We start from the raw sequence: 67,438 nt of genomic DNA, 5'->3' as shown, positions 1-67,438 counted from the left end.
GCAGGTGAAAACTAGCAAGGCAGCTGGTGTTGACAGAGTCCCACCTGAAATATGGAAGCATGGAGGCCAAGCACTTCATGCTAAATTCCATGAGCTAGTTGTGTGCTGTTGGGAACAAGGCAAAATACCATCAGACTTTCGTGATGCAATCATCGTCATTCTGTATAAGAAAAAAGGTGTGAAGTCAGACTGCTCAAGCTACCGTGGTATAACTCTGCTCTCCATTGCTGGTAAAATTCTTGCAAGAATACTATTGAACAGACTAGTACCTGCTATCGCAGAAGAACTTCTACCTGAAAGTCAGTGTGGCTTCAGAGCTAATAGAAGTACCACAGACATGGTATTTGTTCTCAGACAACTGCAAGAAAAGTGTAGAGAACAGAATAAGGGGCTATATGTAACTTTCGTTGACCTCACCAAAGCTTTTGACACTGTGAGCAGAAAAGGCCTGTGGCTGATCTTGGAACGATTAGGTTGTCCCCCCAAGTTCCTCAAAATGATTATTCTGTTACATGAGGATCAGCAAGGCCAAGTCAGGTATGGTGATGCACTCTCTGAGCCTTTCCCAATAACCAATGGTGTGAAACAAGGTTGCGTTCTCGCACCGACTTTATTCACAATTTTCTTCAGCATGATGCTCCAAAGGGCTACAGCAGACCTCGATGAACAAAACGGCATTTATATTCGATATCGTACTGATGGTAGCCTATTCAATCTAAGGCAACTGAAGGCCCACACTAAGACCCTAAACCATCTTGTCCGTGAACTGCTCTTTGCTGATGATGCCGCCCTTGTTGCCCACACAGAAGCAGCTCTGCAGCGTTTAACATCTTGCTTTGCGGAGGCGGCTGAGGTTTTTGGGCTGGAAGTCAGCTTGAAGAAGACAGTAGTCCTCTACCACCGCAAGAAGATTATCGCCATCCCCATATTACCATCGGCGAGTCAGAGCTTAAGACAGTTCAGCAGTTCAGCTATCTGGGAAGCATCATTTCCTCGGATGCCACGATCGACAAAGAGATAGACAACAGAATAGCAAAGGCATATAGAGCCTTTGGAAAACTCCATAAAAGAGTCTGGTGTAATAAACACCTGAAGAAAAGTACAAAGATCAGTGTCTACAGAGCCATTGTATTGTCTACTCTTTTATATGGGTCTGAATCATGGGTCATCTACCGTCATCACCTGCGACTCCTCGAACGCTTTCATCAGCGCTGCCTCCATACAATTCTAAACATCCATTGGACTGACTATGTGTCTAATGTCACTGTCCTCGAACAGGCAGGGGTCACCAGCATCGAGGCCATATTGCTGAAATTGCAGCTGCGCTGGGCAGGGCACGTCTCTAGAATGAAGGATCACCGCCTCCCCAAGATCGTGTTTTATGGTGAACTTGCCACCGGTAGCCGCAAGAGAGGTGCCCCAAAGAAGAGATATAAGGACTCCCTGAAACAATACCTTAGCCTTGGCCATATTGACTACCATCAGTGGTCCACCTTGGCCTCCAATCGGGAGACTTGGAGGCACACCATACATAATGCCGTTGACTCCTTTGAGAGTTCACGAAGAACTAGTCTCGAGGAGAAAAGACAACGCAGAAAGAATTGCGCCCCACCTGTACCACCCAAGGAGACCTTCTGCTGTGCTTTTTGTAGCTGAATTTGCCTATCCTACATCAGCCTTCTTAGCCATCAGCGTGCCTGTAGTGTGGGCAAAGCCCTTCCTAAATCTTCATTTGCGAAGTCAAGCCATGATGATGATGGTGTTGCAAGAAGCTTCTCAATATAAAACCAAGCAAACAGGTCTTGTAAAAATGAACATAAAATTAAAAATGAAAAAAATCCACAAATGTTTCCAAGTTCTCAAAGACAAATAGAAGAGCTGGTTAACACAAGGGGAACTGTCTATTTCTTTTGATAATTTGAAGCCCTTAGATCCTCTTGTGCAGCCAGCCAGCATTTGTTCCTCTTCAACAAGGTCCTTGAACAGATTTCCATAAAACACTAATTCAGCTTCTGTAACTTTAGACAGATTATAAACATATAAAGCATCCTAAAGGGCAGTGAGAACCAATTAAACGTCTTCTTACCATCATAACTAAACATAAGAAGTTGGGGGGAAGTACAAACACTAGAGATAAACGACCAAAGGAAAAGCTTCATTGCAGCATTCATCAAAGACAGGCTAGAATGTCCAAAATTACATGAATCCTCATGGTAAAATCAGGCTGCTCTCACAAGAGATATCTTATATGAACTGATCCATTTTCACCTTTGCAAGATTAAAAAGACCTGTTCTATTCTTTCTAATGCAGGTTAGACTGCAATTTAATCTACCTGGAGACAAGTGTAACCACGACAAAGAAGCTGAAGCTGTGAGTAAATCTTCAACAAGGAAAGCTGACATGGTCAAAACATGAATGTGCTTTAACGAGCTCTGTTACTTTCTAAAATACATTCATATCAACTTATTAAGCCTAATAGCTGTTGATTTTTTACCTCTAAGAAAATCTCATACTTCATGACACTGCAGTACTGCAAAACGCCAAACAGATTAAAATATCAAACTACATTTGGCTTCTCTGACAGCATGCTCTGTCAAGACCCAAATCAATCTGCTTTGGCAAGGAACCGCCGAATCTATGGTCCTACCCCAGTCTATTCATACTCAGCTGAAAATATAATGCTCAAGGTTAGGGTCTTGCTTAAGTATGTCTTCAATAATCATTTCAGTATCTTCCCTCCTCTACAGACCTATAAGAAAAGAAAAAAGAAAAGCCTCCACAATTCCAGGATATAAAAATGATGCTGAGAATACTTGCAGAAAGTTTTTTCTCATGTTTAAGTTCTAAGACAACAAGGAACCCCAAAATGCAAAACTGATTCTTGGTTTTGGCAGCAATAAGATTCAGTAAAATTTATTACTACCTAGAAAATTATAAAAAGACAAACCTTCCACCTTCCTTGTAGAATGGTTTTCACATCTACTATCTGCCAGATTACAGAAGATTTTCAATGCTACTGTAGACCAATCTGTTTCAAGACATATCTGCTTAGAGACATGATCCAGCTTCACCTGACAGGAATGCATTCAGAGAATGTATATATTGTATATACTATATAGACATATTTGTAATAACCAAAACTAAGAGATTTGTTTTTTTCAGGTACCCCCTTAAATGGCTACAAAGGAATTTGAGATCCAGTCAAGAAATAACAGTTCTATCTACCTACATAATTTGAAAAAAAAAAAAAGAATTTCCTAAGACAAAATTTTAGAAGACATCCATCCCTTTTACCAGTTAGCCCCTCAAAAATAGTAATAAAAAGATTTAAACATGCCCAGAAATTGTCAACATTCAAGACACTCAAGTAAAACAGCTGCTAGAGGAATACCCCGGATTGTCTCACATGTCAAAGGTTTCCCTTTCTTCAAGTCATCTGCAATGAAAATAAACTGGATTCCTCTTCCTTCTCTTCACACGAGATTAAGGGTCCATGCCAACCTATAGCTAGGTAGCTCTTCAGTGCAAATCTCACCTTTCAAGTAAGCCATCACCTTCTCAACACAGAAGGTTGTAACATCTAATTGTAATCACTGTAACATCTAATGACACATACAGAATTTTTGAAAATTAGTATCTATTTAAGAAAGAAAAGAAAAGCAGAGTGCAGAAGTGTTTATTATTAGAATACTGTGAAGTGAGAACTTTGATGTCTGACTGCAGTCCCTCTTGATTTCCTCTTCTGATGCAACTGAAATCATTAACCATTTTGCTGGAACATAAGTTGCAGTCTAATTTTAAACACAAGGTAAGTTAGTGAGTAAAATCTCTGAAGTGTCTGACCACAAAACACTAGAAACACTTTAGGAAAGCAAGCATACATATTCTACAAAGTACAGTACTACTGATAAGAAACTTGTCTGGTATTTGATTAACCTGCCACTGCAATTAACAGCAATTGTTGACTACTGAAAACACTCAGGCCAAATCCTGTTACCCGCTTTTTAAGCATGTGCACAGGCACGTATCACATAGACACATCTCTTCACTAAAATGAAGATAATTATAAAACCTAACTTTGTTGAAGAGGAGGAATTAACACATGCATGCTGCTGAACCCTTGTAAGACCCCTGAACAAATCAACACTTGAGAGTCTGACTGTTCGTTTAGGAATGAAAAGACAAACTTCAGAGCTTAACTTTCAGCATGATTAACTGCATACACATGCAGATAATGACTTCAAATATTTGCATGGCTTTTGCAAAGCCAGCTTCCACCAGGGCCCATTCTCTATTCTCCATACTTGGTGCAAAATATTTTATTCCATAAACTGCAAATTGATTTACACACTACCAGCTACTGCCCCCAAGTACAAAATCTGACATTTATTTGAAAGTGTTTAATTAGAACCAGCACTTAAATCCTCCACACCAGATACTTCAGTTTAAAAACCCCCAAGTCTTCCCACAACAGCAAGCAAATATAGCTTGCATCCTGCCTAGATCTAACAACCAAAAGCTTACAACACAAACCATGCACATATTTAGCATCTCCTAATGGTGGGCTGACCCTGGCTGGCAGCTGAGTCCCACATAACCGCTCCTCCAATCTCCTCCCATCAGGATGGGAGGAGAAACTAGGAAAAGTGAAATAGCCAAAACAAAACTAAGTGATGCAAAATATTGACTCACTACCTTCCACAAGCAGACCAGCGCCCAGCCACTCCCCAAGCAATGACCAGCTACCCACCCGGGCCTTTCCCTCCCTTTTTACTCCTGACCATGATACTATACAGCATGGGATATCCCTCTGGCCAGTTGGGGTCAGCTGTCCTGGCTGTCCCCCTCCCATCCTCTTGCACACCCCAACCCACTCACAGGGTTAGAAACAGACACAGTCCCAACACTGCACAAACACTGTTCAGCAAGAGATAAAACAAGGGTGTGTTATCAACACTGTTCTGGTCAACAACTGAAGACATAGTACCATACTAGCTGCTATGAAGAAAACTTAATTATATTCCAGCCAGGTTCAGTATACTTCTCTTAAAAACACTGAGAAAAACCTAAATCTGGTATGCCCTTTTAATACAGACAAAGCAGATACAGTAACAGCTGACTAAGTCATAGGCGGAAGTTTAACTAGGCAACACTAGGACTACAATTCCCTCCTCTAGGCTTATAAAAACACTGTATCTGCCCCCAAACACAACAGCTATCCTTCTCTTCTACTTTTTCTTCTATTTCTTGACAATGCAAAACACTATGTAAAGCACTGTGTCACCTCAAATTAGGGAGCTGTATACTTTGAGGGATCTGCATCTGATCATTAATGTGGATGGATTACCAGAGTCATGTTTTGGGTGTTTAAACTTACCCTAGCTTTCTTTCAGATTGTTCTTTTCAGAACAGGCCTCTCACTTCTTTCACTTATCCAGGTGCAAACAATTTTCATGTAACAGACTATCTTGCAATAACGCCACATCAACATTTTCAGTGAGATAAAAGAAAAATTCACTCATTGCACTGTTCTCAGATTAAAAGGTACAAGTTCCTTTGTTTAGTCCTTAACATATAAACTGATGTCAGCCACAGGCTGCAGATGCTGCTAAAGCAGAAGTCCCATTCAAATATCCAGCACTGGCAAAGTAGATTAAGGCTTTCTAAGTCACAGAATCACAGAAGAGTTAGGGTTGGAAAGGATGTTAAGATCATCTAGTTCCAACCCCCCTGCCATGGGCAGGGACACCTCACACTAAACCATGTCACCCAAGGCTCTGTACAACTCAGCCTTGAACACTGTCACGAATGGACCATTCACAGCTTCCCTGGGCAACCCATTCCAGTGCCTCAGCACCCTCACAGTAAAGAACTTCCTCCTTATATCCAAGCTGTTCTTACAGCACTAATGAAGAGTCCCTCCCCAGCTTCAGATACTGGAAGGCTGCTATGAGGTCTCCACACAGCCTTCTCCAGGCTGAACAGCCCCAACTTTCTCAGCCTGTCTTCATAAAGGAGGTACTTCAGGCCGTGATCATTCTCATGGCCTCCTCTGCACTTGTTCCAACAGTTCTATGTCCTTTTTATGTTGAGGACACCAGAACTGCACACAATACTCCAAGTGAGGTCTCACGAGAGCAGAGCAGAGGGGCAGGATCACCTCCTTCAACCTGCTGCTGGTCACGCTCCTTTTGATGCAGTCCACGATACGGTTGGCTTTCTGGGCTGCGAGCACACACTGAAGCCAGCTCATGGTAAGTTTCTCACTGATCAACACCCTCAAGTCCTTCTCTGCAGGGCCACTCTGAATCTCTTCTTTGCCCAACCTGTAGCTGTGCCTGGGATTGCTCCGACCCAGGTGTAGGACCTTGCACTTGTCGTGGTTAAACTTCACAAGGTTGTCATCAGCCCACTTCACAAGCGTGTCAAGGTCCCTCTGGACAGCATCCCTTTCTCTCCAGCGTACCAACCGAACCACACAGCTTGCTGTCATCGGCAAACTTGCTGAGCGCGCACTCAATCCCACTGTCCATGTCACTGACAAAGATGTTAAACAAGACCAGTCGCAACACCGATCCCTGAGGGACACCAGTCGTTACTGGTCTCCAGCTGGACATTGAGCCATTGACCACAACTCTTTGCATGCGGCCATCCAGCCAGTTCTTTATCCACCGAGTGAAAGTGATAAGTGATTGATACTGATCAGGATTGAGTATCTACCTGGCATTTATAACCCAGCCTTCTCTACTGTTCAGCACAGACATACTGAAATGCCAACGCAATACCTGTGGCATGCTCCTTTTGAGGTAGAGACTCATTGTGTCTGAACGTGGAAGCGCTCACATGAAATCAAACATCTACTGAAGTAAAAAATGGAAATGTGATGTGTTGTGTTGCACAAGAATGACTGGCTAAACAGAAACCTTGTGGTACAGTCCATGTACAAAAGGCATCCAGCCTGGCAGTTAAGGGCTTTGTAAATAATAGAACATGATGCTATCTAGTAAGACCATAAGGGCAGATGACTAGGAAGAATATAGCAGTAAGCAGCTTACAAGTGGTTAGAAGAATATCAGCAACAGACTAATTTCCCAGTGGGATGAGCAAATCCTGTAACATCCACAAATAATAAAACGGCTATGAGTGTAACACGTCTCCAGTTACAGAGATCTTGCTTACAGGCCGTACAATGTTATCTTAACAGTCCATCACAAATAAGGGGGGTAGGAGTATAACAGAGAAAAAAAAAATAATAAAAAAAAAAGGTTGAAATTCAGTAGCTTAGTATAGCATATAGCGGGGAGGTGAGAAAGACTTGACATGCGTAATACTGGTTTGCACACAGACTTAACAGCTCAGTCACAGTACCACACACCTGTGTGTTCCCAGCCTTATATAGAGTGTATATAGAGGAAGAGAACAGTAGTACACCATTTTATGTGTAACCTTCAATTTTTATATCTGAAAAGCATATAGGAAATCATTCTGCTATAATGTGTTATGAATATTTCTGGAAGAAAATACATTACTGAAATTGATCTAAAACCTGTTTGCAAGCCAATAAAAATGCAGTTAAAAGTGACGCATAAGTTGACCATTATTTTTTTTCTTTCTTTACTCAGTTAAGAGACAACAAATTGAGAATGTTATCTGCGCAGAAGAAACAAAGCCACACATTTACCCCAGACTACCTTCCTTTTCCCCCAGTAACGCAACACAGGAGTGACTATGTGTTATAGTAACTATTTACTCTGTGAGTAACAGTCGTTCTTGAATATACTGACTGCAACATTCAGCCTGTTCAATTCAGCCTTGCAAAGAAGACCTGTTACATGTAGCTTAACTAACTGAGGTAAATGATGCAGTACCTGCACTAGTTGAGGATCAAACAACACTTGAAATAATACCAATTAGTCTTCAGTTCCATGATGATTTCCATTCCAGCAAGTAGCAGCAATACCTTCTTATATGTAATTTTTTAAATTTTATTTCTTTTAATAAAAGCAGCTTGGATAGGGCTATAGGGAGACGAAGGTGAGTCACAGCTTTGTTTAAGAGCACTTTGAAAAAACTTGAGATGCATCACTAGAAGGGCTCTGACGTTTGTCTTCACCTTACACTACACAGCTTGACATGAAAGAAGGGACTACACCACTCTGGAAGTTATCCATGAATAAATAATTTAAAATACAGATCAGCCATGCTATAAGAGTGGGGATAGCCACACTAGCCGCATGCAAAACTAGGAAATACAAACACCATTTATACACAAAGTCAACCTGTATCCAAAACGCTGCTTTCAAATGAGCATGTCCTCCAAAGAACACAAAAGCAAGATTTACTCAGCAGCAAAGAGGCACTTCACTGCATGGTGTAGCACGCAGAATTGGGTTGCTCCTTCTCCCACATCTCCCATCTTCTCTTACCCTGTAATGTATGTATGGACATGAAATTAAAAAAAGGACAGGAAAGGTAGAAAACTATGAAAGAAATAATTTTTCACCACAGACATTACACACTTTGTTGTTATTAGTCCCTGAACATTTGAGAAAAAGCATGTCTTTGTCAAGATTTCAACACATTCATGCATCATTCTTCCGACTGAAATGCAAATTCCCAGCAGATGCTTCTTCATGTTTCACTCATTTGTCTCTTTTTCCAGCAAAACTTGGGACCTTCTGAGTTGACATTAAGGCTGTTGCCAAAACTTTTTTTATTTAAAAAAAAGGGGGGGGGGGACACAAAACAAAATAATAATAATAAAACAAAAACCAAAAAGATATTTTGAAGACTTTTCAAAACCTGTTTGTTACACAGGCAAAAAAACCTTGACTACTTTATCATAATATCAATTTCCCTGATCTTTGTCTCAGGGAAAATGACACCCACACTGTGAATGTTTTCAAAATTCTTATTTCACCTTTCAGAAAAATCTCTTCAGGATTAAAATACAGGGTTCAGTAACAAATCCAGGCACCCTTATTTCTAATAAGAATAAAGAAACTACATTTCAGGACTAAACTGATCCACACAAAACAGCATATTTGAAGCAGGCAAACTAGCTCCCTAATAACTTACTTTAATATGACTAAAATTTAAACTGGAGTCCTTCACAGTACCTATTTGGACAAAAAAACTACACTGTAATACTACATCTTCAGCAATAAATGGAAATTTCTGAAGGCCAAAGATAAGGAGCAAAGATACAACATAATTCATGTACCCTAAAAGGTGATTTAACATTACTTCACTCTCACAAATGACATTTTAGTCTTCATCAAAGAAAGGGTAAATAAGCCCAGAAATATTTACTGCTGCAGTAGACCACAGTGCATGATGATTATTTCAGCACGCCATAAATAAGTTTTCTTTCAGCAAGTAAGGAATTAGTTACAGACAAAATAAATATTTTATCTTACTATGTACCAGGTCTCAATAGCTGCTTCAATTTGTTTTTTTGAGGCACATTGTATAGACTGTAGAAGAAGGTGTGCCCACTGCTGTATTCGACCAGATTCCTACCATGTATCAAGACAGAACTCCAAAAAGGAGTGAAAAAAACCCAAACCCCAAAGCGAAAAAAAAAAACAAAAAACCCACAAAACAGTTAAGAGAGCACAGCCACTTAGAAACCTCTCAGTTTACTACTGGACTGACTTATGAGATGTCTGGAAGAGCTTCAACGAACAAACTGGCTCGTACTCGTATCTCATTTGTCATTTTTAAATAAGCTAACTTTTAACATTTACTAATCCCTTCTTTTGGGAATGATGACCTCAGATGCTTCAGTATTTCTACAAAATAACCTCCTTTTTATTGTGGCTTTGACCTATCCTACCACAATACTATGTTTAACCTTATACAGCAAAGTATTTTATTTCAGCGAGTATTTTTTATTCCTATAGCAACACAGTATTACTCTACTCTGAATGGACAGAACACGACTCTCCTTCCCAGGCATGTTTCTGAAGGGTTTCCAAGTAAGTGTAGGTGTTCTTGTGATGCTCTCTGAAGAATTCTAGTAACATATTTTGTTCCAGTATATTACCTGCTTCCCCAGGGACACCGCATCTGTCATGTTACGCAAGCATGCGCGTATTTCAGCACATATCCCTTAAAACCTATCTTGACCTTGGAATACAGATGTAGTTATGTTTACACAGAATACACAAATGGAAGAGAAACCATTGGTGGAAAACAGAAGCCAGTACACATACATCAAGTACAATTTAATTAGGCCAAACAGGGAAAACGAAAAAAAAAAAAAGGGAAAGAAAACAACTACAATAAAAGGCCATGTTCAGAACCATGTGCAAATACAGTTGATTGTGTTCAAGCACTGAACGGAACGGAATTCAGGTGTGCTGTGTTCCAGGACAAACAAACATTTTCACCACCAACCCCACACTACAGCAACAATCAGGCAACAACTCGCAAGTTTTGCTGTGGTTGTCTACGATCCTGAAAGCAGGTTTCAGATACATATCTGACAATCTCCTAGAAAAACTGAACTCATCAATCCATCACTGCCTGAAACACTCTCTCCTAAGAGTAAAGACTGCCACCTACACTAATAAATTGTAAGCGGTCACTCCATACACGAGGCATTTTGTGTATATTTACATGATGTTATGCCATATTCACCACTGTTTAACTTTAGAAATACACCAAAATACACCAAACCCTGCACGCTAAATTCAATGCCTATATCAGTGACTTCTGAGAGAGAAGCTATTTTTAGGGAAATACATTCTTTGGCCAACTCTTTTTTTTTTTAATTATTATTTTGTATTTATTTAAAACTCAGCATTAAATTATTGTATCCTGGTGGAATGAACAGGAAGGATGTTATCAGCTTTAAATTTATTGGCCTTCAGTTGAGCTTATAGCTTACACACTTGACTTCGCCTTTCCCTTAGACTTTGTGTAGCTTTATAATTCTACTTTACAGACCCTATATGCTTTTCTCTGCTTGCTGTCATGAGAAAATCTCACACAGATGTCACAGAAAATCAATTCTACTGGAAGTAAAAATCTTGTAAAAAGCATTTCCAATGTGTAAAGTAAGTAAATTTTGCTTACTTATCATTAAAATAAAGAGTAATAAAAAAAAATTCACCTTTGCAAACGAGTCTATAATTTTATTTCCAGTTTTGAAAGGAAAAAACAGGAATAAAGTGTTTTACATAGTGCAGCTTGTACACAGTGGTACAAGCAGACCCAGAACCAAAAACACAAACCCTAATGATTAATTCATGATGCATTAAAAACCGGTGCATGCTACAGTTTCTGCATATAAGCCCCCTAACCTAGATGATATTATCGTTCTTTTTGTCTGTTGTCTCAACTGCAAAATCCCAAGGGATTTATAGGTGTATGTGCCACTGTAACCTTTCAGTTCCTTTTGCCACACAAAGGAGTATTCGGTCATTTGCAGTGTGCGCCACTTAGCAAAGTTAGATTATTTGCAATTTCAACGCACACCAGTGCAAATCTGCATTTTTAGGCCAAATATTAACTTTTGATTATATGATGAAGACTTGCACCATGTATTCTCTCTAGGCAGAAAGAACCTTCAGAGCCTAAGGCCCACAAATTCAGCAGATTTAGCACACAATCCACAGAAAAAAAAAAGCAGAAAGATCACCCAGTTTATCTTGCCTTCCTCAAGGCAAGACCACCTAGGCAATCTGCAAGTATCTGTCTTGTCATATCCGTCTTACTTTCCTGCAAATATTCAGGTGTGTAGAAAGAGAAGCATACATATACATAAGTCCTCAATTCAACTACTGAAAGTACACATCACTGAACATCTAGAAAGTTTATCAGGATGCCATGGCAAGGTCCATGTGAAAAAATGGAACGGCAAGAATACGACCTAAAATACACAATCAGTGAGAGAAATAATATATGCTACTGCAGCAGGTATGTATACAGATATGACCACATGCATTAAGGAAACCCAAATGTTAACCAGGACTACTCTTTAATCTATTCACTACCAAACCAGAAAACCTATTTTAGATGAAGCACACTTTCAAAGAACATATAACCTACCAGCTTCCCTCCTCCAGTATTCTGTCCTCATGAACATGAACAGTTTTAAGAGACTTCCAACCAAATCAGTGAACTGGGTTCATTAATGTACTTACCACACGCACACACAGAAAAAAAAAAAAAAAAAAAAAATATGTCAGGCAAATAGGTTCCTTATAACATTCATTGTAACTCATAACTAAGACATATTACGCTTCGCAATACACCAATTCAGATTAAACTGTTTCCCCAATAGGTCAGTGTGCACATTTTTTATATTGATTACCTCTTTCAAATGAAACAAAAATCCAACACACTGCCAGGAGTAAGCCTTCCTCCTGAATTACTGTTATTCACAGTATTATAACAACTAACTTATAAATTCGGTAAAACCACAGAATTATATAATAATGCCATTTCCCCATTTTGACACACTTCTCATTACTCAAGACCCGTTTTTGTCATATATCTCTCCCTCAATTTTAAGGCACTGTTCACATGCATTATCCTGGAAAGTCTTAGTAGAATGTAAGATTAGAGCCCTTAGCCTGGGAAGTCTTAGCAGAATGTAAGATTAGATCCTAAATCACCTGAGAACCCCATTAACTACCAGAAAGTTGTGTCTGACAGAAGAGGTAAGAGTTGACAAGACAGTAGAGCCATAGGTAAATTGTAGGAGGAGTATAAATATTACAGATCTACCCAGACCTCCCACCAACGCTGACAAGAGGCCCTGGTCCTCACCTCCAGTCTCCTATATTGTCCCAACCCCTATGCTGCGTTCCTTGAAAAGCCACAATGTAAGAACTCCTCTGCAAACACTGCATCGAAAGGGCAATCCAAACTCTTGGCCAGGGCACTCTTCCCCAAAATCCAAGCACCTTCCCCATCTGCCCCAGAGCTCTGAGCCTGTTCCAGTATCCACCCCTACCCACAGCAACATCACGTCTCTGCCCCAAACCCGCAGCAACATCCACCTAGCAGCGCCCTTGCTGCCATCCCACCCATACCCCGGCACCACTTGGGCTCCCCTTTCCTATTAAACGCCCTACATAAGCCCCCAAATAACCGGTGTCCCCTCAGCCGTCCCGTTCCCGTCCTGCTTCCTCACAGCACCACCAGGCCTCCTCAGCCAGCGCCTGCCCAGCGTCCCTCACCTCGTCCCGCCCCAGCCCCGCCGCGACGGCCCCAGCCGCACCTCACGGTCCTTGAGGCCCAGAAGCAGCACCTCCTCCATGAGGGTTAGTCGCGTTTCCTTGGAGTCGCCCTTCTCGTCGTCGCCGGACTCATCCCGGCGGCCTTCATCATCCGAACCGCCCCCCGCTCCCCGCTCCTTATCGGCGGCGGCACTGCGGGAGGCCTCGGTCCGGCGCTGCACCAGGCCGGAGCTGCGCTGGGTCAGGGAAGTCATGCCTGAAGGCTGCGGGAGGGCAGAGGCCCGCTGAGGGGAGAGGCGACAGCTCGGGAAGAGGAGAGAAGAAGAGAGGAGAAGCGACGGGATCCGCAGCTGCCTCCACCCTATCCGCACCGGGACAGAGGCCGGCCGCGGGGAGTCATGGGGAGCGGCGCAGGGGGGAGGCGGAGGCTGCGGGGGCCGGCGTCCCCCCCTGCGGCGGCCGAGCTTTCGGAGGCGGCTTCTCCTCCAATATGGCGCCGCGGGCTGATGTCAGCGGAGGATGTGGCAGCGCCGGAGGGAGGGAGGGAGGAGGCACCGGAAAGGGCAGCGGCGGGAGGAGCTACGCGTGGCGGGGGCGGGGAGCAGGGGCCGTGAGGCGGGCGGTTGGTGACCGTTTTTGACCGTTTCTGGCCGTTACCTGGGGCTGTGCAGAAGGGCTGTTCCAACGCTCCGGAAGAGGGGCAGGCAGGTGCCATAGCCCGGGAGAGCGGGCTGCTGCACTCTCTTAAATTAGCAGGGGGGTTTCTTTCGAAAGTGGTTTATTTACAACCTTTAGCCAGCTTGATTTAATTCTTAGCCACAAGACCGTGTCTGACTGCTAGTACAGTTCCCCCCAGGAATCTCCATTTATATATATATATCACTGAATCATAGAATAGTAGGGTTGGAAAGGACCTTAAGATTATCGAGTTCCATTCCCCTGCCATGGGCAGGGACACCTCACACTAAACCATGCCGCCCAAGGATCTGTCTAACCTGGCCTTGAACATTGCCAGGGATGGAGCATTCACAACTTCCCTGGGCAACCCATTCCAGTGCCTCACCACCCTCACAGTAAAGACCTTACTCCTTATACCCAATCTAAACTTCCCCTGTTTAAGTTTTAACCCATTACCCCTTGTCCTATCACTACAGTCCCTAATGAAGAGTCCCTCCCCAGCATCCCTATATGCCCCCTTCAGATACTGGAAGGCTGCTCTGAGGTCTCTGCACAGCCTTCTCCAGGCTGAACAGCCCAAACTTTCTCAGTCTGTCTTCATACGGGAGGTGCTCCAGTCCCCTGATCATTCTCGTGGCCCTCCTCTGGACTTGTTCCAACGGTTCCATGTCATTTTTATGCTGAGGACACCAGAGCTGTGCACAATACTCCAAGTTCAGTTTTTCATTGACCAAATGTGTGTATGCGTATATATGTGTGTGTACATATACTTACTGGCTAAGCTACGGTGACCTCTCACATTCTTCATTTCAAACTGAGGAGATGGAGCCCTTCTGCTCTGCTGTCAGTGAGCGTCTCTTCAAAACTTTAGCCCTATTGACTGTGGCACACCAAAAGCTCAAAAGAACTACTTAACAAGGCTACATCATGTATATGTTTCCACATAGTGTGTTTTACTGTGAGGCTTGTGAGCCCAGAGAAGCTGCTGCTGCCCCATCCCTGGCAGTGTTCAAGGCCAGGTTGGATGGGGCTTGGAGCAACCCGGTCTTGTGGAAGGTGTCCCTGCCTGTGGCAGGGGGGCTGGAACTGGATGAGCTTTAAGGCCCCTTCCAACCCAAACCAGTCTATGATTCCATGATTCTATATATCTAAGATACAAATAAAATACATATATAAATAAAGAATTCTTTTTAAGGTTTTTTTAAGTGCACCCTGTTTACCAAGAGCTCCAAGTCACTTTGTAAGTGACTTTGGCCTCCATGGTTTCCCACACCCTCAGTTGTGTCGCTAAGCTGTTGTGGCTTGGTGATATCAGTGTACCTTCTTCAAGATCACTGGTAAGAAAGAATAGCAGATGGACAAGATTGATCCCCAGAGGAAATGAATCACTCACACAAGGGTTCACTGATTGACAGACAAAATTGATCCCCAGAGGAACTGAATCACCCCCGCTAGTGTTCACTGATTGTTCTTCTTCTGTGTTTTGAGACCTGTTAATTATTCACAGTCCACTTTACTGTATGGCATTCTGCGGTTTTTATATTCCTAGAATTTTTAATTAAAATGATTTGCTGTAACAGTCAAATGCCTATCTGAAGCTTAGGGTTATAATATCACTGCTTCTTTCATCAAATGAGCATTTGCCTAAAGGAGAGATACTGCAATTGCATTACAAGATCTGTTTTCTGGAAGTATCTTTTATGAGTAGCAATTATGCTTAAATAGTCATTAACTTAGACCTATGTGAGACACTTGGATATTTTGCTGAGGATCATAATCAAGATAATAGGTATGTAATTAACCTGGGTCATCCCTTTTGTTTTCTCCTAGCTTTCTATATTAGCTTTCTTCTGTTCTTTAGAACTCCCAGATTTACTGAGAATCATAATCTCAATTGAGATCAGAAAGAGGTTCTATAATGCTCTTTTGGAAACCTGTAAACAAATTATCCTGGCTTAATGATGCAAATTACCTAGCTTCACTACTGCTGTTTAAATTTTTCTTCAAGTATACTGTTAGATGAAACTGTTTAATCTTTGTCCTCCATTATAATATTTACCTGTTTCTCAGAATACAAGTCTATTCATTGAACACATTTTTAAAGCACTGTTAAAAAATCTTACATTTTTAGTGTAGCAATATCATTGTTAGAATTTGTCTTATATCCACATTCAATTCCCTGTTTCTTTCTGTCGGCAAAAATTTCACATCACCAATTTTCTTTAATTCCTAGGTTATTTAATAAAGCAATAGTGTCTTCTCCTTTCTTATCAATAGAACGCACTAATTTGGGCTGTTACCATTGTTTTCACCTTCCCACCACACTAGTATGGCATTTTAACTACATTTGCCTTTTTTCCTAATTGCATTTTAAGGCTTAACTGACAGGATGTTCATCAGCAACTACTAGTTTCCATTTCCTTTGGGTCCTTTCGTCAAAGGCCACAAAATACTCATAATTATTTTCAGTTTTGTGAAAATCACTTTAAAAAGTAGCTGATTAAGTTAGTGATTTGCCCACTTTTTCTGAATTTTATTACTAAAGTGATTAAAATGTAATCACTTGTAGGTGAATAAGATTCTCAATTTTGTTGATTGATTTCAGTTTTATTAGGATGAGGTACACTATGAAGTTCCTTGTATTTGGCAGTCACTTTTCTGGCTTAGAAATTCAGCTGTTTGCACAAGTTAAATAGTGTAAGTTCAAACAAATATTTCTTTTCATTGCTAACTTCCATTCTGATTCTTTATCTAATGAACCTAATCTAGTAAATTCAGTGTGAATCAAATTAAGAATGCATATAATTGAATTTTGAGCCTACTAAATATTTTTTTAACACCAATACAATGCTGATAGACAAAATCAAAATCTGAATGAAGAGGATCACAAAGACACATTTCAGCCCATGATTTTGTTGGTGTTGATCTCTTCTACATGACTGAGAGTTGGTATGTTATCAGGAACCATTCAGCTTGTTAGATCTCCACCTAGGAGATCCTAACGTACTGTGTTATAACCTTCTTTCCTGCAATTTATCTTACAGTACTGACCTGTATTTGAAAAATATTACAGAGTCAGATGTGGCTCTATCAGGAGTTCAGAAGGCTATAACACCCCATATTGCATTTGGCACTGGCCAGTGCAACATGTGGGTCATGTCATTTGTGTTGTCACTGTGTACAGACGCTCTTTCCTCCCTCCATCCCAGTCCCAGTGGCATCCAACCTGAGAGTTGAGGCTCTAAATCCTTTAAACATTCTGTGAAGAAGTAATGATGCAAAAGCATAAGCTGTAGTCTATAAATAATTGTATTTGTCTTGCAGTAAATTCACCTTGTAACACATACGTGTTTATTCTTAAGCCTGTATCTGGCAGAATTTCTATTCACAGTTGCTGATGACTCTAAGTTATCTTTAGTAAATGCAGTAGTCTTCAAAGTAGCTAGGTTTTTTTAACTGTTAGTAGCCCACTGAGGAGTTGAAATGAAAGGGAAAACAGGAAAGGTGTGAATTCTGGGCTCATACTTTGTACTGTGCTAGTTGCAATTGCCATGATTACTTCACCATGGGAGCAGGGCGTACCTCAGTGATGTCAGCAGAAAAAGTGATTGACAAACTGGTCACAAACATCTGTTGGTCGGGACAGCAGGTCAAGCAAAGAGTAACTTTACTGAGCAGGTCACATGCTATTGTCCATCCACAATTGTATTGCAACTTGAACATCACAAGCATGATGCACAGCTGGTTAAAGCAAGTAGTTATACGAATTCTCAAGCTAACATGTGCCAGGATCTGAAATGTAAGATGTAGTGGGCAAATTCTAGTGCTACAGTTGTGGCATCATAACAAGATACTGCTAGGCAGATTTTGCTCTTGTTGGGCAATTAAATTAATAACAAGTGCACGTTTCGAAGTTGACAGCAAGAAGGCAGCACTTGTTTTCTAGAAGGCAGCTGCTGACTCTCCTACAGCTTCACCTTCCAGTGGTTTCACCAATCAAGCTTGTTCACATTCCTGCCTGTGTCTTCCATTCCCTCCCAGTGAAAGTTTGACACTCCCAATTATGCCACGAAAAACAAGTGTCAGGTGGAGCTGTGGCCCAAATCTGCCTAAGGATCTGACTTAAAAACAACAGGCAAAAAAAAGGCATGGTTACCCTTATCATTTCAGGGATCTGTTGACAGGGCAGCCTCACAAGCAGGCACTGGATCATTACTGAAGGAGCACTGAGCTTAAGTACAAAATATGGAAACCCAATGGCCAGGAGCAAAGGGAGATATGATTTCTTAAGGTCAAACTGGCTTTAAAACCATGCTGATTAAAAGCAACTGGAAGGTACAAACTTATCTTGAGATTTTTTCTATCCAGTATTATCAGTGTCATCTCCAAGAACAGGATTTTCACTTCCAGTAAGCATCCAGATGCTGAAAGTTACAGAGTGACAACAAGAGGAGAAGCTCAAAGATATGGGAGAAGAGAACTGAGTGGACTAATGTGTGGTAGTGTAAGTGGAAAGAAACTAGAGTCAATGATCAACTGTGGAAATCATGTACAGTACACAGTGGTCACGTAATACAGAATCACAGACTGGTTTGTGATGGAAGGGACCTTCCAGTTTATTCAGTTCCAACCCCTGTCACAGGCAGTGACACCTTCCACTAGAGCAGGTTGCTCCAAGCCCAGTCCAGCCTGGCCTTGAAGATGACCAGAGATGGGGCATCCACAGCTTCTCTGGGCAGCCTGTGCCAGTGCCTCACCACCCTCACAGTAAAGAACTTCTTCCTAATGTCTAATCTAAATCTATTTTCTTTCAGTATAAAAAGTCATTCCCCTTGTTCTATCACTACATGCCTTTGTGAAAAGGGCATGTAGTGACGGGACAAGGGGAATGTTTTTTTCCCCTCTTTTTAAAAATTTGTTCTTACTATTCTCTCTTTCTGTTTCAGCTTCACATGTTTTACTAGTACTGTTGTTCTGGTTACTAAATAAATCCTTCACTAGTCTCTGCAGACCAGCTGGATTTTTTGTTGATGTTGTTTTCAGGAATGAACTTTCCAACACTAGTAGCAAGTTTTTCTAAGTGAAAAGCACTTACTGATACGGCTTTTTCTGTCCATAGAACAAACCCTTGCTTTGACAGCTTTTAATGCCCAATAGTTAGATATCATTTAAATATCAGTTTACAAAATCAAAATTTGCCAATGTATCTTTTTCCCATGAGACTCTTTAAGGTTCCCCCTTGGGATGATTTAAGGATGTTTTAGGCTTCTCAAAAATACTGAGCATTATTACTTTTAGTGGCATAGCGCCAGCTGTTAATACCTATCTGTTTTAAAATTAGATGAAGTCACTAAATCAGTAATAAGATTTAACTTCAAGGGGCTCGAGTGAAAATTTAATGCTGCTTTTAGTTGTTGTATATACGAAACCAATAAATTGTGGTTTTTTTAGAGACAGAGTTGCAGGAATGTTAGAAAAATGAAAGGCATATATGCAAAGGTGCTATTCACATTTGCCTGTTTTGAAAAGGTTTTCTTCCTTTCAGGGATTTCCAGATCCTTCCATTTTCTCATCTCCTGTAGAGTTCAAATGATTGCTAGTTCCTGAAATCTTTGTACTGTCATAGTATCTTCTTCCTTGTACCTGAGTGATACTGTTCAGTATCAGGAATTTGTACTGGTATTTTAATATTACAATTACAGTATGGAAATCATAAGGACAAAAGTATCAGTGAGTGTGCTGTTTGTAATGAAGTTGTGCTTTTATTTCTACATTGAGGCAGTTCAACCCGCATCACTAGGAAAAGTGTGCACGTATCTTACCTTTCACTGGGTAAAACTGAGTCCCATGAAGCCTCCACCAATACTATCATTGGTAATTGGGCAAAATTTGCAATGTATAATTCCATGAACTTTATACAAATTCAGTTTTGAAAAATCTTTATTTCACTTCTTAATGTAATAAATGCTTTACTATCTGTTCCTTGAAAAGTGCATAAATACTCATCAGCTCATTAAAAAAATTACATAAAGCCAGATGGTGCAAAGAAAATGATTCCATAGAGTTGTAATTTACAAGATAAATAGTGATTAGAACAGTATTCTTATATAAATAGAGAGTACTTGTGTCATTCAGAAATGTGTGTAGAATAAATGTCAATTACTTTTGGTAGGTTTATACACTCTTGTTATGATCAAAGACCCACACAAAGAGAATCCATTGATGAGTGGTAACTGTGAGGGAGAGCCATGGGTCAATCAGGTAGAAGAATAAGGATTCCAGGAACTAGTGGTCATATCAACTCAGCAAAGGTGTGTGAGCAGCTGGGATAGCAGCAGACATCTCTGAACCTTTATAAAGACTGTGCTAAAGTAAATAAAGCTGCATTTTTGTCTTACCTTGTTCCCGAAAAATCAGCTAAGCACATTGCAATGTCCATTCTGCCCCTGGCAAAGGCTGCACACCCTGCTTGTGCTAGTTGGTTTGTACTTCTGATGGCAGCCAAGAGGTGGTCATCGCAGCGAGGGCCAGGAGGTTTTAAAGTCTGACAAATGATGATTCTTTCCATAACACCTTCCATCCAGGGTGCAAAACCACTGATAAGCATTTGTAGATTAAACATGCAGACATCTCCAGGTTAGGCAAATTCATTCATGAGTCAAACGAGGAAGGAAATATGTCAAATTAGTATGTTACATTTAAAGTTGGTTTTGAAAATACAGAATAATAAAACTTTGTGCAGGTCTTAGAGAGCATTATGGCTTACTATCTTGTTGTAAACTTCCTTGCACGGTTGTTGCCATCACGAGCCACTAGAGGCCAAATGTGGATTTGATCGTGACAGAGGGAGAAAATTCCAGAAGATATTTTTTGTAGGGAACACACTTGCTTTTAAGTGGGTGAGTTCAGAATTGAAACTGTCCACTCAGCAGCACAGCACTCCACCAGCACTCCTGCTTTTGTTTTAACCTGCATTCTGGCCACCTCCATTACTGCAAGACAAAAGATTGAGTGTATTATCCCCATTTTTCCATAGGGTTAAAATGAGCCAAATGTGCAGACTGATTTTTGGGAAGTTTAGTCTGCACTGGATTATATCTGTGCAACAACATCTACCTTAGGAATTATAAAATAATATTATTGCTAGATCTTTTCTATGTGGTGGCTTTTAAAGAGGTTTCACTGGCTAACACTTTTCCATCCATTCAAACATTAATTAATAGGTTTGGTGCAAAAGTACTGTTATTCAAACACTTGTTTGAGTAAGTGGAATAAGTTCATTTTTGTAAGTATTGATTGCATTTAGGAGCTCATTAATGATTTATAAATATGTAAGAACTCCTGCTATGTACTCATGTAGCACCAAACACAGGCTTAACACCAAAGCACATGGCTTAAGTAAAGATGATGTACAGTATCTAACCATGAGACATAGAAGGGTGTGATGATGTACAGTATATAACCATGAGACACAGAAGGGTGTGATTGTAGAATGTCTCTTTTTTTTAATATTAGTATTTCTAGCAATCACAGTGGGTTCATACAGAGCAGAAACCTGACAGTTTCTGATAGTTTTCTTTGTAGACAGTTTATAGATAAACTTCTGATAGTTTTCTGAACTATCAGAAAAGTTATGATAAAGCAGTAATTTTACAATCAGCTTTGTACATCTATAGCATGCTCGTATTTCTGCCTTTGGTGGATTTTCTTCTCCCTAAAAAGTAGATTGAGAAAGACAATGATATCTGGGGCTTCACTTAAAGATAAAAAGAGCTAAAACAGCACCAGAAATACACAGTATATCTGGAAAGGTTATGTGTTTGTTTGTTTTTCGTCCTAGGGACCCTGAATGAGGAAGTGGGACTCCACAAATGCCTCACTGACTCCAGAGTGAACCAGTAGCTGAATACATTCCTCTGCATGCCTGGACATGCAGCACACCATTAGAGAGCCAATGAGCCTGACAAGAATTGAGACAAAAAAATTGGCACAAGAAAAATTCTCCAAAATACTTTTCTATACCTGGGAGGAAAAGGAAATAAAGCTTAAAATAAGTGTTTGCATTGCTTATTCAGATGTATGAACTGCTGTCTTGCTGAAGGCCACTTATTTTTTCATTATCATATTTTTGTTGTTTTTTTTTAAAGGTACTACACTGTTGCAAATTCAGCTTTGAACAGGGCAGAAGAAGCTTTCCTTTTCTTCTGTATCCAGTTACCATTAAATTAAAACTTCAAGCTAGGACATTGATAGCTGCCTGCATCAAAGCCTCACGCTTAGAATAACAGCAGTTGTTGCAAGTGGCCATCAGGTCACTTTCCCATGATGATGCAGGCAGTTGCAGGACTAGCTACAAAACATAGCTTACCTTTGGGGTCTCCCCAAGAATCCACCTCCCACAGCTACAGGAGGTGGTCTGGTGCTCAGAACAATAAGCTATGTCGCCGAAGACAGGATTAGACATTAAGGACTCCAGTAACTTCCCCAGAGAGGAGAGATTTAAAAGGATCAGCAGCTGAATTATTGCTGGCTACAAATTAAGACAGAAGTTAGAAACAAAATCTTAGTGGAGAATCCGAGCTGATGACTGTTAATAGAAATACATCCAGCAGCCTAAGAGATTGGCCCTGGCATGGTCCAGGAACCTCCAAACAACACAGATGCACCTTAGTGCAGTGGGGAGTGAGAGAAGCTGTTCAGTATACTAGTACTTTCACCTGCACAGACAGTGAGTCAAGATCTCTGATTTATAAGTCATTTTGGAAGAAAAAATAAATCTTTCTGCTCTTGCTCAGATGCAACAAATGATGTCTGAGCTTTTCATATTTCATAGATTCAGTTTAGGTTTCACAGAATCATGTAGGTTGGAAAAGACCTTTAAGACTATAGAGTTGAACTCTTCACCCAAAACCACCAAGTCCACCGCTAAACCTTGTCCCTAAATGCCACTTCTGCATGTTTTCTGAATACCTCCATGTCACACTGATGAGTCAGCCATCTGTACCAAGGTATCCAGCTTTTGTATGCATGGTCTTCTCTCACCAAATGTTTTGCCTAAGGTTTGTCTATGCACCAGCTCATTTTGCCGAAGGGTAAAACTATGATTTTACTTAGCAACTATTTGCTAAGCAGTTAAGTTCTTCAGAGAGGAAAAAAAGAAAAAATCCTTTAAAAATCCCCCCAAACTAAAACTAGCCTTATTGTTCACAGCCTAAATAGTGGAGCAGCAAATGCAACTCTTGTGTTTCTGCAGAACAAATGCATGAGCAGAAGAGACTTTTACTGGCCTTAAGCATCAAAATGCATCTATGGCTGAAATCCAGTGAGATGATTTCTCACTGGTTACAGTAGGGTAGCAGGACCAGGCACTCTGCCAAAGCAAAGAAAGCACTCCCTACCTATCCTGGAAGCGTGGTCCCACTCTGACAAGCAAATCTAGGACTTTCCCTCTTCTTTAAACCAACAGGGCTCTGTTTTCCTAGCTACAAACTCAGCCTGGAACTTGGGAACCAACTTGGCACTTTACCGTCAGTGATAAACATCTTTCAGCCAAAACCAAAGCGCTACTTATATCTGCACAACCCCAGGATTGTAAATTGGCCTCAGATACAAGTGTCATGTTTGAATACGTGTTCACTAGTCATTGTTTATATAAGGTTGATACAAGGTGCTATGTGTTTCTAACATCCTGGTTCACAACAGGAACTAGTTCTGGCACTGTGTAAGGCCATGTTGCTCTCAGCTATGTTACTGCCGTGGAGCCAAAAACTTCAGCAAATTATTTCTGTGGAGGTGTACTACAAGCTGGCAGTAGCAGGGACTTTATTTTACCATTAACATCAAGAAATGTGGCATAGAATATGTAGGAGGACCAAAACTGAAGAAGATGCCATTTTTACCACTTTCCTTTTGCAAGACTGTATTGGAAAGATACGGTTGCACCAAAATAACTCTGAAATTTGAAAATATGTAGATAAAGCTACTTCAAAGTAGACTTTTTGCTATGTCTTTTCAGCACAGCTGACAAACATTAAAAAACAATCAAGATTCCTAATTCTGCTCCATCTGCTAGTTTCCCTTCCACAGGAAGGGACCTTTCTTGACCTGGGCAGTTGGCCAGCTTAGAGCCCGATAGGTTACCCCAGCTAGGAATAAAGCATCTTTGATGCAGTTCAGTTTATTTACAAAAACATGTGGCTCTACTCCTCTGAGCACAGTATAAATCAAACAGCTGGAGACAGTTTCTTTAAACACAGCTTTTGCAGCCTGCGCCTCACCCAAGAGCCCTTTTTGCAAGGCTTCTCCTACTGGTTTTCCATGCAGCAATGCATATCTTGCTTCTCACCACCAACAAATACATCTAAGAACTGGCACACCAAGGTTACTGATGGGTGGTGACGCAGCTATTGCCTGCCCCAGTGTGGGACAGGCTGCGTAGACATCCATAGCTCAGCAGTGCCAACTTGGTGATAGCCACACCAAGATTAGAATCATAGAATAGTTAGGGTTGGAAAGGACCTTAAGATCATCAAGTTCCAACCCCCCTGCCATGGGCAGGGAAAACTCGCTCTAAACCAGGGCACCCAAGGATCTGTCCAATCTGGCCTTGAACACCTCCAGGGATGGAGCATTCACAACTTCCCTGGGCAACCCATTCCAGTGCCTCACCACCCTAACAGGAAAGACCTTACTCCTTATATCCAATCTAAACTTCCCCTGTTTAAGTTTTAACCCATTACCCCTTGTCTTATCACTACAGTCCCTAACGAAGAGTCCCTCCCCAGCATCCCTATAGGCCCCCTTCAGATACTGGAAGGCTGCTCTGAGGTCTCCACGCAGCCTTCTCTTCTCCAGGCTGAACAGCCCCAACTTTCTCAGCCTGTCTTCTTCACACAGGAGGTGCTCCAGTCCCCTGCTCATCCTCGTGGCCCTCCTCTGGACTTGTTCCAACAGTTCCATGTCCTTTTTATGTTGAGGACACCAGAACTGCACACAATACTCCAGGTGAGGTCTCACGAGAGCAGAGTAGAGGCACAGGATCACCTCCTTTGACCTACCTGTTTATTAATGCAATGTGTACCTTTCACAGCAGGCCCAGGGTGACCTTCTTTAGCTCAGCAAGATCTTCCTGCAGGTTTAGTGTCTGGGTGATACCTACTGGCAAACCAACAGTTAAATGAAGTAAACAAAAGCTAATATATGAAATACCTTTTCTACACCTTTAAAATCAGCCATACCTAAAAGGGACTCAAAATCCCAACATAAAAGCTTTCCAAAAATTCATGTGGCCAAACGGATGCTGTTAAGGGGTGTTTGTGGTGGGTTGACCTCAGCTGAATGTCAGGAGCCCAACAAGCAGCTCTATCACTGCCCCTCCTCAACAGGCCAGGGGGAGAAGAATATGATAGAAGACTTGTGGGTCAAGAAAAGGACAGAGAGAGCTCACTCACCAATTACTGTCACAGGCCAAAACAGAGTTAGGAAGAATTAATTTAATTTATTGCCAGTTAACATCAGAGTAGGATAATGACAAAAAAGAACAAACCTTAGAACCTTCCTCCCACCCCTCCCTTCTTTCCTGGTTCAACCTCACTCCCAGTTTCTCTACCTCCTCCCCCTGAACAGCACAGGGGGATGGGAGTGGGGATTGTGGTCAGCCCATCACACACATTCTGCTGCTTTCTCATTCTCACACTCATCCCCTCCTCTGGTGTGGGGTCCCTCCCACAGGAGACAGTCCTCCAGGAGCTTTTTCAATGTGAGCCCTTCCCATGGGCTGCAGTTCTTCATTAACTGCTCCAGAGTGGGTCCCTTCCATGGGGTACATCCTTCAGGAACAGACTGCTCCAGAGTGGGTCCCTTCCATGGAGTACATCCTTCAGGAACAGACTGCTCCAGCATGGGTCCCTTCCATGGAGTGCAGTCCTTCAGGAAGACTGCTCCAGAGTGGGTAGCTTCCATGGAGTACATCCTTCCGGAACAGACTGCTCCAGCATGAGTCCCTTCCATGGAGTGCAGTCCTTCAAGAAGACTGCTCCAGTGTGGGTCCCCTGTGGAGGGGGTCCCCTGCAGCAAATCTGCCCCAGCACAGGCTCCTCTCTCCATGGGGCCACAGATCCCACCAGGAGCCTGCTCCAGCCCAGGCTTCCCATGGGGTCACAGACTCCTTTGGGCCTGCCAGGCCCAATACAGTGTTTCTTTTCCCCCACACATTCATGTGAAGATGAGATAATTCTCCTTTACTCACTTAAAAGAGTTCAGCTGGATTGAATTCCTTTTCAGTCACTCCTGTGATTAAATTGACCTCTTCAGCTCCTCTTTGGTGCACTCAAATATTATTTATCTAACTACTCAAAAGTAATTTCTTGACAGAAAAACCACCATATGTGATGCTGCTCATACAGATGCAAAGATTTAAGTCAACTTTTCCCTTGGAATGTGCATTGCAGCAGGGAGACGTTTGCCTTGTGAGGGTGGAGCTGGTAGGCAGCAGGTTGTATATTGATAACAGAGGAAAACGGTCACAAAGGGGAATGTTGTCTACAGGTCTAGATGAAACATTGTCAGCAGCCAGCACCCGTTGGGCTGTTATTACTTTAATAAGATCCAAAAATGATGAGATAACATTTATATTCTGTCATTTCCTGCTGCCTAACTGAGTCTGGGTCCCTCGTAATTTCAGCTGTTTCCAGCATCCATTATTACCTGTGGAACTCCAGAGGCTTTACATATTCATGCAGCCTCTACTTAACACCATTACTTAAGTAATGGGTTTACTATTACTGTATTTCAGTAACTAGCCATTTTTATTATCATCTCTGCCAGACCAATTCTCTTCAGGTCCAATTTGAATCATAAAAAGGGTCACTTAGAAATGACACTAGGTGAGTAATTTTCACTGGGAAATCAGGGTCTGTCAATCAGAATGGAGAGAGCTCCTTCCTACACCTGAGACAATGGCTGCATATGGGCACAGCACACCACCTGCATCAGATTTAAACAAACCCAAGAAACAGATAAGTAAAAGATGCTAAAAAGGGGGTGCAGTAACCAACCAGCTCAGCTATGTGTGTCTGAGGCTTAGAAAATCAGGAATGCATGAGGAATCCAGACTCACTCTCTGAGCGCTGGTTGTTTTCAGATTGCAAGTCAGAACATGATTTTTGCTTTTAAAAGCTGCACGCAATCACTGCTTAATCACAGCCCAGCCAGCAGGATGGTGTTTGAGAACTCTGCCAGATCAAGCCAAAGCACAGCCTAAGGATCTGCAGGCCTGAAGAGCTTCACTGTGTGGCTGTAGATTGAAGTACCTGGGTTTGTTTACCTTACCTTCCTACTGCAGCAAACAGGTAAGATCCACTGCAGCCACACTTTAAATCACTTTAAATTGAAGTTTCTACAGGCAGCCTCAAACAAAGCAAGGCTGGTTTTGGTTGTGGTTTTTGGTTTGTTTTTTAATTTTCTCACAAGTGTTAAATAGCCGGAGTTAGCCGTGCATGTAATTTACATTTCAGGTAGCTGCACATTAGATGTGGTTCCCAGGATTTACCTCTTTCAACAACACAGCAGCGTGAGAGTTGGATTTACTGCACTTGTGGTTCCACCTCATCTGCTCTAACTGGGGTTTGCCTATTGAAAAGGACATCCTCAAACAATTTGCTATTGTTGTGTCCCCTTGCAGGGGGAACATGCTGTGATTTGGATCAATGAAGCGATCTGAAAACCAATCCACAAAAGCAAAACACGCATTTCCATCAAATCAGCTGGCAGCTACATGACACTAACAGCAAAGGTGGGGAGAGCAGTGCACACAGCAGGACTGACCCCTGTTGGCAGCTGTCTGTGGGTGCCCTTCATCTGGTGTAATCTAAACCCTGCCGGGAGAACAGACCATGGTTGATCTTCGGTAGCTCATGATGCTCCACTGCAGGCATCAGTACAGCAAACTACTGAAAGCCATTGGAGACACGCTGCATTAGAAAACACAGCTCAGGATTATCACCCTGGTTTTTCCCTGATGCAGATTTTGTTTGTGAAAAGTGGTGTGCAGGAGGATTTTACTTATTCTAAACGATTATTTTTTTATGTTATTACAGGACAACTTCCAAAAATGCCATGCTCCTTACTGGCAAGGAAGCAAAGGACCCCACACTTAGAAAAGACCTGTAGTACTTACTTTCTGATTTTCAGCTATTCCCACCACCTCAGAAGATCACAACATGTTAAAACTAAGTATAGCTGGCAGGTATAAAACCAATGTTTTCCAAAGGTAAATGAACTGCCATCAGAAAAGCACATCAAGAAAGATTTTTTTAGGAGTGAACCCACAGTGAAAAGTTTGGGATGAGAAACTGGATGGCAAATGCAGCAAATGGCTTGTAGGGAACAAACTGGGTTTATCTCTGTTGGGAGCTTGGTGAGGAGCACACTGGTTTGATTTCTGAATTGGAGTCATTGTGGAAGTTAAAATATATTCTTGCATCATCACCAAAACATGAAGCAATGACACTTACACCCTCTGCATAAAATTTGTTTCCCTATCATCACATTAATCTATAAATATACTGCAAATCAATACCTGTAGACACACAAAAGGAAGTGAATCCCACTGACTGCAAAGTGAGCTAGCTAGCAAGCCCACAATACTCTGACACTTAAAAGCTTACTAGTATTTATAAAATATTTAAAGATTTACACTTAATTAGCAAAACCAGATTAATTCCAGCTGTGTTAGCTGTTCTTAATTGGGAATTTTCTTCTGACAGGAATAAAATAATAAGGATTATGAGTGACTTTTCAGAAGTCATGGAAATGTCAGTTGATTTCCAGGAAACTCAACAGTTCCCTACAGTAAAATGAAAAGTTTCTTTCAGAACACAAAACAAGACATTATCCAAGATGGAGAGAACTGTTGCATTAATAGAAAACTGAGATACCTGATCTGACTGTAAAGCAGCAGACTTCCCTCTTTGGGAGTAGCATTGCTTTTAGCCTGGAAACTGCAGATTAGAATTATGCCTGAGCTGCAGGTACAGGCATTTTAGTTTCATTCTCCCACCCCGATTTCTTTAGTAACCACGCAGCTTCCACCAAAGCTTTGGAAACCAAGAGACAACTCTGCTTGTATTTGACAGATTCTGAACGTTACTCAATTCCAACAGACAGTCTGGAGGTGATACAGCTTGGTCACGCCAAGTCACCTCCATTTACTTGGTCCCCCAGGAGCCAAGATACTGAATTTGGCTTCTCCAGCAAGTTAGTAGCAATGACAAACCTATTAATGGCTAGCACAGCATGTAACTTAAGGACAGAGAGGAGGTGGATGGAGGGAGGATGGAAGATGCTATGGTATGAGTAAGGAGAGGAAATGCCAGAAAAAAAGGATGAAGTTGAGGGAAATGTGGTGTGGCCAGACAGGCAATGCAGCAACAAATCACAGTTCTGCTGTTCACAAACTAACAGATGCGCTTCATAGGTACGTGTTATCTGCCTGCTTTGAGCATCCAGGCATCGCATTTAGGCAGGTACCTATTTAATTTTACTGCAGTGATAAAATAAAAACCTGGGAGACTGAATGCTTACTGACAGTGGAGCACTGTGCCAAAATAGAGCAGCAGAGTTTACTGCTCCGTAGGATTTCCATGTGAGAACAAGGCTTCACAGCAGCCCAGAATGTGGCAGCATCAAGCACATACAAGTGCTCGTCCAGATGTTATCCATCCTGTTAGCCTCTTCTCAGCCTTACAGAATCATAGAACAGTTAGGGTTGGAAAGGACCTTAAGATCGTCAAGTTCCAACCCCCCCTGCCATGGGCAGGGACACCTCGCTCTAAACCAGGGCACTCAAGGTTCTGGTCCAACCTGGCCTTGAACACCACCAGGGATGGAGCAATCACAACTTCCCTGGGCAACCCATTCCAGTGCCTCACCACCCTCACAGTAAAGAACTTTTTCCTTATATCCAATCTAAACTTCCCCTGTTTTAAGTTTTAACCTGTTACCCCTTGTCCTACCACTAAAGTCCCCAATGACGAGTCCCTCCCCAGCATCCCTATAGGCCCCCTTCAGATAACAGACGGCTGCTATGAGGTCTCCATGCAGGTCTCTTCTCCAGGCTGAACAGCCCCAACTTTCTCAGCCTATCTTCATACCGGAGGTGCTCCAGTCCCCTGATCATCGTCATGGCCTCTGGACTTGTTCCAACAGTTCCATGTCCTTTTTATGTTGAGGACACCAGAACTGCACACAATACTTCAAATGAGGTCTCAGGAGAGCAGAATAAAGGGGCAGGATCACCTCCTTCAACCTGCTGCTGGTCACGCTCCTTTTGATGCAGCCCAGGATATGGTTGGTTTCTGGGCTGCAAGCGCACACTGAAGCTGGCTCATGTTCATTTTCTCATCGACCAACACCCCCAGGTCCTTCTCTGCAGGGCCGCTCTGGATCTCTTCTCTGCCCAGCCTGTAGCTGTGCCTGGGATTACTCTGACCCAGGTGTAGGACCTTGCACTTGGCATGGTTAAACTTCATAACAAGTTTAAAGCTAATACTTTTCAAGCCAAACTTACATCTCAAGACAGCCTCCCCAGGACTCACAACTATTTGTGGTTTTTGCTACATCCTCCTAACACAGCCTGGACAACCCATTTCAACTCCTTTTGTATTCAGCGTGGAGGTGCTCTCCCCACAGAAATGTTTCTCCAGCTGAAACATCAGCTATCCTCACCTTATATGTCCACTCTTTTCCAAGGTAACTCCTATAGCTGAGAGTTCTGCCACCCTGCCAAACAGCATGTGTCACAAGTTGACTTCACTATAAACCAAGATAAAGGACCTGATCCATCAGGTGTTTGCCCCTCCCACCCCACCCTCAACCAGTAAATTAATCCTGGAGGAGCACGTGAGGTTCTGTATATAGAGTGCTTTTTTCAGAGTTCACTAATCCATTTCCTCCCTGTCCCAGGAAATAGAGTCCATCCCACATAATTCCCAGATAGTTTTATGTAAAGCCTAGCTCTTCTCAAGACAGTACCAGGCAGTAAGTACTGCATATGAAGTTTACAGCTAAAGATCAGAATTAAGGTGATCTCTGCTGTGACAAATCTAATCCATTGCTAGATACGCACAGCAGGAAGTATTTCACCACCCCCTGAAGTTACACTTGAGTGCTTTGAGAAACTGGAAATGGAAAAAGTTTTAACTGGAGCAAGAGATCGGGAGGCAAAGTTGGCCCAGAGTACCTTTATAAAGTACACATTTGCTTTGCAATATGGTGTAAATCAATAGCTGAGCATTTTTACTAGTGAATGCAGTCTTAAATCAAAGCCAAGTGGCCAAGGTACACACTGATCTCTAGAAGATGTGGGTGAGGCAGAGCCACACCTTGTATTACAGCATGACCGGGCACTTCACAGCCACTGCATAGGCTGTTGCTGCCTGAGACTTCCAGTGCATCAGTGTCTTGTAACATTCTCTTTAGAAAATACCCATGGCAGCACAGAGTTCCCCCTGCAATGGGGAAGATATGTACACTGAAATAAAGAGTTTAATAAAGCCTCAAATACTGACATTCAACAGACACTTTCTAGACCAGCTTAGTAACCATTGTCCCTTTGCACTGAACTTTCCTCTTTTCTGAGCTAACAGCACCCCCCTGTAGCATAACCCAGTCAAAACTGCACAGCTTCCTATACATAGCAGTCTGTAAAAACCCAGCACCTAATCAGAAAAGCCTTGTCATTACAGATTATCACGTCTCTGTGGTTTAAAGCATCATTTGCAACATAGGACCTTAGACACATTATCATTTCAGGACAAAGTATATTTTATTGTTACTCTCCAAACAGCCTGTAAGAGAGAAATGACAGTATTGAAAAAAACAAAACTGTGAAGCTTCTAGCTTGCATTCAGTGTTAAAACTTGGAGGTATAAACAGAAGCCTGGAGTAAAAATATTAAGTAAATTTCCAATCCCACAGTGCATAGAAACAGTAACAATGGTATTTATTCTACATTAGAAGTGTTCCCATGTTTAGTTCCATATATATGTTTCTCTTCTATATAAAATTCTGATAACTTATGTACAAATAAGATGTCCAACATCTGCTTTTTAATATAAATATGTAATCTTCATGACTGAAACATTACAACAGTTTGATCAGAAGTATAGAAAAATCCATTTACTTTTTTTTTTTATTGGCAGTGTTTAAACCTTGAATCCAAACGAACTTAGAATGATAAGTATTATTTCACCATAAAAATGCATTGCTCCTTCAACATGCAAAGTATTGTTGCATACGTGAGGCAGTGGAACTACAATAACAAAATCTAAAGAACATGTGCTGGACAGCCCATTCTAGCAAATGCTATCTGTAAGATTGTGTGTATCACAGAACAAAGAGTTAAGTACTAGTGTATGTTTAAGTAAAATGCTACAAGCTCAAGTATTGTCCTCGCTCTACTAAGAATTAAGGCAATCAAGAGTTCAGAAGCTTCAGTTTGGCATAGTTGTATTAAGCTCTCCCGCTTTCCCCATTAATACATTTATTTTAACATGTTAAATTCACTTTTACAGGCCTGCTGATACATTTTTGCTATACACAGTGACACAACTCAGTGTGAAATGATTAAGCAGTAACATAGTTTTATATCCCCAATCACACTGAGCTGATCCAATTTAAGCAACAGTTTCTCTACCAGCTAAATTTTCCAGCATAGATTTCTAAAAGTACTCAATGACTAGCTTCTCAGTGTAACTGATTTTATTAGTTGCATCAATTCTTGGGGTACTCTAGAATTTAAAGGTTCAAAATAGAAACAACAGTCAACTAATATTCAGCTTTACAAAGGACGATTATTTGCAGTAAAAATACTTTTATCTATAGACATATACACAGTAGATAGAAGTCAACAGGCATTTCTTTATGGCTTTTTTCACTGAGGTACTGTTACGACATCCAGCAACAGGATACAAGTGTTCATATGGTATGAACACCACATTCATAACGCCAACTCATGATAAGTGGCAACAGGCTGCAAATCCAGCTTCACTGCAGGATCACAGGAAAAAAAAAAGAAGTCTTCCCTGCTATGTGGAGGGTCTCAGTGCAAGCTACAGAAAGCCTCAAAGGCAACTGGCATAAACAGGGAAAATCAAAATGAAAGTCTCACTCCATTAGAAGGAGAAAAAAATACTCCTAGCAAATTAGAACCTCACAGTCAGGCCACTTCTAACAATTAACAGCAAACATTTGGGACATAATATTCCAAGGCAGAAAGGGCATACAGCACAGCAGCCACACAGTAAGACTTGAAATGAGTAGTTAAACTCTTGCATTTGATCCTTAAGCTAAGTGCATGCACAGGCTTAGAGCAGCCAAGCTGCCATTATAATACCACACAAGGAGAAGTGCTGCAAGCCAAAGATGAATGCTGTCAGAAAAGACGATGTTGGCAAGCACAGGACTTCAGCTGATGCCACAGTAGATGAAAAAACCCTGGTGTTTTATATTTTACGTAAACCCAAGTTTATATAAAAACCTCAGCTGTAAAAACTTTATTTGTGAATGCATATTTAGTTGCACTTTCCCATGTATTTTACATGAAGGGAAATGCAGATGACTTGCTTTCCTAGTCACTGTACTTCCAGCCCTAGTACTCTTGCCATAAGGGGAAGATGTTTTATGTTAAGACAGTGATTGTTGCTGTACATATTTAGTATTCCACCTTTACATCAGAAAATAATGGGGGTTTTGTTTGTTTATTCTTTTTTTTAGCAAGGTGGCCATACAGCTACTTCAGCGTAGACTTCTGGTTTTATCACAGTTATGCTAATGATGTGTTTCTGCAATAAATAACTGCTGGAGTAAAATGGAAGTTCAAAATATGCTCATCTAATTATGGCAATTAGTTCTTTCCAACCCAGTTGTTTTTTTAACCCCCAAACCAGGCTGCAGATGCTTGAGTGAGTTCCTTATAGGAAGATACAGCACAACATTTAAAATTTACAGCTCAGCCATATACAATTCATAGTTTCAATTTTTAAGCACTTTATGACATATCACTACTTAGATCAACAAATTCATCGTCCCTCTTGACCAAGTCATCTTCATCTTCCAAGTCTTTCCAGGTGCTGGTGGGTAGAGCTGGTTTGATAGACTGTCTCTGAAGCAAAGCAAATGGAAACAAGGATGACAGACGGGCAGAATTTCTCAGCGTTGGTACAGAATGTACATCCCCAGAAACAGCTTGACTACGTTCTTCATCCATTTTCTCCTGCAAGCGTTGCACTTCCTCCATCAAGTCCAAAATCTTGGCAGTTGTAGCTATGGTACCACCACCATGAAGCTGGGCTTCAGGAATCCATCTCAAATACCGTTGTGCCCAGACTTTGATTTCAGGGCCATCGATGCGAGGTAACAGAAGACCATGATAGTCAACAGGTTTGCTATGCCAGCTATCATAAAATTCCCTGAAACTATTAGGAAGTTCATCTGAAGAATTTATGAACTTGCCAATTCTTTTACCCAGAATATTTTTTATTAAATGATCCGTTTCCTCCCTGAAAAATCCTCTCTTCATGGAAGGTTTTGCTTGTGTTAATGGCAAAGAAAGTTGTCGCTGATGCTTTAAGAGGAAAGAAAAAATATACTGAAATAAATACTGATGGGACTTTAGAACACATTTTAACAGGAAGGAAAGCTTAACTTGTATTCAGAAAATAGTTACAAGCAGCAAAGTCACTTAAACAGAGACACTGCTTTACTATGTATCTAAAACTGTTACTCTTCAATGGCTGACATGCCAAATACTTCAGAGCATACTTAGTGTTCCCAGATACCTTCCCTGCGCTGCAACTATGGCAATGAGCTAGCACTGAATAAAGTGTTTTTCTGTGAAAAAGAAGAATTCTTTGCATACATTCAAGTATTATGGACTTCTATATTTAGTTTGAGCTAGCCACACAAGTGAAAGAGCACTTGATTTAGGTTTTATCCAGTGGTTCCTCATTGCATCCCACAATGTAAGAGTTCTCTGATTAACACTGCAGATCGTACTGACAGTGTCTCACCTGAGAATGCTGTTACAGAACAGAATTTAACCAACACAGGTATTATAATCACAAGAGGCTATTCTGAAGAAACTTTTCATACTGAATTTGTGCTAGTTTCCAGCAATGAGAGGGTCCACCCATAATCATCCGTACCCTAGACAGTTTTGGGGGTGGTGGTCCCCCTCCAAGTCCACATACACCACAATTACAGTCAGCAAATCAGGGAGACGATTACAGACCTGATTTGTAATTCAGTTAGGTACTCATTGGAACAAGAAAATAAATTCACTTCAAACATGTCACTGCAACTGGATGTTAAGTCCTATGAGTTATCACTACACTTGCACTAAAGGATGAAGAAGAACCCCCTGAGTTCACAGCTACATGCACCAACTGTAAAACAGTGATTTATAAATGAGGTGAGCGCAAACTGTATTCTTAAGTCGCAAGTGAGTGAGGTATACAGGTGTTTTGTAAATTAAAACAAACTTTGCACCAATACTTCCATTATGGGTACCTTTGACGTTCAAGTTGTGCAAAGTGTATTTATAATTTAAAAAAATAGTTAAGCAGCACATTTCTTACTTTAAATCGTGCAGTTTTCCGTTGACTTTTATCCGGTTTTGGCTTCTCTGCATAAAAAGGGTTGTTCAGGAAAGCCTGGGCCTTAGGGTCAAACTGCACAGACCAGTCCCACACAGTAAGAAATCTGAAAGGACCGCTTTGTGTCTTGAGGCTTTCACCACTCTGCCAAAACAAACAGGTCACAATTAATACTGCTGGAAAGGAATTCTGACCAAGTCAAGGTGAAATTAAGAAACTGGCTTTTTACAGAAGAGGCCACAGAGTTGCAACAACACTCATGATTTGTATATATTCAATAGCTGAATGACATTATTGGATGCAAGTGAGTACAGACACAAAATTTATCTATACATTATTTTCTAACTTCAGATGGTATTTCACTTCAACAGTGCAACACGACAGCACTGAGAATACCTTTCACAGCTGAAAATAAGACTGAATAATCTTAAGGGAAAAAATGAAGTTTTGAATACTGGGCAGAGGACAGACACTTCATTGTGGAATAAAACCTCTCCACATTTCAAAAGTTAACTACAGTTATGCAGTACTACCAGTCAAAATTTTATTATTAACAATTTATTTATATGCAAGCTAGCAATGTTCATTTTTTAGTCACTGTGCAGGCTTGCAGAGGATACTCCTATTGCTTCCAGCTTCTTAAGCTAAAGAAAGGCACAGACCCAATGTATATCAACATTCAGGAAATGTTGATTCTGGAATACAACAGAATATGCTTCATCCCTGGCAGTGTTCAAGGCTAGGTTGGACGAGGCCTTGGGTAATATGGTTTAGAGCAAGGTGTCCCTGCCCATGGCAGGGGGTTTGGAACTTGATGATCTTAAGGTCCTTTCCAACCCTAACTATTCTATGATTCTATGATTCTATCCTATACAAGAATTTTGTACATAACTTACTCTGCAGGGCAGGATATTCCTCTTAGGTTAGGGAGCTCAATTTTCACTGAATAACAATAAACATGAACGTATATCCATACATTATAAGTAATACGTTCCTGAGTTATTTTCCTTTTGTCATCATAAACACCCCAAGTCCTGAACCTGACTCCTTACCTTTCAAATAAGGGAAAGGATGGAAAAACATGCTGCTAGGGATTTTGGTTGTTTTTTTTGAGTGTTCCCTGCTTGTTGGTTAACCTGTTCGCCAACACATTCCATCAATAAAGTAACAAACGCTTACCGCACTAGTGTCTTTTTGATGTTGCGAGTTGAAAAAGAAAGTGCTAAAAATAGGCACATAGAGGCTGTCTGACAAGACAGTTAAGTAAGTTTCCGTGAACTCAAATGCTGGAGGATACTGTTGTACCAACTGCCAAACACAATTTAGCAGGAGCAGAAAAACAGGAGCCTAAATAAAGAAAATGTTACATCAGTTTCAGAAAAAAAAACCAACAAACCCGTATGTTCCACCATGCAGACTGTTTATTTTATAGCATTCAGTGTCTCCAAACACAAGTCTTAAGGGAAGCAATCTGGTTAACTGCAGAACTGCTGCATATAACTTTGGCTGAACTCTGCAGAAGTATCATCTGAGACACACTTGGCCAATTGTTGACAGAAAAGAGGAACACTTTCTAACCTGAATTTGCACACACTAAATTGTTACGAAAGCTGCTGCTGTGCAACCTTTTAAAGCTGGCAAAGCAAAACTAGTTTACAGCAATTCTTGATCAGAACTATCAGTCAGTCTACACTCACATGTCCATTCTGTATAGCAACCTGATGCATTCCCAAAATATAAACAAAAATGGAGAAGTGAGACTGAAACATTCAGCAAGACAATATAAAGTTAAACTCTACATGTGACAGGAATAGGCAAATCACTTTCGAGTTATTTCTGTGGACACTAGTACCATTTAACAGTTTAACGTGAGATACACATCTTTCAAAAGACTCCAAGATCGAATAGGAAATCTCACATTTGCTCTCTTTAGAGACGCTGCTGAACTCTAAAAAGCAAAAACAGTGACACTGTACAAAACACCAATGCATAAACCAAAACAAAAGACTCTCAGATTAACTGGAAGTTCTGGACTGACATCTAAATCCCTCCTTCTTCTAAGTAAATGTTTAAATAATAAAGAGAATAATAATAAAAAAAAGTCATACCTCCTCTTTGTCACTTTTATGTAAGTGGTTACAGCGATCCAAAAAGCCATGTCCTCCAATTACCCACTCCTTCTGAATAAGGCTCTGAAACCCTGACTTTGTTCTGCTGTATGAATCCATCATCACTTGAACCAGACTAGAGATTACACAGCACAGATCAGTAGCACTCTCTTCTATAGAAGACAACAGAAACCACATTGTCTACTAAGCCATTCCTAAAACTAGGGTAAGAAAGCAAAGTATTGCTAGATTCATATAAACAAAACTGTATTTCAAGGTCAGAGAATCACACAACTTACTGCAAGTGTTACAGAGAGAAGTTAATCCATGTTTCTAATTTGTAGAAGTGTAAGGTTTCTTGTACACTTACACTAGGGTAATACTTCAACAATAAAACCTGCAAACCCTAGGGTTCACCACTATAACTTTGATGACTACACCCTTCAGTCTCCCATAAGGCACATACTACCCTTCCTATGCTACCAGGCCAGCTATCTGTCCTTACCCTTCCTACCCTCCATGCATCTTTTCACAAGATGTAAAATCATGCATCACGCATTCTTCACCCTTCAGGTGTCTTCTAGAAATATCTCTTCTCCATGATAGGTTTCTCAAATAGCAGCGTGTGGGGAAAAACCCAACCAAGTTACTAATCCAAAACCAGCTTAATGGTTAAACATTGACTTTTGTTTTCCATGCTATTACTCCATCTAAGAAAACAAACTGCTCAAGATGTCTACAATAAGTGTATTCTTCCATGATTTTTTAATAAACTACATAGTATTCAGTATGTATCTAGAACATAAAAAGCATCCTTTTAGAAAGTTTTCATGCTCCATGTTCTTTGTGTATGTGTGTCCCCCCTACCTTAGTGTACAGCAAAAGGCTGTAAGACATTTAATAGAAGTTAGGAAACAGGAATGCATAAACAAGAGGTGGAGTGACTCTACTACCAGTCTATCAGCAGCTTTGTCGTCCACAATATATTTCTTAGCCTGTAATCATGCTTACTAATCTTTTTTAACTACAGAAACCATTTCCAGGAGGGTGAAAGATTTGTGTCTAGTACTTTGAGTACTCTATGAATTTTACCAGCCTTTACCATAATTATAAGCTTACAGCTTAAGCTATATCTAAAGAAAATCAAAATAAACTAATAAATAAATAAATAAATAAATATATATATATGATAATCTCACTGAATTCTTACCTATAAGGAGAACATTTGTCTGCTGTCTTTCCAGACACTCAGCAACTTCTATTGCTTTCTTCAAAACTCGCCTGTTGTGGTACAGATAAAGTGAATATTTTCATGGCATTTTTACAATTACTTTTCTTACATTAGCTTCTCCTAAAAGGGGTTAGAATGTCATACTACTGAAACTTGACTAGTCCTTTAAAACAACAAAACCATTCTCAACTTCTGCAAATGAAGCAAGTTTGCACTTGAGACTTAACAGTTCAAGAGGCATCTTTGTTTGGCCACTGGTCATGCATTTCAAGTTGTACGTTTACGATACAATACTTTCTGCTGGATCAATAGCAGCCATTACACACACATGCTAAAGTATTACAGTTGCCAAGAGCCAAATCTCTATCCTGGAAAGATACATCGCCACACTTCTGCTGTAATACACTACCTACTACATTTCTCACACAATATGGTTTTAAGGGGCAGAGAGGGAAGTATCAGCAATCAGACCTTGTAAACATGCAGATAAAATTTATTCAGAGATTACCACTACACAAGGAAGACCAAGTGGAGCTAAAGATCACATAAAACTAGATCTAATGCTGTTGGTTTCTAGACCTAGCTCGTCATAAAGTTGATTATTTTCAGCAAAAGTCTGCACACAAGCTAGGATTCTTGCAACTGCTTAGTCACTAATAGAAGCTGACAGTTTATTTCCTGAGTCTGGAGTAGTCAAATTCCTTGTTCTGTTCTCTAGAATAGCTGAGAAGGCACTCCTACTAACTGTAAAAGCCACGAAGAGCCAGATCCAGGAAGCAACTGGGTCCAAGTATGAAAATGACCAGCATCAAAACAGTGTAAGGATAGGAACTTGTGCTGGTACTCACTTTAAACTACTTTTAATCTTGGTTATGTCAGTGCATTTCTCCACCTACAATCTTCACTAAAACCTCCCATTCAACATACATTTAAATTTTGGATTAACAAATTAATAATTATTAGTATTGACTGTTATTAAGACTAGAAAGAACTGAAGCTGACTGCAGAAGCACTTCATGCTAACAAGCCTATCACAGAATAAACTAGCAGACAATAGAGCTAGCACAAAGTAACACTGAAAACAAAGCCCCTCAACATTCCACTGTAACAAGCCTTAAGTTAGCCAACATCATTCCAACACTTACTCACTGTGGACTGCTGAGAAGAGAAAAAAGAACTTGAGGAAGGATCAGGAGAAGGGAACAAAACTGAGAACAATTGTAATTTTATAAATCTTTGGTGGGCTAACATCTTGAATACTGCAGTTCATCCTGTCCTAAAGGATATTACAGAAGTAGAGAGCACAGAAGAATGGCAAGGCTAGTCAGAAACACAGTACAGGTTTCATGCTGGAAACAAATAATATTCTTCCGTTTGAATAGAAGGTGACTAAATGTGGGAGGGAAATTACTAGACCTAGTTTTAATAGGTATGCTGGAAGAGTTGTAATTGGAATGATTTACTGCTTCAAGGTTTTTTAGTGTGGGGACTTAACACCAACCTGCACTGTAAAAACAGTGTCTCAAGTTGTAAAACTTGGTACTTAAATGGGATTATAAATCTGTCCTAAATTTCATTTCTACTGGAGGTGAAGAGTGTCATCGTATTTCAAGAAATTAGCTAGAAAACCCACAAGTGTACTTAACAACAATTTGAAACCCAAGAAATTAGAGATATAGCAAACCTGATTATCTCTAGCCAGCTTGTGCTCTCCAGTAACGAAAACCATTTCACATCAGTTGCCCAGAAGTCTGTACTGTTATCTGAAAAACAACAACAACAAAATTGGTTTGTTCACATGTGTAGTGCTAATCATCAGCCATCTATTGTATTACTCTTCCATTATGAACTGCTATGAAACAATCAATACTACAGAGCCAGTAAATTCCAATCACTGGTATATGAACACCTTAAAGCTAAATGAGGAAGTGAAGTAGTTCTACAAACACCAGTACAGTTTTATAAAACCATAGGTTTTTATAGAAAGTATGCTATAGTCTCACAGCAACCAAACCGAGTAAATAAGTCTGTTGACAACATGGGAAAGGGAAAGAAGTTTAATAGGAGGTGACGGTTCTTCCACGTTCCAGTTGCCTTGACTCTTAAGCATGATCTGTGTAAACCTTAACATAAGGAGGCTAGATTTTGAAAGTCATTACCATTACAATCAGGAACAAATAGATTTTAGAAGGTTACACAAATTTACGGCATGCAAGACTACCCAAAAAAGGTTTTAAACAGTCTTCACTGCAGCTGAAGAGGCACTGAAATACATCAAGAAGGGAATAGCTAAGATAAAGAGCCCAAACACAATAGCAGAAAATCATTAAACTCTTCTGAACTTTGCTAGCTTTCCTATAGCTTTTAAAATGCAACCTAAACCTCTACTGCCCTCCCTCCCTGCTCCCCCAGCCCCATTAAAGCTGGTATTATAGAATCACAGAATAGTTAGGGTTGGAAAGAACCTTAAGATCATCAAGTTCCAACCTCCCTGCCATGGGCAGGGACACCTCACTCTAAACCACCTCACCCAAAGCGTCGTCCAATGTGGTCATGAACACTGCCAGGGATGGAACATTCACAGCTTCCCTGGGCAACCCACTCCAGTGCCTCACCACCCTCACAGGAAAGAATTTCCTCCTTATACCAAATCTAAACTTCCCCCATTTAAGTTTTAACCCATTACCCCTTGTCCTATCACTACAGTCTCCAATGAAGAGTCCCTCCCCAGCATCCCTATAGACCCCCTTCAGATAACAGAAGGCTGCTATGAGGTCTCCACGCAGCCTTCTCTTCTCCAGGCTGAACAGCCCCAACTTTCTCAGCCTATCTTCATACAGGAGGTGCTCTAGTCCCCTGATCATACTCATGGTCTCTGGACTTGTTCCAACAGATCCATGTCCTTTTTATGTTGAGGACACCAGAACTGTACACAATACTCCAAGTGAGGTCTCACGAGAGCAGAATAAAGGGGCAGGATCACCTCCTTCGACCTGCTGGTCGCACTCCTTTTGATGCAGCCCAGGATACGGTTGGCTTTCTGGGATGTGAGCGCACACTGAAGCCGGCTCATGTTCATTTTCTCATCGACCAACACCCCCAAGTTCTTCTCTGCAGGGCTGCTCTGAATCACTTCTCTGCCCAACCTGTAGCTGTGCCTGGGATTGCTCTGACCCAGGCGTAGGGCCTTGCACTTGGCATGGTTAAACTTCATGAGAATTAAACTTGGCTAGGGATTTTAAGGATATCAGGAGGGGATTCTATAGGTTGGTAGCAAATAAAAAACAGACTAGGGACAGTGTGAGCTCCCTCAGGAAGCTCTCAGGAGAACCAGCTACACAGGATTTGGAGAAGGTTGAGGTTCTTAATGACTTCTTTGCCTTGGTCTTCACTGGCAAAGGCTCTGACCACACCACCCAAGTCTTGGAAGGGAGACGCAGGGACTGTGAGAATGGAGACCTTGGGCCCACTGTAGGAGAAGATCTGGTTCGAGACTATCTTAAAAATCTGAACGTGCACAAGTGAATGGGTCCTGATGAAATCCATCCGTGGGTCCTGAAGGTGCTGGCGAATGAAGTTGCTAAGCCACTGCCCATCATATTTGAAAAATCATGGCAGTCAGGTGAAGTTCCCGGCGACTGGAAAAAGGGAAATGCAACCCCCATTTTCAAGAAGGGGAAAATGGATGACCCAGGGAATTACAGACCAGTCAGTCTCACCTCTGTGCCTGGCAAAATCTTGGAGCAGATTCTCCTGGAAGGCATGCTAAGGCACATGAAAAACAAGGTGCTTGGTGATAGCCAGCATGGACCACTTGGTGGATAAAGAACTGGCTGGATGGCCGCATGGAAAGAGTTGCGGTCAATGGCTCAGTGTCCAGCTGGAGACCTGTAACGAGTGGTGTCCCTCAGGGATCGGTGTTGGGACCAGTCTTGTTCAACATCTTTGTCTGTGACATGGACAGTGGGATTGAGTGCACCCTCAGCAAGTTTGCCGATGACACCAAGCTGTGTGGTTCGGTTGATACACTGGAGGGAAGGAATGCCATCCAGAGGGACCTTGACACACTTGTGAGGTGGGCTGAACTGGAAAGCTCTCAAACTGATCCGGTCAATTAAAACCAGAACAGACTACCTTTCCTGCATAAGGCACAAACCCTGAAGCCCTGAAGGTCAAGACAGTTCTGCTATGGAGGAACAACTAAGGTACACCACACTCCCCTCCTTCCCTATTCTACCCGATAGCTTCAGTTCTGCACGTTTCTGTGTACCTTTTCACTTCCCAGTGTCTCTCTGTACCTTTCAATGTTTAATTCCAACACATACTCATTTCTCCCTTTTCTGCAGCTTGCATCTATGATCCTCAAGCACACAGGCGTGTATCCATTTTCTTCCTGTAGCTGTTCTACCCCCATGCCTGCTCTTGTTCCTGCTCATGATGCATTTAAAGGGAAAGAAAAAAATAATCTCTTTCCCCAATTCATTTCACCCTGACCACAGAAACTATCTCTCCACAAAAGCATCAGATTAAGCGTGGCTGGCTGTTCATTTTGTTCTGTCACACTCAGTCACAACTAGATGCAATAATGTGTATGCAGACCTCTAGAAACAACTGCTTGGGCTGGCTGTTCTACCTCCCCCCTTATAAAGTTATCTCCAAGTCAAACCAGGAAATTCTTTTCAAAGGCACAAGAAAATACTTACAGCTTGTTTTACCTCTTACTCAAGGTATTTTGCTAATGACCTCACAATAAAGAGCAAGCTTTTCCTTCCTCCCTATCTTGTAGGATCACAAAGAAGTACTCCACAAGGATTTGAGAACTGAAGTGCTCAAAGCCTCCAAGTATGTGGGCAAGTGGCATACACTGAGACTTGTGAGCAGTCTAGCAAAACCAGCATCTGCCTTTGCCACATTTCAAATAAAATGAGCAATTTAAGAGGATCCAAGCTGTTCCCATCAAAATCCTCTTGCAATCAGCTATGCTACTGTGGTTTCTACTTTACTTAATGAGAATTTTTAGAACTGAAACTTCAGATTAGGCATGTGTTTAAGAAAGTTAAGTTATATTGGAAGTTTATAGAGGAATAGAATGGTTTAGCTTGGAAGAGACCATAAGGCTATTGTCTAGTTCCAACCCCCCTTGTCACAGGCAGGGACACCTGCCACTAGATCAGGTTGCTCCAAGTCCCATCCAGCCTGGCCTTGAGCACTGCCAGGGATGGGGCAGCCACAGCCTCTCTGGGCAACCTGTGCCAGTGCCTTACTGTAAAGACTTTCTTCCTAATCTTCCTAATAGCTAATCTAAATCTACCCTGTTTCCATTCCATCCTGTAGCCATTCCCCCTTGTCCTATCAGTACATGCCCCTCTCCAGATTTCTTGTTGACCCATTTTAGGAATAGGGAGCTGCTTGAAGGTCTCTGCAGAGTAGTCTCTTCTCTATGCTGAAGAAGCCCAACTCTCTCAGCATGCCTTCACAGAAGAGGTGCTCCAGCCCTCAGAACACCTTCATGGCCTCCTCTGGACTCACTCCAATAGCTCCACATTCTTCTTACGTTAGAGTGCCCAGAGCTGAACGACCAGAGGTTCAGTACATATTTCCCAGAAACCGTTTGTTTCCAATTATGTCAATTTATCAGCTAAATTCCATGTATAAAACCAGCAGGACTTGGTTACTGTCTGTAGGCTATGCTACAAATATACAGTTCCTCAATGATGATCCCTTCAGTTACATCCCACATCAACAGCCACAGGTGAACTGCCCCAGTGTTCCATATGCCACTAGAGGCTATTGCAACATTGACCCTCATTATCTTGTAGAGGACCCACTGTTCAAAATGGTCCAGTGGCACACTGCACAGTTGCAACATGTGTGGAGCTTTTTTCATGCCAAGAAGTGAGCTTGAAGTAGTTTCATGACAGCAGTATAGTTAAGAGTCTCATAAAAGTGTCCAAAAGCCTAGCTTACACTTTCGCAACTCTCACTTTAATTTCTTTTAAGTAGACTTACTATTTACAGTAGTCATGTTTCAGTCCTACAGTCAGTGATAGTCTTAGGCAACCTCTGCTTCACATTTTGTGACGTGAATAGTTTGTAACAAAAGCCAGTGCAAAAATAAATTGGCATTCAGACTCATCTCTTGACATGGTGCAAAGGCTCAAAAGGTTCACACTTAACTTTAGTGGGCCCCACAGGACTGAAAAGGCTCCCCCATAAATTTTGATCCAGCTGGTGTATTCCAGCTACCATTTAAAGTCCAGTCACTCTTGCAGATACTGTGACTGTTTAGCCAGAGGTACTAAGTCTAAGAATTACAAACCTCTTAACATGTCAGTCACAAGCACACTCCTCAGTTGTATTTAAAAATCTGGTTTTAACCACCATCAAGACTCCAATCAAGACAAGGACTGCATTCATAAGACATAAAACATGCTTGTTACGTTTTGCATCTAAGTCACTTTAGAGACTAAAGACTACTTTAAAGTTTGACTTACCTATCAAAAACAGTTGTTTAAATTTTGTGTATGCTGTCTGGATATCTTGCAGAGAGGGAAGGCTGCTTGACAAGTCATCCATCTTCAGGAGTTCATAGGGAGGTTTGCTAATTGTCTTATAGATTCTAAATCAAATCATCAAGAGATTAAAGCCACCTGCTTTACAAGCCAAATAATGTACCAGCTATTATTACTGAAGACAAAGTTAATGGGCATGTTTTGGAAAAAAGATGAATACCAAAGGATATACACTTGGAAAGCTAATGGCCTTAAAGCATTTTTAAATACTGGCTGGAAGCTTGTCTACAAGCTTTTGACAAGTTTTGCTGCTCTTAACTGTTCCACTGATAAAAGATTTGTGCAGTTATGAATATTACAAGCATTACTTGTTTTTTGCTACTGCTTCTTTAGGATTGTCTTCACTAAATAACACTAAAATTACTTCACGAACAGGCTGTTTAGAGATGAATCCAAAAAGAAAAGATAGATAGAAATACCCAAACCTCCTAGGAGACACTGTTTTTCTAGACTTTTACCATCCACTTGCATTCTGATACCTAGCTGCTAGGTCTGCTAGCAAAACACAAAAGAAAGAAACTCAAACAAGACAGTATACCTGCCTTGAAATTCCCTGCATATCTGATATTTTTTTTCCCCTAGAAGGAGAGGAAAAAAAATAGCAGGCTAGATGAAGCTTTGCATTCGACCCAGAATGTCCCCTTCTCTTTCACTCTCTTGAGCTCAGATGAACATCAGCTTAGTAAATACCTCCGTTGTCATATTGGCTTTCTATTGTCAAGATTAGGGAAAAGCTGCCTTAGCTCATGGCTCAGAAGCGAAGCCTTGCAGGCATTGCTATGACAGGACAGAGTACTTTATTTCTTGTTTGCTGTAGCATCGTAACCTGCTTAAAGTGAGAACTACAGGTTCCATATCAGATATGCATTTTACTAGACCTACCAGAAGACGTATCAGATAAGAGAATTAAGGGAAAGCAATCACTTGTCAACCACAATACTTGTTCCACAATGAAGCAAACAGTTTGTGCTAGAAGATCTAGCTCTGGACAGCTTTTTCAATAAGAAGCCATTAATTGTAAACACATGCCATGTGCTTGAGTTCAGACCATTATTACAATGGCATGTTAACACACCCTTTTAGACAATTTTTTAGATAAATTTTTAAGCACTAGTGGTTAATCACCAGTACTCCATAGCAAAGAAAACCATCAGTAATGTCCCAAGTTCAGATGGCCCCAGACAAGGGATCAAAATACCAGTCAATACCTTGCTACAGCTTACTGCTAGTTTTACTTACTTTCACATTATGAAATAGCATTAAGAAGACTTATAACTCATGTAAACCTCTCCATTTCAGGGGAGAAACTTGAAAGCAAATGCAGGAAGGATCAAAGCCTTTCCCATACAAGTATAATTAATTTTGTAAATGAAAGATTTTAAAAGCCTAATCAAGCTATTTTTTGTTAGTTCTATGCAATTAATGGGTTCTTCACCTATGAGGAGAAAGGAGATAGCAGTGAAGCAGTAAAAATCGTACATATTAGCCTGATCTAACAGCTTGCTGCAAGAAGAGAAGTTTTCTCAAGGACACTCAACAGGTTGGAGAAAGCAGAGGAAAAAGCCATCTTTTGTTCTTGCAGTAACTCAGACAGGCAGCTATGCTCTTGCCCTTATGTTAACTTTGGCATTTCTCAAACTGCTGAGCTAATTCAGCTCACTACCTCAGCTGAATCAAACTGCTGTCTGTCATCACATCTGAAAGTAGCAGCAGTGAGCTGTTAGATTGTCTCAGTCATTTTAGGTCACTTTAAAGTTATTTAAGAACATGAATCTAGTTCTCATAAGACAGAATTCAGAAAAACTTAAAACTCAGCTTGCAAATCCATATTTAGAGATGGGGTCTACACTTTTCTTACTTGCAGACACAACTGAGCCCATCAGCTAATGGTACACTAGCTGTACTTAAGAACTACAGGCTTTGGTGCTGCTTTACTTAATAATACATCACAGTTTGTACACATATTCATCTGATGTGTGTTTCCACAAAGCCGTCAGTGATGTTACAGTCCTGCACAACTGACAGATGCTGTCAGGCCAAGTGATGAAACCCATTCCACTACAGAAAACTGCTTCTACATTTAGAATTTGTTTCCTGATGCGTGCAAGCTTAAAGATATAGCATATATGGAAAAAGAGAAGCAAGGTCCATACCAAGCAAAGTGTTGTGGACAGAATAGCTATTACTGACCCATCCAAGAAGGCTTTTTGTGTTTGTGAAGTGATGTCATCCTGTTCTTTGGGAAATGCAGACATTTTGAGAAGAGCAGCACCGTTATGGCAAGACCAACACCAGATCTGCAGAAAAACATTGACCAGGTGATGTAAATTGGTAAACTGCTCTCTACAAAGCATTTCTTAAGTGACAAGTGATGACAAGAAATTTCTCTATGCTGTGCTTCATTGAATTTTTGGTGTACTCAGTGAACACATCAATAGAAGCAAACTGTTACATCTGCAATGTGCCTCAATACAGGCATGCCTCAGTGTTATCACTTGGAAGTTTTGAGCTTTACACATGAACAGGTAAATATACAGTGTCAGATTACAGCAGAACATTACTTCCTCTAATGTTCTCATAGAAAAAAACAAAATTGATCATAACATTTATGGCCAAATTATGTGAAAGATAGGCCATAGCAAGATGGCTTTTAGAAATAAGTCTTATATTAGCCATCAGTTTCTCCACATAGATATAGCTGTGTTTTTCTTATAGTTCAGCCTTGAAATAACTCATAACAAATACACTGTCATGCTTTTCCATGAGACATGCATAAGGGGTCATCTAGGCACAGGAAATAAGATACTGAACTTTTTACAACTGAATAAGATTGCATAGTTACAGGTATTACTAGACAACCTTTCAAGGTCCTTTCCAACCCAAACTACTCTATGAACCCATGAATGCAAGATGCAGTGAAAGAATTGCTTCCATTTCTGTGTAACAGCCACTGAAATTTGCCTGGTTGACTACCAAGAACAAGTGAATCAAACTATTTTGAGTTCCACTATCTGAAAGGACACCTTAGGCAGAACAGTACAGCACTATCTACTCCATGGGCCAATTAATTTAAGAGCATGAAGAGAATGTTGTTTTTCTTGGCAAATTTGATGGACATGCCACAACTAATGTAAGCTCTCATAAGTGAAGTTACTTTGCTCCTTGTTTCCATCTACTCTGCTTTACTGGTTCTTAAACTCTGGTACAAGGCAGAAAGGCAAAGCCAGTCTGCTATGAGCTAAAAAACATTATATTTAACTTAATTTTCTGTTGAAACTGGTAGAGCTAGTTTTGAAAAGTGATGCATCATCACAGCTACAGTACTTATCATCACCCAGGCTACATAACTAGAAGTATTCGGCTCTACCTGTACATGGATGGCCTTCACCTCAGTATTCAAACAGCATTTGAAGCCCTACATCCTGCCACAGCTAGATGCCAATCAGTAGTCATTCTAATGAAAAACAGGCTGATGGATAGAAAGACTACTAGTGTATGTAGACTATAGGACACCAGACATCTGGCAAGTAAATGTACACTGTGAACCATACGTATGTTTTGTTTTGTACTGATTAAGAGAATACAGACTACTTTGAGTGCTTCTTCCACCATCTGTTTCCCCTTCTAAGGTGACTAGGTATATGTGTGAGCTATAAAAAAAAAAGTTTTGAAAATAATATGCACCAATATCCAAAATGCTAGTTGGAATTTTGTCTTCTCAATAAGATTTCTTACCCCCAGCCACAAATACATACTCACAGGAATGCCTCTGCCTTCATACTTCAAGATACTCTCTTCAGAAACACATATGGGAACAACAAAATACAAAGGTAGCCTAAGATAACAGAAAAGATTTTTGCACTTAAGAACTGAACAAAGAACAACCTCAAAGTTCATTTCACTGATGATGAGTGTTCTAGCCCACATTAATTATATATTCACCTTACTGCTACAATAATCTTTCCTACAATATAATTATATTGTCCTCAACACCCCCCCCTTACTTTCAGCTGGATAAGGTTTCTTCCAATCTTGAGCTCTTTATTATTTTCACTGCAACATTACCCACTTAATTGCAGTCTTTCCAAGCCTGTAATTAAGTCCTACATTTAATTGTAACATTGGTTGTTAATACCACCTCAGTTCTCTCACTTGGTTTTTCAAAAAGATTTTTAGTATTAGAGAACTAGTTCTGTTTCCATGCCTTCTAAGCCATTCACATCACAATTAAAAGAATGTAGTTTTATTATGAATTTCAAATATCAACCAACACTATTAATGTTCAAGGCCCAAAAAAGAAACAAAGATAAGTACTTAACCTCAGCTTGGGTCTCTCAAGACAGCTCTAGAATAAATATTTAAGACTCCATTGAAAACTGCTCTTTATTTCCAAGGTCTTTGTAGCCTTTCAGGATCGGACTACTAAACAGGAGTACACAAAGCCTTGTATACACCCTAACAGGTTCACGAACAGATGCTACTTAGCGGAACTGGTAGAATCACACATCTCTAGCCTTCTACTAAAGGCAACACAACTAAACTTCCACCAGCAGATTCTGCAGCCATGCTTTAAACAATCTTTTCCCCACTCAGTCCCACAGCTAAACCAGAAAAGTCTCAAGTGCATCTAACTTAATATTTTACCATAGTAAAGGTACATGACTGAGTAAATGTCATCCTAACCAGTAACTAGGACAGAAGTGTAGGTACCAAACCTACATATTTTCTATTCCTGAATAGCCTGACCTGATGTTGAAGTTAACCCTGCTGGAAGAGGGGTTGTGTAAGATCATCTCCTCAGGTCCCAAATCAAAAGTATCCCATAAATCAAAATGGAAACCAGATCCTAAAAGAAAAAAAACCCTAAACAATTGTACAATGCTCAAAAGGTAGCACTGATTTTTTCAAATCTTAATGAGACCTATATCCAAAGCTCACAATTAATGAGGGCACGCTTACTTTTCAGAGACTCTGTAGCCTTCATTGGTAGTCACTACTTTGTATTTCACATTCCCTTTGGTCCGCTCCAACTCATCACGCCAGTCCTCAAGAGTATCAAACATTACAGTTTGGTTTCTTCCATCTATCAGACATAAAAATGTTAACTTTGCAGACAATCAGGAAATCTAAAAAGAATGCATTCGTATATCAAGTAGTTAGTTTTCATTAAGGTAGGCAAGCCAGACCTCTTATGTACAGAAAGCCAAGTCAAAATGCCTTTGTATAACACACTGCTTGTCTGATTTTTAACAGCTTATCTTTCTGTCAAATACCACTTTAACTAAAAAATTCAGGAACAGTTTCTCCTACTGTTCTTAGAGAACTTGATACAGTTGAGGTTGTCCTCACTTCCAGCCTAAAACCCAGGATGCTGAGCAGCAAATGCCACTGTATACTAGTGCAGCTGACTGGCATCTAGTAACACAGACTTAAATGTAGAATTAGTAATCATACCAAAAGCCCTTCTGCAATTCAGGTATTGCATTTCATTTAAAGTTCATTCTTTTACCATGGATAGGAATTTTGCACTGAATAGAACATTTCAGGCACTTGGTAAGAGAAGAAAATTAACTACAGCAATTTAAGTCTCAACCATTTCAGTTGAGAATTTCTGTATTTCTATTTAGTCACCTCAGCAAGAATTACAACAGCAGGTTGATTTAGCCTCAGATCTTGTATAATAGCCATATAATTTATGGAGTAAGTGCAATTGTTTTAGACACCCATCATAATTAATTTTCCTGCAACATCAGCTAACACAGAAATACCAAACAGAGCTAGACTTTCCACAGAAGGTATAACGGCAAGTTGAAACTTTCCACCTCAACAAGATACAGTAGATGAAAAATTTATAGCTGGAAACCAAGTATTATTAATGAGCTCTACGGGACAACTTAAGATTTTAAGAGTATCAGGCCTTAAAAGGTATAAACCCCGATTTCTAAAGTCTACTTGGTTTGTCCTGTAACAACTTTATAAAGAGTGAAACTAGGCAATTATTATTAAAGATAGTTATTAAAATATGAAAGAATTTTGGCACAACACTTCAATGCCATCAAGACTAGGCTTCTCCCACTTTACTTACTCTATACCTGGAAAAGCTTAGAATCTTTCTGACGTTTGTAGTTCAAACTGAAAACCAGTTACAGATGAAGGCTGCAGGTACTACCTGAGCCAGCAATATGCTCCTGCAGCAAAGGCAGACGATGAATTCTTGGGCTGCATTAAGAAAACCATTGCCTACAGGTTGAATGAGGTGATTGTTGTTCTCAGATCAGCATTTGTGAGACCTTGCCTGATGTGCTGTGTCCAGGGCTGGGCTCCCCAGTACAAGACAGGCACAGACTTTGCTGGACCAAGTACAGAGTAAGCCCATTATCATCAAAGGGCTGGAAGCACTTGGTACGAGGAAAGACTGAGGCCTATGATCATTCAGCCTGGAAGAGAGAAGGCTTCGCAAGGGCACAGAGGGCCAAGAAATCTTTTCAGCGTGTATAAACACCTGACTGGGGGTGTAAGCAGGGGAGGAGAATAAATAAGATTGATCTAGATTCAATTGTACTCAGTGACATGACAAAAGGCATTGTGCACAAGCTGAAGTACAGCAAATCCCATTTAAACATAAGCTTTCTCACTGTGAGGACAGTCAAACAATGAAACAGGCTGTCTGGAAAGGTTGTGGAGTCTCCATCCTTTGAGGTGTTCAAAACTCAACTGACTAGGTCTTGGCAAGTTTGCCACAGTTAAACCTACTCTAAAGAGGTGCAGATGGACAGGAACATGACTATATGATCTCCACACATTTATTTTAACCTCAATCCCTTGACATATTTTGATAAATGTCTGATTAATAATTTGGGTACATCAAAACTTCCCTTTGAGAAAGGAATAGGTGTTCCTAGTGAATTACAAAAGAGGTTCTTAATTCAACATATTGCTATTATTTCAGTTGAAGTCTGAACTTTGAAATGCTAGAAAGTGCACTGACAACTTTTTTATCTTGAATTTTGCAGCTTACTATACTACTCAGCCAAGACTGATCAAGTGGGAAGATTATGTAATAAGTTAGCTATAAGAGGAAGTCAAATGTCTAATAAAACCTTGCTATGCAAACCTATGTGCTTTTTTCTGCAGTTGCCTAGGAGAAGCAGATCACTTGCAAATAAGAGCAAAAAGGGAAATACTTTGTCAGATGCCACTGAAAATGTAGTAATTTAAGAATTAAGAGCAAGACATTTGGTTCACTTCAATAGGACGAAAAAAACTCACACTGATAAAATAAGCAAAATATTTCCCAAATGAGAAAGAAGCTCTGACTCTAATCAGAGGCACATGAAACGCATTTGCACACACGTAAGCTTTCAATCCAGTGATGCTACTCCTGCTTGAAAAGTTTCTGTGTAACTATATTGAAGGACACAGAAACCAACAGTAGAAATCAAGAGATTTAGCAACACATCTAACAATGTATAGCAACAGAAAAATCAATCTTCTGAGGGCCATCTGCCAGCAGAGCAGAGTCACAAACTCAGCTACTAAGCATCCCAGACTGCTTAAGGAACTTACAGTATGCAACAAAGACAAATCAAAAAAAGAAAAAACCATTTACCTGTGTTTTTTGGGGCAGCTGACGCATAAGAGAACAGAAACAAGCGTTTAAGCAGCTTAGGAGTCTGGCTATGGTGAAGTATACCACTGACAATCTAGAAAAGGACCAAAAATTAGCACCCAAAACCAGAGCAAGACTATAAACATAAAAAAAACAAAAACATTTTTTACCAGTCCCGTTTTAAACAAAACTGTTGAATGGGTTCTATTCCCAACAGCTGAAAACTGATTTTTAGAAAACTTTCTCCGTTGCCTGCAAGATACTACACCTATGTGGCTTAACAGCAAATATTATTATACATGTTTAACTTCCAAAATTATCATTATTTAAATACAGGCAGTAGACTCCTAGTTTGGAGCTCAAATTAACCTGTCAAAAGACCTCTAGTTACCAGGAGACTAACTGTTTCCACATGAAAAATGATGAAGTCTAAAATAATAAGGTTATATACCACAAAGAGAACAGCTTCACAAATTTGCCTGAGCTGATTTCATATACCACTCCGATTTTCTTCAATAAGCCAGTGCATTCAATCTTTAGCTGCTATACATAACAATCTTTGATGAGGAAGGTCAGCTAGAAATCAGTCTTTTTTTTCTCTCTCAATTGGGAATGAGCAGAAAACACGCTAATGGATCTCTCAATGAATTTCAACCTTCCCTTACCCCCACAACTAAACACTCAACACCAAGCTTAAGAAAGAAAAATTAAGTTACTACACTTACTCTTTTCACTTCCTCTTCTTTTGTGTATCTCAGACAGAAATTAAACACCCTAAGGTCTTTACAGTAGATAATTAACTTCTCTGGGTATTTTCTCAGTTGTCCAGTTAGAAGTTTCTTTTTCTCATCATAAACTGCAAAATTAAAAAGTCTAAGTAAATACCAGCAAGAGTATCTGTTGATAAAGCTACCCCTGCTTAACTCTTCAAATTTTGAAAGAAACTAATTCAAGCCCAAGTGTTAACAAGTAAAAACCCTATAACACACACTGACAAGCTCCTGTGCTAATATACTTAACTTTATTTTTCTTAAACCAACTCAAGGTACTTCCTGCAAGGTAGAAAACAAACTTGCAGCAAGCCAGCTGCTGAGTGATTATTTCTGTTCACATCCTGACTGTGTAGTAAGTTCAAAGTTGTGAGATGCACAAAGAACATATTTTAGTAGTTCTGCCCTAAGGAAAGTCAAACTGAGATCTTTCCATCTTCCTAAAAACTACTTTTTTTTTTAAGCCACCACAAAGTAAGTCCCCAGGAGAGCCCTTTGTTCACTTCTGTTTGAGGATATATAATTTCAGAACTTCAACTGCTGCCAGCTAGGCCACTGTATACAAGATTAAACAGCGTCTTATAACCAGTTTTCACCAGTCTCTCCCTAGACCACTCCCTCACAAATCCACACCACCATTCATACATATTCTAAATACTCTGACACCTGTCCAAGGTCAGGCTTCTCAATAAAGCCTTTGCTACTATTCTCAAATGACCAGCCCTGTTCTCATTTAGTTTTTTTAGCAATACAGGCATACCTGTAAATCCTGCTCCAAAACATTCACCAATTTAATTGTAAATTAAAACCTCATTTTCTGTCAACTTTGCCATTCTGAAGACACCATGAATCTCACAAAACAAAGCTCATTTAAACAAAAAAAAACATTGTTTGGAATTTGCTATCTGTACTGCTATGCAGTGCTACTGCTCAAATGAAATGAACGTCTCCATACTTATAGGATTAGTCAACATACTGGAAGATCCTTGTGTACCAACCTTAATCAGAGACTTTCCACAGTACACTCTTCTTCGAAGCATGCCATTTTCAAGGTATTGTTTTGTTTATCCCAACAAGATAATAAAAATGTAGCTTTAAGAAGCATTAGGGATACGACTGAGCTCTTCTGTATATCTTATCTGTTATTTTGTCAAATATATCTGCATCTGTCTTTACTGGACTACTCAATCCTGGCCCCCACAGTGTCCACTCTATCAGATTTCTAATAAGGAAGTACATGTACAAAGAGCACAAGACTACAAGACACTTTGAAGTATGAGGCACGATCAAACAAGAGGAGAAAGCTGACTTACCTCCATAGATTTGATCTACACATTGCAGGGTTATGTCATTTTCTCCTACAATCTTATTCTTAAATTGGAGCTCCTAGAACATGAAAAACGTTCTTAGAAATGTCGTAATACTAGGCAGTAGCACCTTAACACAAGTGCATGATGCGTTCAGAATGTATTTTAGTGTCAGAACTACTTATTTTACAAGCTGTTAAGGCAGAACACTGAAGAACAGTTGCTAAAATACCCACAGATGCAGGTTACACATAGGCATAGTTTATAAACTGCACATCCAGTTTTGTCTCAGCCATGCTGAAACGTAGAGTTTTACTTTTCAAATAGCTTCAAAGCATAAATTTGTATTGAAAGTTGCTTTTCAAACTAGAATCACGGCAGTAAACAGGAAATAAAGTAACTTGATGTAATCCAAGCCCTTTTATAACAAGTTTCCTTGCTATGGGAACCTGGCAGGAAACAGAAAATCTCTTCAAAGAACAAGTATCCCAAGAATATTATACCATAACAGCCAGATTTATGACTGGGTAAATTATTTTATCTACTATTTTGGCAAACTAAGTGATCTGGGGCTTCACTCACTTTTAGAATTCCATGAGTTCAGAGTTTAAAAATGACATTTGAGTGATGCCACAATTAAACACTGTTACGGTATCTACTATTGTTATATATTATTACCAAAAGGTTGATGTACACTACATCAGCAAATTATATTTTACATGAAGACAGCTGTGAACAGAGTTAACCACATTCAAGATATTTCCACATCTGTAGTACTCTGAATCAGATAGCCAATACTGAATTTCTGTTAAGTGAAATATAGTTGACTTAACATGCTATAAACCCAAGATTTAAAGTTAGTGATGGAATGGAAATTACCATGGTCGACTTTACTATCAACGTTAGCACAAATCTCAGGTGATCTGTGAAAAGGGCTCTGCAGGTCCAAAAACCTGTATTTGACTGCAGAAGCCTTAGTGTAACATCTAATCTCCCTGAAATTTTACCTCAAGAAACTTCCAATTACAATCAGATCACTTTCTTCTTCACTGTTAAGATCATCCCGAACTTGAGAGCCATATACCAGGCTTTCCTTCACTTTTATCACATAAATGGACCAGACTGTTTCAGATACTTAAGTACATCAAAAAACAGGTGTGGCACTACCAGTCCCATTTGACAGCTCTCTTTGAACACCTAAACAAAACAACATTTAATTCACTTCTAAGAATTGGCAACTTTTAAACTTTTTTAATGTTTGACAGATCAACAGTATCTGATTTTTAAATTTTTGCAGTCAACCCCTGACTTTGGATGGAATAATTCAGAGCTTTACTGAGCCACACAAACAGTTAAATAGAGCATTTCCACTGAGTAAAGAGTTTACTGAGTCTTGTGTAGCCCTGAAATGTTCTGCAAGACGTAGCCTAAATTCAGACACATATTGTACAACATTCACACTTCTGCAACTTGTGCTAGGCAAGCAATCAGAAATCAGGTTTAAACAGACCATTACTTTTCAAAACAATTCATTCTTTTAACTTAATCTTCACAAAATTACCAATTCATAAGATACAAAATTGTATAAAATATGTCTAACACAGGCTTGCACTGTTTTTACTTAAATAGTCATGATAGTTTGAGGAAGGATCTGCATAGATCAAGCAGATGAAGACCATTAAAATTAATCTGCACCTATTAAAACTGTTTTTAAAAGCTATACTCATTCTGTATCCTTATATAAGGAATATTTAGTCAGGGATACTACATGTCTTCAGAGCCTGTTTGGTCATAATTAGAAGACTTGTCTTCCTACATTATCATCTGAAGCAGAATCATCAAGGAAAGCAATCTTGAAGTTTGTGCACACAAGTTTCCCATAGGTGCCACGGTTTGAGCCGTCTTCTTGTATGTATTTATATACCATGCTTGCCTCACAAAGCAGCAGTTCACCTGTACAAAAGAAACACTGATTTGAAATGTAACTGACATTTATAATTGAATTATTTAAACTGCTATGTTAAATGCAGCACTAACTTCCTCACAGTTTGTCACATGAGAAAATATTCCATCACTGTTACACAAAAACATTAAGAGACATCTCTTGGAATCTGTACCTTGAAAGCCTTCCAGGTTATCAGTACTACTCAAGATGGACTGAACACTGTTCAACTGCACACACTTAGTTCTGTAACCAAATACCTCTACCATGGACTGGTCTAAGTGGTAGGAGAGCAACACATGGAGTTGCAAAGACAAGCCATACAGTGTACTCAAAAAAACCCAAACCCCACCAAAAGGAGTTTGTACAGTCAAACAAGTTTAGAACTGTTCCAATTTTCCTTACTGTTAAGCTCTAAAAATGCTGAAACATTTGGTTTTGTTATGACGACTTCATCACAGTTAGTTTTTCATAGCTTTGACTGGAGATATTGCTTATTTTACAGGTCCCAGGGCTATTTGAAATTTCTCAAACACAAGTCTGCAGTTCTAATCTTTAAGTTAACAGGAAGTGAACTTCAATTTTAAGAAATTAAAACCAGATTCTAGGAGGTATAATCAGACAGTCTCTTGGTCTTTCCTATTACAAAACAAAACAAACAACATAACAATACTAGCTTGTTATAAACTTTTACTTGTATTTTATCTTAGTAACATCATCTTTCCTGATCTCTGAAAACATTTTTTAAAAGAAAGAATTGTAAATAAAAAAAAAAAAAAAAAAAAAAGCCAAAACATAAAACAGTGAATGAGGCATCAGAAAGTTTAAGTAACTCACAGTAGAAGCAAAGCAACTAGAAAGTATGTTTCCAGTAGTTACTGGCCTTCAGTATCCAAAACCACCTGAACAAAACACAAAACTACCTAAATTTATCTTCTAAGAACAGGCTAACTGAAGTATAAACAGTTCTCCATACGCAACTCACTTGAAAAAGCTATACTCAAACATTCAAATCTACAGTTTTTCAACATCTATGTAGATACAGATACTTGAAACATTTTAACCCACATGTTTCAACTCATATTGAAACACCACCCTATAGTGTAACCCATGTTACACCAAATATATTCACTACCTGAGACACTGATGCCACTTAAGTGTCTGCTGCACGCATTGAAATATTTAAATACCATTTACATGACTGATTTTTTCTTCTTTAATTGTAATAATTCAATATACAGCAGTTACCTGGTAATAAGTGAGGATTTACTTCTTTTTCTATGGGTTCCTTTACGTGTACTTCCTAAAGAGAGAAAAAGTAATTATTACTTTGCAAAGATTGTACCTTCAACACATGCTGTACATAACAGCATCTTCCTGCTTAAATTCCTCATATTCTAGAAACTAAGCAAACTAAAACAAAGGAAAACTTCCTAAATTAAGGAAATAATTTTGCAATGTGTTCCTTCCACTGCAGGTCATCAGACTACTACCTAAACAATTAAGTCAGAGGTTTGATACCCACAGTGTCAGTTATATGCAGCTGTGCACATAAATAGGAAATGCATTACGTGTGTGAGTAACTGACAGAAATAAAGCATTCTCAGTAATTCTTAAATTCTCTCAGCGCACATAAATAAGCATACACTGGAGACCATCATTTCCCAGAGTTTGTTCATAAGCTTTTCCACACTTAATATTTGTTTCTAAGGTATCCTTCACAGTTTTTCGAGCTTCATCTTTCACTGTTTTTTATTTTCTTACATATATTATTGCAGTCAAAGTACAAAAGTTACTAGATTATAGGGAAGTTACCAAGATTATAGGGAAAGGTATTTCAGATTCCCAGGGTCAAGAGATAAAACCAGCCACAGGATATCCTTTAGTTTGGACATAAATTCCACAAAACAAACTTAAGTTCTCAGTACCACTTATTCTAGTCTTAAGGCACTGACAGTTGAGCTAAAATCTCCAGCTGAAAGATTATTAAACTAAAGGACATGCTACACCCTTCCTGCTCAGCTAGTTCAGAACTTCCTTCTCCAAGTCTAGTAATGCCTTTACATACATTGAAGTCTTTCTGGAAAACTATTAGTTAACTGGAAGTGCCGTTGGGGCCATAGCAGTAAGCACAGTAATTTTAGTTTGCCATCAACACTGAGAGTCAGATATTGCAAATCAAGGCAAGAGACATAAGCAATAACAGGTTTGCTGGATTAAATACAAAGAAACAAAGGCTCTTGTGAGCATAAAAAATAATCCCCCTTTCCCATTCATATAAACACTTGCTCTCCATCACTCAGAAGACTCAAAACAAAGCTTGCAGGCTGCACAGCAAAACTAAAACCACCAGGAAACTACGTCATGAGAACGGCAGAAACATTAAAGACAGGTTGAAAAGAGTCAAAGGTTATAAAATGAAAGAGCGGGTAGTGTGAGTAAAAAAATCTGTAACTACAGCTGGCAGCTAATGCAGAAACCAACACAATTTACTGCCCTGGACTTCAAAGTTTGGATATTGTGAATTTTAATCAAAGTTCATGCTTGGCAGCCAAATAAATCACTATGCAAACACGGCTCAAGCTGAACACTGCTGTCTTCAAAGAAATACATACAGGTTTACCACTGTGCCTCTTCACGGCTGGTAGCTCTAAGTAAAACCAAAGCTCCAAGCTAAACTGGGTTTACTAGTGCCTTTATTAGTATGCCTTCTACTATCACTATTTTTGTGCAACTAAATGCAACACTACTTGCTCACAAACTATATGCCAACAATCACTGCTAGAGAACAGTAAAGCAGTATACTTAACTAGGTGCTTTTCCAGTGACTTTCACTTCGGAAGATATAAGGCATGCAACAACTACTGCTTACGTGTACGTACTGCTTGAATGCCTGTACTTATTGCTATGAGTACCAGTGTATGTAGTGTTGGTAGATAAGACCTGAGGAAAAAAAAATTTACCCCAAGTAAGTTCTTCGAGCTTAAACCCATTTGTTAAAATACAATGAAGCTTTTATAGCAGATATCACAGAGGCGAATAATTTTGAACAAGTGGTTTGGGTTTTGGTTACAAGCTAGATTGGTTATCTTCTGAAAGGAATTAGAATTTTAATTAAATCCCATACCAGCAGCATAGAGACCTCAGTCAAACACAGAGATCAGCTTGTAATATCCAGTTTCCCTCTGTGTTGACAGAACCCCACAGACCTTGAAGGGCGTACTATATGCGTAATTCCTATAACATAGGACAGCTTCGAAAGGCCAAGATTCCAGAATACTTCTGTTTGAAACTCAGTATTTATGTTCCTGTAATGAAACCATATTTTAAATACAAGTCATAAATATGCACTTTGAATAGGCAGAATGTGACCCATGAACACTGAAGAATCCATGCTGCTCATTTTTCAAGGAAAGATATTAAAACACATTAAATTCTAAGAATGTCACTAATGTCACATTTTGCATTTGCTCTTTAAAAAAAAAAATAAAAGAAGGTAAAGATCTTCATGAAGAAAAGTTGTTAACTTGCCCTGATTCAGTGCAAGCTGTGTGGAAACTCATAAACTTAGCTCATATTTCCACTGTGTTTCAACCTTATTGTTCTAATAGATTTCAGTTTGGGGGCAACACAGATCTTCGGATTACTTTAAGAGCCTGCAGACACTAAAATGCATCCTCCTCAACACTCCTTTATTCAGCCACACAGTTCATACTCACCCACCCGTTTTATCCCTGGGTTTGTATGACTACATGGTGAGGTAATTCCATTTGTAAGATCAGCTGGAAAAATCTGTCCTTGTGCTACATTTGGTTTTGTTGTTACTGCCTATTGTTAGCAGAATTGGCTCATCAACAGGTCAGATGAGCATAGAAACAAAAGAAAGGGAAGCAGCAGAAGCAAGTTTGTCCCTTTCCACAAGCCATTAAATCTACTCAGACCTCAGGAAAGGTCACCTTCTGACCATTTGTTGAAGTTAAGCATGCAAGCACTTCCCATGTATGACCAACCAAAAGCCATACACACCTCTAGATAATTCTTCATCTGTAGCTTCCCTGTTCTGAATGCCTCAAGCAGCATCTTGGCACTTCTTACTGAAGGTACAACACAAGAAGCACCACTACCAGCCAGCAGCTAAAAGCAGATATGAATATGACACCACACAAATGAGGAAAATTTGGATTTTGGATTGACTCTGAAGTTACAGAAAAAAAGACCTCAACTTTGCTGAAGGTTTTATAAAACTTCTTTCTCAGAAATGCTTCGCAATTGTGCACTCATCCTACATTCCTATTTACAGGCTGTCAAACAATGGTAAGCAATACAGCAACACCCCATTATCAATTGTAACAGTACAGAGTACCAAATCATACCAAAATTGTAGGCTGATGATGTGTCACATCATACTATTTCATAATGCACCATTCTTCTTGTTAGTTCAAACCAACTCTACTCCACTCTCATGATGTATCACCTGGAGTACTACATTCAGTTCTGGGGACACAAGAAAGATATGGACCTGCCTGACTGAGTCTAGAAGAGGCATGAAGATGCTGTGAGGGCTGGAGCACCTCTGGGTAAGGAGACAGAGAGACTTTGGCTTGTTCAGCCTGGAGAAGAGAAGGCTCCAGAGAGACCTTAAAGCAGCTTCCAATGCCTGAAAAAGCTACAAGAAACCTGGAGAGGGACTTTTTACAAGAGTCTGTAGGGACAGACAAGGGAGAATGGTTTTAAACTGAAAGAGGGGGGATTTAGGTTAAATATTAGGAAGTTCTTTACTGTGAAGTGTGGTGAGGCCCTGGCACAGGCTGCCCAGAGATGCTATGGCTGCCCCATCCCTGGCAGTGTTCAAGGCCAGGTTGGACGGGGCTTGGAGCAACCTGGTCTTGTGGAAGGTGTCTATATCCATGGCAAGAGGTTGGAACTGGATGAACTTTAGGGTCCCTTCCCACCGAAACCATGCTAGGATCCTAAGAACATCAGCTGATTCCACTATGAAACCTGCAATTGCCAGGAAAGGGAGACACCATGCTTCTTACAGATCTCTGGTTCAATAAAGGCACTGTTTTCCTAAAGGAAAACCTCTTCTTCTTGGCTTTTACCCGAGTATAGGGAATAACTGCACAGTTTGCAATACTCAGAGACTAATTCAGCTCTACCCCAAAAATATATTTAGAGGGGCTAAAATATGTTCCCCAAGTCTGTCTAGGGAGACTTGTCTTCCCCAAGTGCTGAAGCCTTAAGAGAGCCACCACTTGTGAGACATCATGAAATTAAATGCAGTCAGGTCAAACAGCAGTTAAGCTATATTAATAGGGTCTTGAAAGTTAGGGCAGGAGAGGGATCCCAAATGAGTCCTGTTTTTTGTCCTAGAGCCTTACCATAATTGAGAGCAATTTCTCACCTCCCACTCCACAGGGAGGTAAACAACTGTAGCCAGAAAGTGAGTAAAAAGTGGAAAACATTCCCTGGATCTTTTCAGAGGATTTCTTTTTTTTTTTTTTTTTAATCAGTATTACAGAAGATGTATATAGGTCTATTGATGCTGGGTGTTGCTTACCACTCTCATCAGGGAGCCCACAGATACAGTCTGCTGCAGCAAACCATATGCTGTAAACTCTGAACCCACCTCATCACTTAGTCATAGCTGGACATTTGTGCTAGAGGTAATTCCAACAATAAAAACCAGATTTTTAGTAAACATACTGGAGGAAAACAAAACATTGCTTATTAGACTCAAGTACTGAAGGAACAAGTTATCTCTTCTTCATATCAAGAGTGCTGTCTGAAACACATTCTTTCAAGGCTGACAGCAAACAGCAGTGCTATGAGAACACAGGCTATTTTAATGTTGCTATACAGTTTTTCAGAAGAAATCTCTGCACTGAGAAGCTCTTACACCATGGTGAGGCTTACTGTGAACATCCATTTCTTTTTTACTTATACTTCACCGAAAGGTGACAGAGGTCTGAGATAGCTTTCTTAACCATACATTTATCTTTGTCTGTTGTAAAAGTCAAACTGTAGGCTGAAATCTTTGCAAGTTGGTTGCGGTGCTCCTACAAGCAAATAAAGTATTGATGAGTAAAATAAATCAAACTTCTAACAGTTCCACTGGAATTTCATGCGAAGGAGGAAACACTTGTGTGTATGCCTAGCATCCAGTTTGTATTCATAAACAAACCACAATACAGTCTTCGTATTTTCTGAAAGATTCTGTCTTGGTCAAACAAGCCTAATCCCATGTTGTGTCATACAACTCAGAGGAGATATTTACTACACTTTTATTAAAGTACTAAAAATAATCTCTGTTTTCCTTCCTTTCACAGCTACATTATCCAATAGTCCATTAGATCATAGCACATGTTTTCCATGTCTGTTTCATCTTTTACCCTTTCCTCTTTCCTCACATTGTACTGTCCATCTCCTCTGACATCAATGCCCAGCTTCCCCCATGTCAGTCCTGAGCCCAGCTGTCTGCCCTGGTAACTCTTATTCCTTATATCATCCTTCAGTTCCATCACTCCAATTTAGGAGGGACATCATCCCATTTTAAAAGCGATTACTAAAAAACATACAACACCAAGATTCACAAGCAAGAATTCACAGTGGTTATGAGCCAACAGCAGTACCCAGTTTAAGAGACAAAGCACCATGAAGGAGAACAAACTTTTAATAAGGGCTAATACAAGAACTAATATCCTATAAGAATTAACACGAAGGATTTAACTTTTAAGGATGCATTCACAAAGTAGCATTAATCTTCAAATCAAGTTTAATATCCACATTTTATTCAAATAAATTTTTTTAAGGAAAATATCATCCAGCTTGTTTGCTGTGTAAATGCTTTCAGTTTTGAAATATTAAGAGTTAGAAATCATGAAGTAATTCATTGGTTCTTGTTTCTATGTCTCCACAGACAAATATTCCTAGTCTGTGATCAGACATGTCAAAACATTGACTTTATACCCTAGCATTCACCCCACTTCCTGCAGGGTAGCCAAGTCTGTCCTGAGCGGAAGTGTGTCATTAATATCAACATCCTACAGTCTTGCTCTCAACAGACCACTGATTGATCTGTGGTTCCATGTAACAGAGCATAACTAGGTTCTATTTAGTGAGATGTCAAAAACACTGCTTTTCCAGACTGGTGTATCACAGGAGAAATTACTTCTGTTCCTTTAGCAAACAGCATTTTCCATTCACTCCTTACTTCCATCTTGCCTATACTAATATGAATAGAGTTCCTGTTCCTTCTCATAATAAAACAAACCCCAACAGCAGCTTGAAGCTAACTTGGTTTTATTTTCCTGAGCATTACCTAGTGTGTCCCTCAGGTATCTGATGAAGAACAGAAGATGTGGCTAGAACAAAACTCAGCTCTGCCTGATCCATTTTCTTATTCTAGGGCTCCCCTAACCTAGAAGCAGCAGCTTAAGGTCTCAAACAACTTTCCAAGCAAACAAGGACAAGCCCAAAGAATCTGGAAGTTGCAAGCAAGGGGGACTACAGTGCAACAGTGGAATATTGCTCTGTACTGCACAGAAAAAGTTGCTGCAGCTTAGAAGTATAAACAGATTTGAGGCAAGGCTCCATAATTTCACTGACCATTAACTCAGATGCTATTTAGATGTAGCCTCACGCTCATGATGTTCCTGAACTGCTGTTTCTCACATTCTTACAGAGTCTAATAGAGGAAGCATCACACTGAACATACCTGTCTCCTATAATCTTCCCCAAGCACCTGGGAGTTACCCTACCTTGATGAAAGGAAAGTTCCTGGTTAACCAAACTACATTCCATGTAATACATTAAGTATCGCCACTGTTCTATTAGTCTTGCTAAAGTTTTAAAACTCAACTACAAGAAAGTTAACATGTGCAGGAAATTTGTGTTCAAAAAGTTATTTTCTCAGGTGCCTACAGAATACAGTTCCTTTACAGATGCTCATTTCTGTTTATTTTAGGATATCTAATCAACATGCTTCTTCCAAATCCCCAAGTAGCCTCACAGGTTTCATCACACATCTGAAGCTTTGTTTTTAATCCTCATAAAAATCTAGTCTTCAGCTTTCTGTAACCATCCCACTGAGGCAGTCATAGGCTGTCAAAAAAGAGAACACCACCCAACAGAGGAAAGACTTAAACATGCTTTACTTGTTACTGTCATCAGCCCTCAGTTTCACCTAGCTTTTGAAGGTGCAAGAGAGACACCAATTCTGTGGTAGAAGTCAGGTCTATATTTCAAAGCTTCTACTGCAAGAGTCCATGAAATTCTTAAATTTAAGGCGAAAAATAAAGGAGACTGTTAAAAGCAGCATGAACACATACAGAGTGAATGACTACAAGCTCTAGTGCATTAGGACATTTCACTAAGAGCTTCATCTTCCAACACTAAACACCTTTCTTATTCTTCCAGCAGCTGTCAGGATCATATTTGAAGAGATACATTACTGAAGTTACAATCAAGTTAAAGTTCTCCATTATTCAGTATCTTACTGCACTACACATACATTTGACTTGTACCCTTTTGCACTGGCCATTTTTTGCAGCAAAGGTGAAAAACTGACTTTAAGGTGAAAGACTGACTTCACACAGAACTATGTTTGCTGACTCCAGAAATACTTGTAGCTATCTTTTACATTCATTTTCACTGGGAAACGCAAGATAGAAATTTTTTAAAGTAAACTGATGAAAGAAGTCACCAGGCCTGAACAACATATAGAACCAGAGTTGCTATCAAAGCACATAAGTTTTGAACAACATAGCTGACTACAGATATAACAACTCTACACTGTTATTTCACTCGGTGAAAAACAAAAGCCTCAGGTTCTCCAAGTTCCTATCAGTGACAAACTCTATTAGCTAACAAGATTGCCAAAAATCTCCTCATTAGGAGGCTGTCAAGAGAACTGAACAACTAAGAAGAACCAGTTTAACACAGACTACAAATAACTAGGAAAGGGATAAAAGCAACCCCACAAATGGCAAGTTTTCACGCAGATTTGTCTTCCTAGAAAACAGCTGTTTGCCAGGAATAAGAATGAAGGAATACTGAGTAACAATACTGATCTAATACCATCTGCTAACAACATGACTTCAATAAATCGAGTCCAAAACCACTTTAGTCAAACTGCCAATGTAAGTTTCAATAAATAAGTGAAAGGACAACAGGAAGAACAGTGGGAACGATATGCATAGCCAAGAGTTCAGCATCGAGCTGTTAAAGAAAGACACGCAGGGCTCTAGTGAAAAAAAAAAGGACTTTACATAGAGCACACACTGGGCATGAAGTCATGTTAAGGGACATTAAGAAAAACAGGTTTGGAGAGTGCCACCTTACAAGATGAACAGTCACGATGACATGTGGTCGCTGGTTACCAAAACTATTCAAGTGAACTACCACAAAAACAACCAGCTTACACATGACTTGCCGACTACATCTTTTAAGCTTTCCGGAGAAACAAGACGCTTCCCCTCGCTCCTGGGGAAACAGCACACCGAACAACGCTCACACCAGCCTTGTTCCAACCACATTCCCGTCCCGTCCCAAGATGCGCTTCACAACTCCCCATGGAAAACTCCCGCTGCACACCCGGCAGCTCCCCCGCCCAGCCCGGCCGCTCACGGCAGCTGCCGCGGCCCTGACGGCACCTCCGCCGGGGCACGGAGGACCCCTAGGGGGTGCGGCAACTTGACAGCTCCGCGCTCCCCTCTCCTCACCCGCGGCCCCTTCCCTCCCGGCACCCCTCAGGGGCCGCCGCCGCCCGCCTCCTACGGGGCGGCAGCGCCAGCCCCGCCAACCCCGCACCTCCGGGCTGATGTAGGAGACGAAGGAGGGCTTGGCCGCCCTGGCACCGCTGCCCAACATGGTTCCGGTCGCCTCCCGTCCGCCCCTGGAGCCCACGGCAGCACCGGCACCACTCCCCGCCGCCTCTCCTCAAGGGTCCACAGCAGCGCGGGCGGTGGTATCCGGCACACGTAACTGACCCCGCCCACAGCCCACTGCCTGCCCGCTCCTCCAGGGCCGCCGGCCATGCTAGACTTCACGGCCCCGCCGTGCCCAATTCCTATTGGGTAGAGCAGCTGTCAGTCATAAGAGCACGCTGCTCTTATTGGCCTAGAGCGGGACTGCCCGGAGGAGGCGGGACGGTGGCCGGAGGAAAGGGAGGCCGGCAGGGGCGCGGCCCCGGCCGCTGGGGGCGCTGTTTCCGTACCCCGCAGCAATAGGGTCGTACCTTCCGCGCTGTGCCCCAGCACAGCGAGTCCTGCGCCGCGCTCCCGATGGATCCGTGCGTTCCATGGAGCCCCTGTGGAAGTGTCCCAGTGGAAGGTGTTGGAACATGAGGTGGTCCAGGGGAAGGTGTCCCTGCAC

At 40.5% G+C, this 67,438-nt stretch overlaps 2 protein-coding genes across 9 annotated transcripts; both read right to left on the bottom strand.

Moving 5' to 3' along the window:
* Positions 1–2,190: 2,190 nt before the first annotated feature.
* Positions 2,191–13,753, bottom strand: LOC133213461 (Golgi phosphoprotein 3-like). Of its 8 annotated transcripts, none has more exons than XR_009725827.1 (3): positions 13,236–13,752; positions 2,949–3,029; positions 2,191–2,750 (listed from the first exon to the last, which is right to left on the bottom strand). XR_009725827.1 is itself a non-coding variant. In XM_061355674.1 (2 exons), exons 1-2 carry the CDS (start codon positions 13,446–13,448, stop codon positions 3,015–3,017), a joined length of 228 nt encoding a protein of 75 aa, XP_061211658.1. In that variant the 5' UTR covers positions 13,449–13,750; the 3' UTR covers positions 2,191–3,014. The 8 variants fall into 8 exon arrangements, 5 of the variants coding, with proteins under 5 accessions (XP_061211658.1, XP_061211656.1, XP_061211657.1 ...); XR_009725825.1 differs by lacking the exons at positions 2,191–2,750; positions 2,949–3,029 and adding exons at positions 11,480–11,879; positions 12,059–12,148 and having other exon boundaries at positions 13,236–13,753; XR_009725826.1 differs by lacking the exons at positions 2,191–2,750; positions 2,949–3,029 and adding exons at positions 11,480–11,728; positions 12,059–12,148 and having other exon boundaries at positions 13,236–13,753.
* A 19,645-nt stretch (positions 13,754–33,398) lies between these two features.
* Positions 33,399–67,049, bottom strand: MTMR12 (myotubularin related protein 12). The gene is made up of 16 exons (XM_061355668.1): positions 66,875–67,049; positions 58,313–58,367; positions 56,939–57,075; positions 55,129–55,201; positions 53,771–53,901; positions 53,046–53,139; positions 50,396–50,519; positions 49,196–49,271; positions 47,627–47,733; positions 45,359–45,483; positions 40,549–40,627; positions 38,844–38,914; positions 37,634–37,806; positions 36,705–36,872; positions 35,508–35,669; positions 33,399–34,495 (listed from the first exon to the last, which is right to left on the bottom strand). Exons 1-16 carry the CDS (start codon positions 66,932–66,934, stop codon positions 33,920–33,922), a joined length of 2,211 nt encoding a protein of 736 aa, XP_061211652.1. The 5' UTR covers positions 66,935–67,049; the 3' UTR covers positions 33,399–33,919.
* Between the last annotated feature and the right edge of the window lie 389 nt (positions 67,050–67,438).

Source organism: Neopsephotus bourkii, unplaced genomic scaffold (genome assembly GCF_033783945.1).
Source record: "Neopsephotus bourkii isolate Nb327-2 ecotype Australia unplaced genomic scaffold, CSIRO-AGI_Nbou_v1 NB_822, whole genome shotgun sequence".
In the NCBI taxonomy this organism is placed as follows: Eukaryota; Metazoa; Chordata; class Aves; order Psittaciformes; family Psittacidae; genus Neopsephotus; species Neopsephotus bourkii.
The sequence above is the reverse complement of the archived record's forward strand: the minus strand, read 5'-3'. Positions and strand labels throughout refer to the sequence as shown.

Excerpts from the sequence above, each read along its gene's own strand:
- MTMR12 (XM_061355668.1), bottom strand. The coding sequence starts at position 66,934 with ATGTTGGGCAGCGGTGCCAGGGCGGCCAAGCCCTCCTTCGTCTCCTAC. Across the intron at positions 57,076-58,312 it reads AAATCCTCACTTATTACCAG|GTGAACTGCTGCTTTGTGAG; the intron begins GTAACTGCTGTA and ends TCTTTTGTACAG. Across the intron at positions 53,902-55,128 it reads TGTAGATCAAATCTATGGAG|TTTATGATGAGAAAAAGAAA; the intron begins GTAAGTCAGCTT and ends TTAATTTTGCAG.
- LOC133213461 (XM_061355670.1), bottom strand. The coding sequence starts at position 13,448 with ATGACTTCCCTGACCCAGCGCAGCTCCGGCCTGGTGCAGCGCCGGACC. Across the intron at positions 11,729-13,235 it reads TGGGCCTCAAGGACCGTGAG|GAAAGTAAGACGGATATGAC; the intron begins GTGCGGCTGGGG and ends GAATATTTGCAG.